Raw genomic sequence first — 69865 nt, forward strand, 5'->3', positions numbered from 1 at the left:
ACACCAGTAACACCAGTAACACACCAGTAACTCGGGGCCACCTCTGTAAAGATCATTGAATCATAAATTGGGTTGGAAGACACATTAAAAATCATTTCATTTCAACTCCCTGCTGAGCAGGGACACCTTCCACTATCCCAGGTTGCTCCAAGCCCCATCCAGCCTGGTCTTGGGATCCAGGGGCAGCCACAGCTTCTCTGGGAACCCTGAGCCAGGGCCTCCCCACCCTCAAAGGGAAGAGCTTCTTTCTTGTATCTAATCTAAACATACCCTCCTTCAACTTAAATCCTTGTATTATCTCTTCTTTTTAATGCAAAAAGTCACTCTCCAGCCTTCCTGTGAGTACCGAAACAGGCTCTAAGGTCTCTGCAATAAGAAGATTTGCAGTCTCTGCCCAAAGTGCTTTTTCACTATTGGTTTCCTCAAAACATTGACAAAGTGCAGCTACTTCCTGATCTTGTTCATCATTGTTTTCCCAAAACTGTTCTTCCCCATCCTTGCCCATGAGCTGGGCCTGTGCTGGTGTGGATATTTGGGACAGTGTTTGAATCTTTGAGGAATCTCATGAGGAATCTCGTGCCAGATGCCACATCCTGATGCCATTGTGTTCTGTGCCGTGGTGGGCTGCAGGATTCAGCACTGTCACATCACCACCAGTCAGACACAGCTTCAGGCACTGTGACTTCCAGATTAGCTCTGACATCTCCAGTACTGGTCCTGCTCTGCCCTCCAGTGGGGCTGCTCTGACCCCATGGTACCTCTGTCCCAGTCCAATCCATTCCATGTCTCAGATATTTGTTAACTTTCTGGGTGGAAGTGAAGTAAAAAAATCGTATCTTGAAAGATACGATGAATTTCAAGGCGGTATTTTCCACCTAGAATATCTCTCTAACTTGTTTTGATGCTGTTAAATATTAATCCCGCTCGCCCATGTCCTTGAGCTCCTTTCCTGCTTGGAAAAGAATGTGAATTTAACATGGATATGATCTCCTCCATCAGCTGAGCTACCAATGAAGCATTGAACAGGATCTTGGGACGCTGTGGGGAAACCCATGTTCTCCCACTCTGGTGTGGACCATTAAAGGCAGTTCTCTGGGAGCACTTCCATCACTTCCCACAGGTATCCCAGTGCATTGTGTCAGCCTCTGGTCTCTCAAATACTGCCACGGGAGACAAGATCCAAAGTCTTTGTAGAAAGAAGCAATATGAAATCATCTGTCTCTCCCTTAGCCACAAGTTCTGCTGCCAGCTCACAAGAGGAAATCAGACTGGTCTGAGAAAATTTGGTCTTTACAAACCCTCTTTCTCATGCTACTTTGCAGGTGCTTGCAGATAGGTGGCTGCAGCAGTTGTTCTGGAATTAAATGAAACTCATCCTCCCAGGTTTATAGGTTCCAGGGTCCATCTTTTCCTTCCAACCCCTTATTTCTAAATATAACCATGACTTCCCCTCTTTCTTCATCTGCAAGCATTTTCTAACCCTGCTCAAGTTCCTCAAGTCAATTGCTAGTGGCTTTTTTAAAGTATTGCAGAGGAGTCCCTGAGACAGGAGAGGTGAAGGCATCTCCTGCTCCTGGGTGCTCTCCTCTTTGTACATATCCCCATCAAGAACCACCCTGTGCACTGAACAGCACATTCAGAGTTCCTCCTGGTCATATGATGATGGTCAGAGCACCTAAAAAGGGATTTTCCATTGCCCCAGATCAGGTGTGAGCTGTGTTTGGCCTTTCTCATTTAGTCCCAGTAAGCTCAACACAAGGAGGCTCATCTCGTTCAAGCTGACCTGGTTTCTGCTTTGTGCCACCTCCTGAGATGAGGTCAGTGAAGAGCTTGAGATTTATCTGACCTGTAGTGATGCTTCTTTCCTTCACTTCAGAGACTTTGACCTTGAGACCTTATCATTTATTTTATGTTAGGAACGAGTCAAGGCATATGTGCGTTCAGCTGTAAGCATTTTCAAATCTGAATTTCAAAATTCTTCCAAAGCATCTTTAAAGAACAAAAATGATGGTTAGTTATAGAATTATTGACTAAGGGAAAGAGCAGATTTTAGGACCTAAAATAAAGGGTGAATTTGTGGATTATTTCCCCTTTGACCTGACTTGTGTAAATAATATTTTCAATTATTGAAAGCTGTCCTGAATTACCAATTGCAGTATAGGAAATGGCCTCAAATTGTGCCTGGGGAGGTTTAGATTGGATATTAGCAAAAATTTATTCACTGAAAGGGTTGTCATGTGTTGGAAAAGGCTGTCCAGGGCAGTGGTGGAGTCACCATCCCTAAAAGGACTTGAAAGATGTGTAAATGAGGCATTTGGGAATGTGGGTTACTGGTGGCCTTGGCAATGCCGGTTTAGTGTTTGGATTCAGTGATCTTAGAAGTCTTTTCCAACCTAAATAAATTTATAATAATGCTGACCTCCTCCTCCTTGATGTGCTGGTGAACAGAATGTTAAATCAGCCTTTCAGCAATGTCAGTAACAAACACATTTAGGATTTACAATAGGAATAAAATAATAATCCAGCAGTAAGGGCAGCCAATGCAGTTAGGTAATGCAGGTAAAGATGTGCTGCCCAGGCATGTGGTGGAGTCTACAGTAAATAACTTTTTATGAGTAGAAGGGACAGGCAGTTGCCAGGATCGGTGGATTATGGATTGAACCTTTCTGAAGGTTGGTGGTGGACCAAATGTCCTTTCCAGGATAATCTGCTGTGCCATTTGGGACACTCACAAGCTCCCAATTGTTTCATGATGGTCATATCGAGGTAGGGAGGCTGAGGCAGAGGATTTAGGAGTTTAAAATGGTCATTTGGCAAGTACCTGTGAAAGCTGAGGTCAGAGCTCAGGAAGCCCTGGCTCCCATCCTGCAGCTGGCAGAGACAAGCCAAAGGAAGACCAAGTCTGACATTTCTCATAAAGAATTTTGCCTGTGTTCACAAGTTGAGCGTGCGCCATCGCACTTTGCCAGCTAAACCCTTGCTGGCTGGAGTGGCTCACAGCAAAGATAAAGAGCTTTTCTGCTTCAAGGGAAGGATCCCATACAGCTGCCTCATGGGGCTCATGGCAATCCCCAGCCAAAACCAGGGTGCTGTGGTCTCAGCAGTACGGGAAAGAGTTGCGCCACTTCCCGCGCACAATCGCTGAGCACGATCTAGCACAGGCAACCTCCTTCCTGTGCCAGGGCTGTTAACACTGTTCTGCTTCTCCTTAAAAAAAATAGAGGCCAAAAAGCATCCCTGGTTTCAGGAAAGCCTCTTCCCCATCCTCTTCCCCATCACAGCACGGTGCAGAACATGATATGGATCTTTTCCTTCTCTGTGTGATGTCTTTGCAGTGTTCTGGGTAGGATGGAGTGAAATATGTGTGCTAAAAATAGTTGGGGTTTTTTGAAAGTAAAACTTGATTGCCTCATGTTTTACTGCTGGTGTAAGTTCCTGAGAGCCCAGCAACTTTGGGGTTGGGAAGACAGAACTTTCATGATGGGGTTTCTTCAAAGAGCATAGTCAAGCAACAAAAAGTCTGAAGTTTTTATACTTTCAGTGTTTTACCCTTTAACATCACCAGGCAGAAGGTAGAGAAAGAAATTATCCATACTGGCATATTATTTTTTTCTCAAAGCTTATCAATAAAACCATCTAACTTTATTACAAAGAATCACAAAATTGAAATTGAAAAATATAATTGCAATGCTTGTAACGCACTGAAATTGTCTTCTACAGCAAGTCTCTGGCAGACCAACCAATAAAAGCTGTGAGTTTTTACCTGCCCTTAGTAAATATTATTTGCTTATCTTTGGGATGGGTTGTTCCTGCAGGTTAATTTGGATGACTGAGCATAAAAAACATGCAGCCTTTTAAAGATGTGCTGCTTGAATGGATGCTAAGTGAAAATACTTTGGGGAATGAAGAAGTAGTTTGAGAGCAAATAATACCTTTAAGTCTGTTCCTCTATTTTCTAAATATTTGAGTGATTTCCAAGAATAAAAAACCAAAGTTCAATACACAATGTAACACACAGAGAAAGAATCTCAGATGAGCAGAAGACTTCATGGTAAAAGCACTGAGAGATAATGCCCAAATAGCTGCAGGGCATCTGTGATCATTAGGAGAGAAGAGCTCTGTGATGGAATAATCTGGCTGAGCAGTTGCCCTAGGTTACAACAAGGAAGGGTGTTCCTTGTTTTAATCCTGCAGAAAAACAATGTTTTGAAAGGTTAATATTGAATAATTGCATGGATTTTAATGGCAAGTTTGTGCCACTAACCCCAACGTGCCTTCCAAGCAATGCATCCACAGGGAGTGAATGGAGGGCTGGAACACCTCTGCTCTGGAAACACCCTGAGAGAGTTAGGAGTGTTCAGTCTGGAGAAGAGAAAGCTCCAGGAAGACTTTAGAGCTCCTTGCAGTGCCTAAAGGGGCTCCAAGAGAGCTGGAAAGGAACATTGGACAAGGGGCTGGAGGGACAAGACGAGGGGGAATGGGCTCCCACTGCCATAGGGCGGGCTTAGGTGGGATATTGGGAAGAAATTCTTCCCTGTAAGGGTGGTAAAGCCCTGGCACAGGCTGTCCAGAGAAGCTGTGGCTGCCCCTGGAACCCTGGAAGTGTCCAAGGCCAGGTTGGACGGGGTTTGGAGAAACCTCATCTTGTCAAAGGTGTCTCTACCCATGGCAGAGGGTTGGAATCAGATGATCTTGAACGTCCCTTTGATTCCAAACCCTTCTGTGATTCTGTGATTATAATACTCAGGAACAAGTGTGAGTGGTATGCAAAGAAAGGGTCATGTTCTTAGTGTTGTTTCCTGTAGTACAGACTCCCAGGATACCCTGTTGGCCCTGATGATAACAGTTCTGTATTTGTATGAAACAGTTGCTACCACCAAAAAACTATGAAAGTACCAACCATTGCATTTTGTGCTGATTTCTGTGCTCTTGATCTGCAGCTAACTGAAAAACAAGAACCAGAACACAGAAACTGAGTGCTAAACCTGATACTTTCAATCTTCTTATTGGTCCAACTTTGCCCATATTTTGACCTGTATTTTGTTATTTTGAATAACTCTGCACAGTTTTATCACAATGCCCATGGTTACATAAACATTTGCCTTTTGACATTTGAGGCTGGACTTAACTCACACTGACTCCTTCTCCTCACCATTCTCAGAGGTGAAACCTCTGCACCAACCTCTGTAACCAAAAAGGTATTTTTTTAAGGTCACAGAATCATTTAGGCTGGAAAAGACCTCTAAGATCATTGAGATCCTTGCAGCAGATCTACCATCCATGCTGGATCAGGCGCTCAGGATTGGCTCCATCCCAAACTTCATGGGGTCTCCAAGGATTCCCCCAGGAGTTGGATTAAATCCATCTCTTTGCATTCAGTACCTGCACCTTGAGGTTGATGTGCTTCTGGTTTAGTGTTCCCCACACCCAAATTATGATGGTGGCATTTGCTCTTGCTTTGTCCAGACACAAGAGCCTGTAACAGAACTGGTCAATCTGACTTTTTCTACCAAAGCAACCAAGAGCTCCAATGGGGGCGAGCAGGTGTGGTCTAACCCCAGAGGTTAAACTACCACAAACACCTCAAAAGCCCTCCAAAATTTCATTGTTATGGGATATGCATCTTATCAGCCAGTCTGGATTTCAAATTCATCTCCTGTAAACCAGTTTTGCTGAGCTGGTTTCCTCACTTGTCACAGCAGATGCTTTTGCTTTTGTTTCTCCAGAAGGAAACAGCCCCTCCTTAGACCCATAGCTGGGCTCTGGGTACTGCTGCCCAGCACTTCCCCAACCTCATCAGCTGCCTTCTGTGCCCCAGAAAATATCCCTCACTGAGAGCTGGGTCCTGGCAGACAGTCCCTGGTGGGAGGGTTGTGTTTTAGGGAAGTGCCTTCATTGTCCAAGAGCTAGCAGAGATGAGGTCTGAGCTGGCTATGTGTGGAGGTTCCTGTTTTTCCCTGTCTGATTTAGTTTGAGGAAAATCTTAGCCCATCACTGAAGAATTTGCCTGTTCTTATGGCAGATTTTCTTATCCTGTTCTGAGTTACCCCTGCAAACCCATTCACTCTCCATGTTCCTTTCTCTCCTGACTGGGAAATGAGATGCTGCCTGTGTACAACACCTTCAGAACCACATCAGTGCAGAATCCCACAAAACAAAGGAAATGCTCAGTTTGCCTACCACATTTTGTGACTCATCACATCTTGTTGACCTAGTACTGGAAATACCCATCTAAAATTTCCACAGATGCTTGTTATGGACAGAGTTATATTTTTTATCATAATCTTATTCTCTGGGTCTGAGTGAATAGGGGCATCAAATCGGGCATCCATGGCACCCAGACTCAGGATTTTTCCACACATCCCATTGTCAATGATCACGTCCCATGAAATGGTACCTGCAGCAGAAAACCAAGTCACAAAGGAGGCATCACAGGTCCCCTCTGAGGTCACCTGTTTGAGATGGAAGAGGAGTTGTAGTTGCAGACTAAGGCTGGATCACAAGGGGAGCCCAGAGAAGGCCTAAGGTGACTTTTGACTTGCTTTTTTGCATCCATGAGCTGGCTCTTAGTCCAGCAGGAGGTCTGACTCAGAGCAAGTCACCTGCACAAAAAACTTTTGACTTCACTTCTCAAGAATCCAAATTTGCATCTAGTCCATGGCCAGTTTAGCATGAGCTCATCTTCAAACCAGGTGACCTTGTAGTGCTGTCTGCTCTTTTGGGCTTGAGTTAGACCTAAAACACACAGCTAACCCTGCCAGGAAGTAAGAAAAATAATCTCTGTTCCTTACCCTCTGTTGTCCTCCACAATCACATCAACAATCTTGAACACTCAGACTGAATTGCATGAAGTGCATCCTTCCCTCCTGTTCCTTGCTATGGTGTTTATTTGTTTGCTGTGCTCTCAAGAAAACATCCTCCCACATAGGTTACAAAACTCCCCTGAAATTCCTGCTGGATTGACATATCAAGCCCATGAAAATAAATGAGGAGAGGCTGTTTACTTTAAAGGTCTGTCCAGAAGGAAAGGGCTTTGGAAATGGATGGTTTCTGTATTTTTCTGTTGTGCTTTGGCTAAGTAATGTGATACTTCATGGCTTTAGAGATGGCAACACAAAGTGGGACTCAGCTCATGTTTTGTTGGAGGTTTAAGTCACAGCTTGTCCCTCTGTGAATCTTGATGGTCATAAGAGAGGAAGGAACACTTTTATAATGTAATTCCCTTCATCTTTCAGATGTGAGCTGTGCTCTGGAAATCTGGATATTCCTCTTGTATTGACTCTACAGGGAGTTCTGAGAACCAGCCCTTGAACGGGGCAAATCCTGCTTAGCCAAAACCAGAGCTCCTGGGACTACAAGTCATTTAGATGAGGTGAGCCTGGAGCAAGTTCCTACAGCTGTTTGTTTGTGTTAGTCTGTCCTCAAGGGCCAGTTTCTTTTGAAATTGTAATGAGGACATGTTCTTAATTAGGCCAGGATCTGAGTCTGCCACCTCCTACAACACAGCATTATCACATCTTTTCTGGCTGGAGGCAGCGAGCTCTGAGTGACACCTTCAGAGGTGAAGGGAAGATCAGCATTGCCACTTCACACAGCTGGCCCTCCCTTCCCTGCCACATCCACGGGCTCCAGGGGCTGCCAAGCCCAGCAGAGATAACCAAAGGCACAGCTCCTGAGCACAAGGGCTGCTGTTCCTCATGAGCAACAAGGCTCTTCCTCTGGAGCCTGGGCTGACATAGTTCCTCTTGTAATCAACAACCTCATTTCCATATGGAGTCAGCCAGCAGTCAAACTGGAAATCATGTTGACGTAACTGCTAATTATCCTTGGCATAACTAATGAGCAGTAGCAAAGCTTGTATTTATTGAAGGGTAGGGATGGCTAGCAGAAGAACCAAATTGGTCCAGATATTGTTGAAAATAATCAGCCTCTCCTTAGGGAAAGAGAGGAGTGGCTGGGGTCTCATCTAGTTGCTGCCTTTTCCCCTGAGGAGTCTGAACCAGGATTCTGGAAGTGTGTCCTCCTCCTGACCTCTGAGGTATGTGGTGTGTTTTCTATTACTTTGGGCTATAGAAAGACGAAAGTATAACTCTCAGGACCAAAGCATTTGGCCATTTACTGTGTTGACAAAATTTTCCAGGCAATATCTGAGTGTGGCAGGTCAGGGTGGGGTGGGATGGGGAGAAGATGGGGGATGTATCTACCTACCATAGGATCAAAGAAATGCTGTTTGGCAACATCATTAGAGCCACAGGACTCAAATTCAGCTGTGTTTTCATCCAGCTACGCCTTGAGTCACCTCTGCAATTCATCATTTGTCATTTCCCAACAACCTGTCCCAGTGCTGTAGTACCTGCCTAGAGGCAATTTTTATCCTGCTGTGCAACCTGCACCTCCCAAGTCTGTGGGTGCTGCCCTTTGTTACAGCACCTGGCTGTGCCACAAAGAGCTCAGCTTTGTTGTTCTTGGCCTTTTGAGTAGCTGTAGGCAGCTGTTGGGCTGCCTTCAGCCTCCCTTTGGCCAGACTCAACAAGTCTGAATCCCTGTTTTCCAAAGGGATGTGCCCCATGCCTCAGACCAACTTGGTAGCATATCTGAGAGCAACTTGAAAGCAGACAAATCTCAACAACATTTGGGAGTCCATATACATGGTGAAATCCAGGCCCAAATAAACAAACATCTTCCAGGAAGAAAAATCAAAGGAGGCTTAATAAGCTGTTTGTATTAATAAGTAAAGATATTTCATCCTCTTAAAAATATATCCATAACCATAGCATGGATTAATTTCTATATAGACCAAAATGTTCATGAAATTGAAGTGCAGTTATGAGTGTTGCTTTAACATATGACAAAGTGTGTTGTTATCACTGCATGGTGGAAAGAAAATTCCACAAATTCAGAATTCAGGCTCCAGATTTGCTTTAATACATTAGGACTTCCATTTTACCTGAGCAACAACTGCAGAATGTGGGAGACCAGAAGGGAAGAGTAACCCAGGTTCTTGCTAATAGATCCCTTGGGGTGGATTAGAATGAAACAATACTGAATGACCAGTGTTTAAGAATATATATATGGGTTTATTTTAGAACAATTTGGTTGCAATGGAAAGGAGGTATGTAGTAATTTTGGTTACTATTATCTTTATTAATATCCATATGATATATCTATATATATAATCTCCATATATATCCACATAAATGTCTCCATATTTTTATTTATACCTATATATATCCATATATTTATCCATTAAATATATATCCATTAAAAAAAAATATATATATCCATATACTGTATATATCCATTAAAAAATACTTAAGAATATATATAAAAGGAAAAAAAGATGAAAGGATAAGAGTAGAAAGACCTCACCACCCATGGGTCCAGGGACAAGATTTTATTGTTGCTATTTTGATGTCTGTTGGTTGAAGTGATGGTCACAGTCTTGATCCATCATGTGTGGTGGGGAAAAGTCCCCAAACAAAAAGTGCAATGAGTTAAAATATGCTCAGGAAGGTGGTACCTCACCTCAGGGGAGCTTTCAGCCTTTTGCTGGAAGGCCCCAGGAATGAGCCTGGCACACTTCAGGGGTCTTTGGTGGTTTTTGCCCTCTTCTCAGCTGCCTCTCACATCAGGGCAGTTGAGGCTGTTTTGGCCCATCAGAAGGGATGAAAACCCTCAGGTGTGATTGTGACCCTCCCCAGGAGCCAGGGGTGGGAGTTCTGCAGCCGAGCCAATTATGGAAGGGAGGACAATGGTCATGATAAAATCACCATCCTGCCTCCACAGTCTGTCTCTTATCATCCTTCTCCCTTATCTGGTTCAACACCTGGCTTGTAGCCTCCAGTGCTGGTTGCTAACTCCCTCTGTCTCATGCATTTCAGAGGTTTTGCCAGGTGAGGATCAGAAAGTGAAAATAATGCACTGACTTTTGGTCTCCAAAGCCCAAAGAAACTGAAAGAGTAACAACAGGGAACCTGACAGCTCTCAGCTGTGAGGGTTTGTAGCAGGGTGGTGCTTCACTGGTGGCAAGGAGGTGGCTCCTCTGTCACCTCAGTGTTACCTGCTCTGCATGCATGGGGACTGTGGCACCTACTCTAGTGGAGTTAATGTAACCAAAGATATCCAAATCCCACAACAACTTTTTCAGCTGAACTGTACAATATTAAAAAAAGTTCTTGGTCCTTGTGAGGAAAGAATGGATTGAATACATTTATCTCCAAAATTCAAGGATTGACATAAGCCAGCATTCGGAGTGTTGCATAGAAAGGCTTGAGGAAAATTGTTTAAAATGGATAATGTACATCTGCTGCCCTTGGGGGGATTTAGTAACATAGTCAATCTTTTATATCCTTACTTTTCCCTTGCACTTTTCTCCATAACATTGATACTTTTCATATGGCTCTGGACAAGGGTTCTATTTTTCACACAGAAAATGTTCCTTGAGGGAGAGCTGCACAGCAGAGGTGCTTTAGAATAACTTCTGGGACACAGGAGAAGAACAGAAGACACAGCTGTTCCCTTTTCTGTGAACCTCTAACCTTTGGTCTGATTGGGTCAATGTTTTGCCCATCACTTGAAGCTCACTCTGATTTGTACACCTGGAAAAGGTGAATCTGTGAATGCCCCATCCCTGGAAGTGTTCAAGGCCAGTTGGATTGCACTTTGAGCATGCTGGTCTAGTGGAAGGTGTCATTGCTTGGTATCATAACAGGGGGCTTGGAAATGGGTGATCTCTTAGGTCCCTTCCAATCCAAACCATTCCATGATTCTTTCTGTGATTCTGTGAACATACTTGGCATGTAAGGTGAGACCTGCATGTATCACCATCCTGGTTGGTGTAAAGAGTGTGCTGGCCTTGAGGTGTCTACACTCTCTCTCTGTCCTCACTCACACATCATGCCTGTGCCCATGGGATCCTTGCTGCCCTTGAAGAAGAACAGTCCAGAAGAGCACAAATCTCCTTAATCCACCTGTCCAAGCAACTTTTCTCTTTCTTGCATTTTCTTTTCTCATGTGTATTTGGCTACTGCTGCTGTGATTTACTGTGCCCCAAAGACCTGCAGCTCTCCATCTATTTAGCATCTCTTTGGCAATTCACTTATACATTTCCTTTTTCCATGAGGACTGAAAACTCAGGAGAAGGCTTTGATGACACCTCATCTTTTTTCAGTAGAATCACAGCAAAATTTAGGTTGGAAAACATGTCCAAGATCATCAAGCCACACCTTTGATCAAATACCACTTTGTCAACTGGACCATGGCACTGAGTGCCACGTGCAATCATTAAAGTAGAAACAGTACTGTTCTCTGGTTCAAAATCCCCTTTTTCTACTACTGAAGTCATAAGAGTTGTTTCCATTTCCCTGCATTTGCTCAGCTACTTCACAGCTTGCTCTGCTTTGAGCATGAGGTTGGACTGCTGCCTTTAACATCTGATAGCAAGAAAACTGAGGGGGAAATCAGGAGAACATTGAATGGGAGAAGCCAGATCTGGGCTTCAAAACAATTTCCCTTAAAAAGTGCTGCAAATCCTAGGTTTTTTTCTACCATGATATGGAAACTTACCAAAAGTACTTCATGTAGGAATCCCTGATCTCCCAACTATAAGAAGACTGGAGGACCCAACAGAGTTTTTTACAAGTTGAAGAAATGGAGATTTGTCTTATGGAAAAGACCATAGAGGAGTTGGATCACTGGGCAGCAGAGCTCACTGAACATCACTCATCCAGAAAGTGCACAGCTCAGAGCAGCATGTAGGCAATGCCTCCACCAACTTGAAAGACAGAGAAGATCCAGTAAAAAGGCATTGGAGCACAAGTTTTTATAAAAAACAGTGAAATGCAAAATGATGAGCTCATAGACCTCAGGAGTTGGTTGAGAGGTTCAGTGCTTCTTATGCTTATATCTGGTCATAGCAACCAACACTGCAACACTGCATAACACCAACATTGCAGCTTTCCTGGCCTTTTGGAAGTGGAGGAACATAGTCCAGTTTCACTGTCAATGAATGAGCAGTGGAAATAGACTTCTCCTCTGCCAGCTGTGTCCCATCTGCAGGGGCCATGCCCAGCTCTTTGCAAGCTCAGTGTCCCTCTGCATTTCCCTTCCAAGGGAGCGAGAGCCCTTCACTGAAATCCTCTCCTGCTGCTGCTGCAGGTGTTGGCGAGCTGCCTCTGGCTGGGACACAGTGAGGTAGTGACATCCTTTGCAAGCTGTCCTCAGTTTTTCTACAGGAATACTAACTGAGATAATGCCCTGGAACCATGGAACCCAGCCTGGATCTGTCAGTGCTACAAAAACCAAAATTACTTTGCCACCCTGTATGATAGAGATTTGCACATTCCAGTGTACTCTGCTTTCATCTACCAACCCAGATCTGGAAGCAGATCTAATTTGTGGTTTGTTGAGAAGCTGGTGAGTGTCTCTCTTACAACACATCACCCTCCACTCACTCACAGATGAGCTGCAGCATTTAAATGACCATTTCTAATTCCTACCACCCCACTGCTCACATGCAAATAGACACACTGGTTGGGAATTTTATCCTTTTACTTCAAACACCTGCACCACGTGGTTCCTCTGGTGCATCTGAGACATCAGCAGGAGGATGAGATGAATCATATCCCAAAGGTGCCCAGTTTTCTGCCTTCACCTGACAACAAGAGCAAAACTAATTAATTTGCATTATATTACAAAGTCCAATGATTCCCTTCCCTGTGCCCTGCTGGGGTGGGGTCCAAGTGATGGGGAAAAGGCTCCCAAGAGAGGCTAAACTTGAGGAAACACCAGTCCTGCTGGGATCTGATCCCCACTTTAACCTGAGTTGTTCTGCAGCCCTGACAGAGCTTATCTGCTCCCAGTGAAGAGTCAAACAGGTTTTGTGAGGGGTGTGAGAGAAGTGAGGAGAAACTCAGAAGGGACTGAGATGGCCCAGGGACAAAGCCTTGGGGGAAAAGGCACTGGGGATGAGAGGGTCAGCTTAAGTGTGGAGGGATTTCTGGAGTGATGTTTGAGGCAGTGAAAAGTGAGGAGCAGCAGTGTCAGTCCAGTCAGAAGGGTGTGATCTCCATGCATGGGCTGTGAGCCCTGAGCACCTTTGGCTCAGGCTTGGTCCAGAAGGATCCAGCAGACACACAGAACTCCAAAGCCATGGAGCCCTCACAAATGTCCTTCAGACCTCCAGGAACACAGGCCAGTTCAATTAAGGAATAGAAAGTCAGTAAGTTCAGGACCTTTCCATGGGCAGAGTAGGGGAAGAGATTTGGGTTAAAGTGTGGAAGATCATAATGTCTAGTTCCAGAGGAAGGCTAAAGATGCTTCGTTACAGACAACCAACAACCTGTTGAAATTATGGAAAAAATAATCATTTGCACTTGTTAGTCACATGAACATGAGCAATTAATCTGCTCTTCCACCACTGCAGTTTCACATTAGTGAGGCATAAAAACTTCTGTCATTTTGTAGAATCATAGAGTGGTTTGTATTGGAAGGAACTTTAAAAATCATCTCAATCCCAGCCCCCTGCATGGGCCAGGCCACTTGCCACCAGGCCAGCATGCTCCAAACCCATCATTGGCCTTCTCTTCCTAGACTATAGACACAGGATACCTGGGAAACCTTTGATGTTCCAGGACTGGGGCACACCTGTAGCAACCACACATAAAATCACAGAATCACAGAATCAGAACGTGGCATGAGGGGATCCAGAGAGAGCCCTGGGCTGATGTGGGCTGTGGAGACAGAAGGAAAGAGAGGCATATTTGGCAGGGAAGGTGTCTCACCAAAGTCATCATTCAATCCTACGAGTGGAAAATGCTCCTTGTCTCATGCATCCACCCATGCTACTGCACAGGCTGAAGGCTGGATCACAAAGGTCACAATCCAAAATAAGAGCAGTCACATTCTGAGCTGCTTTCTCTTTAAAGCTTTTGTGTTCATCCAGGAGGGGCATGTCTATGATTTCTCTCTGATTCATGCATTTTCCTGCACTGAGATGACAAAAAATGGGATTTTGACAATCAGCGATATCTGCTCCAAGGTAATCTGTTTCATTACATGAACCCTTAGAATTGACACCTTTTCCTCTTCTTACCCTGTCAAGTTGATCAATGAAAATTATACAATTATATACATACAGAGTAATCCATCAAAAAACAATACAAGATTACTCCACAGCAAACTGGCCACAGTCAGGTTATTGACCAAGACTACAACAACCTCCAGGATCTGAACTGTGGTCACTTGTGTCCCAGTGACCACCAAACTGGCAACAACATCAAGACGGCTACCTTCACCCTCACCAACATAGTGCCCCAGTACAGCACGCTCAACCAGGGTGCCTGGAAAGAGTACGAGGACAAAACGATGCCCCAGAAAACCCAGGGCTGTGACACCACCTATGTCCTCACGGGTGCTGTACCTGGGAACATCTACATCTCCAATGGGAGAGTTAATGTACTCAGCCACATCTGGTCAGCTGCCTGCTGTCAGACCAAGACCAATAGGAAACCTTGGGTGCTCATTGCTGAAAAGAACCAGAACCAGGTCCAGAACCTCACACTGGCAGAGCTGGAGGCCAGCTTGTCCCAGCTCTATGGGAGGGGACAGGATTCTCTGTTCCACACTGTCTGTCTCCGCTAACAAACCTCATAACCTTGACTGAAAAGATTTAATGGATTTTCCACCATGTCACAGAATCACAGAATGGGTTGTGTTTTATGGGACTGTGAAGATCATTTTGTTCCATATCCTTCCCTGTGCAGGGACATTGTCCACTGCACCAGGTTGGTCCAAGCCCCATCCAACCTGGCCTTGAACACTTCCAGGAATGGGACAGCCACAGCTTCTCTGCTCACCCTGTGATACCCCCTCCGTATAGAATTTCTCCCCAACATCCCATTTAACCCTGCCCTTTGACAGTGTGAAACCATTCCCTTTAGTCCTGTCACTCCTTGTCCAAAGTCCCTCTCCTGATCTCATGCTGAACTTCTAGGTAGTGAAAGGGGACCCAACTGCTCCCCACAGCCTTTTCTTGTCAAAGGCTGTCTCAGCCTATCTCCAGAGCAGAGGTCATCCAGACCTTGGAACATCTTTGTGGCCTCCCCTCTACTCCACTCCAATATGTTTTTGTCCTTTTCATGCTGTGGGCCCCAGAGCCAAACACAACACCCCAGGTGTAAGATTTTGGACAACCTGCTCTAGCTCATCCTCCTTAACCAGGGGTATGGACTAGAAGATATTGAGAGGTCCTTCCAAAACCCAGCAATTCAGTGATTATGTGATCCTGGGACACGCTTTTGTTTGCTTGCTTTTGAAAGTGCACCTTGAGAGCAGCACCTGTTGTATCTGACAGGCAGGATGAGGCATTGGATATAAAGGAAGCTGTCAGCAGCCAAAGCTCAGTTTCTGTGATGCACTCCTTGGATACCTTCATTCTCTGCCCTGCTTCTGAAGCTTTTCTGAAAAATTTCAGGGAACTGATTTGGGGAAATGTGTTCAAAATATCCAGTATATTGGATACATTCAATGTATTTAATGTCATAACCAAAAGATCAGCATAGGACAGATCATTTAGTTCCTGACTAATTCACAGTAAAACTTATTTGCTGCAGTGCTGGTTTGCAGGGTCACCTTGTGTATTAACCACAAGTTGCTTCTTGCTGAAATTTCTGCTACAAATAATGTCACAGTTCCCAGAACATCAGTTCTATTTTGGGCTGAGGGACATTAGCAGACACCTCTGCTGTTCCTCAGGTGGCTCCCTCTGACTTGCTCACCCACCTCTGCACACTGGCTGCGGCTTGTGACCCCACTCATCCTCACCATGGCTCATCCCATGCCCACTGCCTCAGCTTTCCAGGCTCTGCAGCCACTGGCTGCTTGATCATCTCCATCAGCCCCTCCTCTATCAACTTCCCAGGTTTTTCCCAGGGCCTTTATCCCTGGTAGTGCCCAGAAAAGCCCTGCCCTTCACATCAAGCTTGTGAAATACTTGGGGAGCCAAAAAGAAAAAGGAATCCATTTAATAGAATCACTGAATAACAGAATCCAAGGTTGGAATAGACTTCCAAGGTCATCCTGTAGCACCATTCTCCCAGCACCACCACTGTAAACCTTAAACCACTAAATCCATATCACCCAGTGCCAAATTCAGATGCCTCTGAAACACCTCCAAGGACGGTGACTCCAGCACCTCTCTGGGCAACCTTTTCCATTGCCTGACCACGTGAGAGTTGAAAGTATTTTTTCTAATATCTAATCTGAATTTCCTTTGTTTTATCTTAAAGCCTTTTCCTCTAGTCCTCACATTACTGGAATGGTAAAAGAGACCAACCTCAATCTCATTGCAACCTCCTTCCAGGTAATTGTAGACTTCCCTGAGCCTGCTCATCTCAAGACTAAAATCTAATGCTGCCATCCAATCTAGCCCTTCCTTCAGTGTGTTTGAAGCTGCTCCCTGTTGTCCTGTCACTCCAAACCCTTCTCAAAAGTTCCTCTCCATGTGAACCCCCCTCAGGTACTGAAAGGAGCTCTAAGATCTCCCAGACCCTTTTCAGCAGCAGGCTTTGCCTGTGTAAGGGCTCTTACAAAACCTTTGTAATCAGGCAAGGGGAAATATGCAGCCTGACCATCCTAATTGTGTTCTGAGAGGCTGCAGAAGAGCAGAATGTGAACATCTGGGTGTACTCAGAGACAGGCCAGTCAGTCTCATGCCACAAGAGATGTTCTGCCAGGAACAGAAACACATGTAGGTCCCCATTTATGGGGAATGAGGAAATGAACAGATAAGTCACCAGACCTAGTTATTTTCTCCTGACACGTGATGCTGCAAGAACCTGGGAGAAATCCTGAGGAAATTGCAAATAGCAACTGTCACCCCTGTTCAGGGTGGGCATGAACAAATCTCCTTGAGTAATAGTAGAAAACCTTCCTTTTCAATGAAATTCCTTGTTTGTCACAGCAGGCAGTTTTATGACCAGGTATATATTGCAGTGGCACTCCTGAGGGATCAGACAAGTGTTTCTCCAGGGAGAAGAAGAAAGGAGGTCTTTGGCTGCCTGTTCTGAGACTCTGCTTCAAGGTAAGCTCTTACTCCTTTCCCACCATTTATTCCAATATTCAAGTCTTTCCTGAGCTTTGGAATAAATATACATAGAGAAAGCCTGGGCTGGAGTTGCTGAGCTCCAACATCTGCTCTCCAAGGAGCAAGGACAGTTTATGCATGCACTGAATTTTGCAGCTCTTTAACACTTTCTGAAAAGGAGAGCAAGGTCAGAAGCAATGATTTGGGAAAGAATTTCAAGTCAAGTCACTGGGAAAATTAACATCAAACTGTTGAATAAGAAGGAGGGGTGAGTTTATTGAGCACCAAAACTCCACCCATGACCTTGCAAGAGGTCTCTGGACAAACACAGGTGGCTGAGCTGCTGGAAAATTCACTTTAAACCCTGTTTGGGAAATCAAACAACTCTGCCTACTGGGAGCTCATATAAAAACAGCCAGTCTGAGACTGCAGCAGAGGTATTTGAGAGTTCTCTGCCACTTTGGGGCTGCGAGCAGAGTCCTGTGCCACTCTTTCCCACGGTAGGCTAGTTTCTACATATCTGATATTAAGTTACATATTAAGTTAGTTAAATATATTTTAAACTCATGGAGGGGGTGATGCAAAAGGACTTTTCAGGAACTTCTCTGCTTGATTTGGGGCAGCTATGTGCATACTCTGCAGAGTACTGTAAAAAGTCCCTACTTGTTCCTGTTCTCAGTTTCCAGCTTACTGGTCACAGTGTTCCTGCTCTGGAGTTGCTAAAGAGAAAATGGACCAGACGTCTCGTGTCAGAGCCAAGGCTATATGTGGCTTAATATCCCAATGCCAGCTGAGAGGCAGGAGCCCAAGTGCATCATTGGGGTTCAGGATTGGGTCTGACTGGCGGAGCTGTGTGTCTGTGTGAACCTGGATGGGGCCAGGGACATGTAGGAAGTGCAGCACTGCTGTTCTTTCCCTGCCCAGTGCCCCATGAGATTCAAGCCCAGCTCAGCATTGCAGGGGCTGAGCAGAGTCCGTGCCCAGCTGCAGGTGTCTGCTGTGGGGAGGTGCTCAGGGCAGGAGGGAATAAGAATGGTCTGAAACTGAGTCAGGGAAGATTTAAGCTGGATATCAAGAAGAGGTTTTTCACCCAGAGGGTGGCTGAGCCCTGAAACAGGCTCCCCAGGGAAGTAGTCACATCACCACACCTGCCTGAGTACGAGATGTGTTTGTACAATACTGTTGGCTCATGGTGGGATTTCTGGGGCTGTCCTGGGCAAAGTCCGGTAGTTGGACTCCATGATCCTGATGGGACCATTCCAACTCAGCATCTTCTGTGATTCTATGAGATCATGTATGGAAGTAGGGTCTTCCAGGCCCTGTTTTGTAGTAGGATTTTTTCTCCAATGCCAGTGCAAAAGCTGAGCTCTTGACCAGCTGAGGTAGGTTGGAGAAGGTGACCATGTCCCAGTGCTATACCTCAGATCCATGGTAACTTTGCTGTGAGAGCTGTTTAGGCATTGAGTGGGTTTGGAACACCCCTCAGATTGACTGTGCCCCCAGCATTGCCTCCCCTGGGCACCTAAAACCTGTTTTAGATTTAATTCTGTCTTGTGAGAAACGGAGATTTGCACAAACCTTTAGCGCGTGTTCAGTCTTTCAGTGCCCCATGAAAGCCAAAACCCTTATGTCTGTTGGTGCCCTGTTGTGGGGACCCTTCACTGAGCAGTTCTCTGGGTTGGAGGGTTTGACTGATTTGTTTAGGCTCACACACCAACCAGAGAAACCCCTCCTGAGTCTCCACACCTTTACCCACTGCCAGAAACTGCCAGCGCCCCTGAAGGACTCACCTTATCTGTTTACAGAATAACACTATTAATAAAACTGTGACAGGTCAAGGTTTGAGGCTTGCCAGTGAAAGTATCTGACTGCAAAAAGATATTCAAAGCAAGATATTAATTCAGAACAACATACTAATAAGCTTTAATCCCCAACAAAAGCTGGCTTGAGGCAATCATTCAGCATGCGTAAAGTAGGATTCTTGCCCAATAGGCTTCCCTAAGGGAGAGAAGGCAGGTTCAGCCCATCAGCTGATCCCAGAAGTTACAAAGGAGTCTTCCATCACTTCTCTCCATTTTTAATTACCTTTTATACTATTTCTTTACATTTAGGTAGCATTTGCATGTAGTAATACATCTTTCTCAGTGAGGGGCTCTCATGCCTTGGGGCTGGATATCTCAATAAAGGACCTGCAGTAACTTTGGGATGGGGATGTGCATCAGACCAAGGAGAGGAATTTTGCCATGGTTGCTGATTCAGCAGCAGGACATCTTCATTTCTGTCCCATGGTTTTCAGTTGCCATGCAGATTATCAGCTAGAAAATACCACCGAGGTGTCTCCTCTGCAAGGGTTTTGACAGAGCCTGGCCATGGGTCGCTCCTCCACTCCATCTGCTGTTTAGGCCCACCTTAGATTTAGTCCTTCTTGTGTGTGGGAGGCCAGGTACACTGACTGTGTTTCATCCAGGGAGGAGCAACCGTATTTTCCCCTGTAACTTCTCTACTGTTATCCTTTCATCCCCAGTCATCTCCCGGCACACCCCTATAGTGCTGATGATTTTTCCATACCCAGAAGGACAGAAGTTACCCCCTCCTTGGTCTCTCATAGTCTCCTCCTCTGTATTTGCCTTCCAGGGGAGCAAGAGCCCTTCACTGAAATCCTCCCACCATGCTGGGGCTGCTGCTGCTGCTGCAGGTGTTGGCGAGCTGCCTCTGGCTGGGACACAGCGAGGTGGTGACGTCCTTTGAAACTTCATGTCCTCAGTTTTTTTTCGGGGGGATTCCCCCAAATGAAGCTCTGGAGCCGCAGAAGCCAGCCTGGATCTGCCAGCGCTACAAGAACCAGTATTACTTTGCCACCCTGTATGACAGGAAGATGCGCATTCCTGTCTACTCTGCTTACATCTACCAACCTGGACCTGGCAAAAGACCTAAAACATGGCTGGTCGAGCCCCAGGTGAGTTTTTCTCTTACTGCACATCACCAGTATTAAAGTGGTATTAAAAGCAGTATTAAAATAACCATTTCTATTTGGTCCCACCCCTCTACACACATGCAAATGGACACACTGGATGGGATTCTCCTCCTATAACTTCAAACACCTTCATCACATGATTTCCCTGATGTATCTGAGACATCAGCAGGAGGATGAGTCATATCCCAAAGGTGCCCAGTTTTCTGCCTTCACCTGACAGGAATAGCAAAGCAAATTAATTTGCATTACATTACAAAGTCCAATGATTCCCCTCCCTGTGCCCTGCTGGGGTGAGGGACCAAGTGATGGGGAAATGGATCCCAAGAGAGGCTAAACTTGAGGGACCACCAGTCCTGCTGAGATCTGCTTCCCCCTTTACCCTGAGTTGTTCTGCACTCCTGACAGAGCTTATCTGCTCCCAGTGAAGAGTCAAACAGGCTTTGTGAGGGCTGTGAGAGAAGTGAGGAGAAACTCAGAAGGGGCTGAGATGGCCCAGAGACAAAGCCTTGGGGGAAAAGGCACTGGGGATGAGAGGGTCAGCTTAAGTGTAGAGGGATTTCTGGAGTGATGTTTGAGGCAGTGAAAAGTGAGGAGCAGCAGTGTCAGTCCAGTCAGAAGGGTGTGATCTCCATGCATGGGCAGTGAGCCCTGAGCACCTTTGGCTCAGGCTTGGTCCAGAAGGATCCAGCAGACAGACAGAACTCCAAAGCTACAGAGCTCTACCAAGCATCTTTCAGATAAACTTCAGGACTTTAGGAAAATAGGCCAAGGAAATAATGGACACGAAAAGAAGAAATTCATGTAATTGCTAAGGACTGAGTGGCAGGATGGATTTAGGTGAAAATGAACCACAGACAAAACCCATATACAGTGTGCCAAAAAGCTAAATATAATGCATTAAATGTGAAACGAATTTCTGAAATAAAAAAAAAAACAAACGTTTGCACTTGTTCCTTATAGGAACTCAAACAATTAATCTGGTGTTGTACCAAATCAAGACGATACCCAAAAAGGGATCTTGATACTCAGAGACTTCTGCTCTAGGAAAATCTGTTCTATTATCCCCATCTCCAATACTAACTACTTTTCCTCTTCTTTTCCTCTGTCAAGCTGATTGGCCCAACTTATCCCAAAACTATGGAAAAAGAGTGGACACTTTTAAATAAATACAACGTCAGCTTAGAGAAACTCAGCCAGAGCCAGGCTATCCTCCATGACTACAAGAATCTGACGGGTTTGAACCGAGGCCATTTGAACCCCAATGGCCACCATGATGACTACAGCAGCAGGGTGGCTACCTTCACCCTCACCAACATAGTGCCCCAGGATGAGAAGCTCAACGGTGGTGCCTGGAACAACTACGAGCAGCAAACGATGATCAGGAGGACCCAGGGCTGTACAACCACCTATGTCGTGGTGGGTGCTGTGCCTGGGAACAACTACATCGCCAAGGGGAGGGTTAATAAACCCAGCCACCTCTGGTCAGCTGCCTGCTGCATAGTTGACAACAGCTACGTAAAGGCTTGGGCGGTCATTGCTGAGAATGACAAGAACGAGGTCCAGCTCCTCACGCTGGGGGAACTGGAGGACACATTAACTGAGCTCTATGGGAGGGGACAGGTTTCCCTGTTTGACACTGACTGTCCCCGGGACTAAGCCTCACATCCTGGGTGGAACAGGCTCGGGAGTTTTTGCCACACGTCACAGAATAACAGAATGGTTTGGATTGGAAGGAATTTCAAAGACCATCCACGGGCCATGGGCAGGGACATATTTCACTGTCCTTGGTAGCTCCAAGCCCTGCCCAACATGGCTTTGAATACTTCCAGGGATGAAGCAGCCACAACTTCTCTGGACAACCCATGCCAGGGCCTCACCACCCTCACAGTAAAGAATTTCTTCTTAACATCTAATCTAACTCCACCTGCTTTATGTTTAATGCCATTCCCTTTTGTCCTGCTGCTCCATGCCCTTGTCCCAAGTCCTTCTCTCTTTTAAAATCCTTTAGACACTGGAAGTTCTCCCAAGAGCCTTCTTTTCTCCAGGCTCTGTCCCCCTCAGATGTCTCAGCCTCTCTCCAGAGCAGATGTGATCCAGCTCTTGGAGCATCTTTGTGGCCTCCTCTGGACTCCACTCCAACAGCTTTGGATCCTTCTTGAGCTGTGGGCCCCAGAGCTGGAGGCAGCACTGCAGCTGGGCTCTCAGCAGAGCAGAGCACAGGGGGACAAATGCACTGTAGGGGAACAAGACAACCCAAGATTCCCAAAAGACTCTGACTCATTTCCAGGAAGGTCTGAGAGAACAGACTTCACATGATATCTAATTTCCATTACAAAGTGAGAAACCTGTCTTCAGGTCAGGGAAATTTATCCATAAAAGGATACCCACTGCTATGTATTTACAGAGTAGTTTAGGTACTAACATAACAATTCATGCCAAGTGTGTAATTTACTAATAAAACCGTGTGAAATTTTACGTATCTTCTGATTTTTGTTCTTCCTTTTGACCATTAACATCTAGGGATCTTGGGGGGTCCCTTTCTCTTGAGGGTGATTTTGTGGGCAGAATGGGAGGGTCAGGCAAAGAGTCCTCTTGAGTCATGAGCTGCAGAAAGGACTCCCCTTGCTTGGTAAACTCCTTCTCAGCAAGCTGTCTGGGTTCAGCTGGATCCAATCTTAGTCCCAGATTTTGTCTATTGTTTACATGTAAAGGATTAAATAGATGTGCAATTGAAACTTCATATAACTTGTCTCACAGGTTAGAGGATTTAGAACCATACATATTTACATAATTATATATGAATTATGAAGGCAAAATATGTTAATCAGAATTATGTAGTTCACAGTATGGAAGCTATAACTACTAGTATAGTATTGTGGACTATGAAGCAGTATTGAAGCAGATACATTAAAGCAGTTCTAATAAAACCAGCACCTGATTATAATCCGCACGTTACAATACAGAGTGTGATCAAAGGTATCTGTTCTATCACCATCTGTTGAGGGTTGGGGCAGTGATCCTGATCTCTGTAGGAGATATTCTGCTAATGGGACATCCACTGAAACCAGCTGGGGCAGTGTTCTTTATCTCATGGGATATCTCCTGTTCATGGCCATGGTTTATAAACCAGCTGGGGCAGTGTTCTTTATCTCATGGGATATCTCCTGTTAATGGCCATGGTTTATAAACCAGCTGGGGCAGTGTTCTTTATCTTTTCACAACCCATCCTTCCTCCAGCCAGTCATTTTCTGCTCATGGCCATTGAGTCCCACTGTGGCACTGATAAAATTACTGCATCCCATTGGGAGTTGCTCCAGCCAGGGGGAAGAGCCCAACATTTCTTACCAAGATAAAAACAGAGGTTTTGGGACACTAAGGGAGCCCCTTTCTCCACTGGACTCCAGAGGAAAACCGGATTTCTCCACATCACCACTGGAGCTTTAGAGGGAAACTGCACCTTGTACAGGAGCACTGCTCCAATTGAGCCACATCTGTCACTGCAGGAGGATGCAGCCACCATGGAATGGGACTGCTGCCAACACCCTGCCTGACGGGTGTCAGGTTGTACTCTGACTGTGTCAGGGTTTGGGGTTTGTTTCTTTGTAGTACTGTATTTCTATTTTAATTTCCGTAGTAAAGAACTGTTATTCCTAATTCCTATATTTTTGCCTGAAAGCCCCTTGATTTCAAAATTATAATAATTTGGAGGGAGGGGGTTTACATTCTCCATTTCAAAGAGAAGCTCCTGCCTTTCTCAGCACACACCTGTCCTCCTAAAACAGCAAATTTTTGTTCTTTGTCCATATATAAGCCGCACTTCAGGTTCGGACCAAAATTTTAGTCAAAACGGTGCAGCTTATACTCGTGAAATTACTGTACATAGAGATTGATGTTACTCACCCATACCAATGGCCATGGTCAAATCTCTTTGGCTCACCCTCAAGAAGTAACCTTGAGAAGCATCTCCACTCCAAGGAGGAATCTACACACACACCCTCTCCAGGAAGGTGTGTGTCTGTACATGCAAGAGCTAAAGAGAGAAAAAGTCAGTCTCTAATTCACATCAGAGTGATGTTCAAACACCTCCTGGGAATCAGGGCTTCAGCACGCATAATGGTTCCTCCGGAAGGCGAAAACAGAAAATTCACAAATGCCCCCCTCTTCTGCTTCTTCACCTTAGCTTTTTTATCTGAGCTGAAGTAATGGTATGGAATATCCCTTCAGCTAATTTGGGTCAGTGGGCCTGCTTGTGTCCCTTCCCAGGGTCTTGCCCACTCCCATCCCCTTTGGTGGGGGAAGGAATGTCAGAGGAGCAGCGCTGCTTGGCAGAAGCCAAAACACTGGTCTGTTATCACGACCTATCCAGCAACCAATGTAAAGCACAGCACTGTCAGGGCTGTGATCTCTACCTCAGTCAGACCCAATACAGGTGTTCACAATAAAGTTATTTGCTGCATTGCTTGATTGCAAGGCTTATGGTTTATATAAATGACAAGTTGATTCTCACTGAAATTTCCAGCAGCCACCAGTTATGTCACAGTGCCCAGAGAATCCTGGCAGAACGTTAGGGCCCCAAGTGCAATCTGCGGACACCATAACACCAACACAAGTGTCAGCATCAGACACCAGGTATTCTCCTGGGGATGGCCATGAACCAAGTAGGCCAGCGTGCCAACAGCTCATACAAGACACCTCCATGGCTCCAGCAATGAGACCTGCAACTTTGATTGTGGGCAACTGTTTGAGGCATAGGAAAATGCAGCCAGGAGTTTTCCCAGGCTGGATGAGCTTTTTTCTCAGAGTGCTCAAGGACAAGAACCCAAAACAGACTACACACTTGATAGAGTACATATTGTTAGTCACAGAGTGTGTTTCTAAAGGGGTGTTGCTCCTCTGCCCAATGAAGTTTCTCTAAATTGCTTTGCACAATGTATGCTATTTAAACCTATGATTTCCGTGAACAAAAGCTCTTTCTTACTCTTGTAAGAGAGTGTCACGTTACTGTGCCTTTCACCGCTTGGGAACCACAGACAGTAACATTTGATGTCCTCACTCTTGATCCTTTAGGGGTGGGGGACTTTGAAACAAAGAGTTCAAAGGGTTCTGTGCATTCAGCCTTATGTGGGATTGCCCCACTTGACCCTGGGAGGGGTTTACCCTGTGTCATGCAGCACTGTGGGGTTGGGGACACTTTGGGGGTTTCTGATGCTTTATGGTCCCTTCTAATGATGTGACCACTGTTGGGCCCTGCTTTGTTATGTCAAATGGGCTGCAGCAGAAAGGAGGAATTTACCCCAGCTCTACCACATTTGCTTCTTCTTGGCCTCCTCCCACACTCTGGAAAACCCCACATTACTTAAGACACCAGTCCCGGGTTTATAGAGACAAAAGGAACAGCATGACTCAACCAGTTTGTTTAAAAAAACTTCAGTCTAACACACTTTTCTGCATAGTTCTGCTTGTAAAAACCAACTCATCATTCTCTTATTCCTGGACTGTTGGAAATGGAAGGAAATGAGTCCAGTTTAGTTTGAGTGAATGAATGATTATTGACTCACAGAACATTTTGGGGTAGAAAGAACCTTAAGGACCAGCTAGTTCCATGCCCTCTCATGATCAGGGTTACCTTCCGCAATCCCAGGTTGCTCCAAACCCAAGCCAATGAGTCCATGGACACTTCCAGGGATGTGGCAGTCTCAGATTTCATAAGCACCCTCTGCTGGGGCTTCACCACCCCACAGTACCAAATATTTTCCTAATATTGAATCTATACCTACATTCAGTGCATTTCAAGCCATTTCACCTTGTCCTAATGTCTTTGTTTTTCCCCAGCTTGCACCCACACCCCCACAGCTGCTCCCTCACTCCCCAGACACCGGGATCAGGGAGAGAACTGGGAGGGTAAAAGCTGGAAAAGCCATGGGTGAGGATAAAGACACTGTAACGGGGAAAGCAAAAGCAAAGCACATTCAAGGAATTCTTTGACCATTCCCCATGGACAGAAAATGTCCACCCACCTCCAGGAGAGCAGGGCCCCATCCCACCTAACAGTTACCTGGGAAGATAAAACTCACCACTGCAAACATCCCCTCCTTCTTTCTTCTTCCCCTCACTTTATATCCTCAGCATGATGCCACATGGTCTGGGAGATCCCTCAGGTCACTTAGGGTCACCTGTCCTGGCTGTGTCTCCTCCCAACCTCCCAAGTGCCCCCAGCCTCCTGGCCAGCCTGGCAGTACAAAAAGCAGAAAAGGTCTTGGCTCTGGGAAAGCTCTGCTTAGCAATAACCGAAAATATCTCTGTGTTATCAACTCTGTGTGCAGCAGAACTCAAAAAACCACAGCCCCATACCTGCCACTGTCAAGAAAATTAACTCTGAACCCAGCACATCTATCAGCTCCATGCCCTTGTCCATAGTCTGTCTCCAGCTCTCCTGTAGGCTCCTAAAGTCCTGGCAGGTGCTCTGAGGTATCCCCAGAGCCTTCTCCTTCCCAGGTTGCTGGGATGAAGCTGGTACAAAGCCATGGCCATCAGACAAGAGAATATTTGTTGCCTGGCCATAGCAATGATGTTATGTGAGGCTGCAGAAGAGCAGCCTGTGACTGTCTGAGTGTACTCAGAGACAGGCCAGTCCATCTCATGTCACCAGAGATGTTCTGTTGGGAACACAAACACATGTAGGAGCTGGAGCAGCAGCAGCTGCAGCTGGTGGGATTGATGAAATGACCAAGGAAGTCACCAGACCCTGTTAATTGATCCTGACATACCATGCTGCAAGTCAGCAAATTTGGGAGAAATTCTGAGGAAACCATTACAAACAACTGTCAGCACATTTCAGGGTGGGTATGAACAAAGTTACCTAAATAAAAATAGAAAACCTCTCTTTTCTGTGGAATTCCCTGTTAATAAGAAAGGGGAAATTCAGGAATGGGTATATATTTAACTGATCCTTAAATACCATGCTGCAAGCCAGCAAATTTGGGAGAAATTCTGAGGAACTATTACAAACAACTGTCAACACCTTTTAGGGTGGGTATGAACAAATTCCCTTAAAAAAATAGAAAACTTCTCTTTTATCTGGAATTCTCTGTTTATAAGGAGGGGCATATTTATGACTGGGTATATATTGCAGTGGCACTCCTGAGGATTCAAGCACTCCTTTCTCCAGGGACAAGACTGAAGGAACTCTTCAGCTGCCTCTTCTGAGACTCTGCTTCAAGGTAAGCTCCTGCTCCTTCCTCACCACTCACTCCAATACTCAAAGATTTCCCTGAGCTTTGCAATAAATATGTACAGAGAAAGCCTAGGCTGGAGTTGCTGAGCTCCAAGGAGCAATCAGAGCTTATGCATGCACTGAATTTTGCAGCCCTTTAGTATTCTTTTTCAGTAGGAGGGCAAGAAGAGATGGAATGATTGGGGATAGAAACTGAAGTTAGGTAAGAATTAGGGGTGAAGTTATTGAGCACCAAAACCTATACCATGACCTTGCAAGAGGCCTCTGGAAAAACACATGTGACTGAACTCCTAGAAAATTCACTCTAACCCCTGTTTGGGAAATAAAACAGCTCTGCCTGCTTGGAGACAGTATAAACCCAGTCAGTCTGAGTCTGCAGCAGAGGCATTTGAGAGTCCTCTGTCACTTTGGGACTCTGATCAGAATCTTGTGCTGCACATTTTCACCGTAGTTTTTTTCTATATATCTGTTACGTTAGATATTAAGTCAGTTAGATAATTTTTAATCTCCTTGTTAAAGGAATTTTTAGAAATTTCTCGGATTGATTTGGGGCAGACAGGGCTGTGCTCTGCAGAGTAATGTAAGAAGTCACCACCAGAGGTTCATGTTCTCAGTTTCCAGCTCTTTGGTCAGCACATTCCTGATCCAGGACTTGAAAAGAGAAAAGGAGCAGATGTCTTGGGTCAGAGCAGGTCTGTGTGTAGCTCAACATGCTGAATGCAATGGAAATGGAGAGATGAGGGTCAGGGAGAAGGGTATGAAAAGAGCAAATGTGCAAGGTGACTTTTCAAGCCCTCAGCAGCTCTCAGCTCAGCCCCTTCCCAGCCAAAGCTGAGCTTTGTGCTTTAGAGGCTGTGGCAGCTTTCTGTGCCAGGAACCCTTTGAACTGCCTGTCCTACCTGCCTTATTCCAAATGCTGCTGATAATAAACCACTCCACTGAGTGTCTGGCCATGCAAATGGAAGCATCCCTGCCATCCCAAACCTGTGCTGCCTCTGAAAGGACACAAAGCCCCTTGCTTGGTTGCCAGCATCCCAGGGAGCTTTTCAGCAGTTTTCTCATAAAGGAATGATCTTACTGACTGCTGAGAATCACATCAGCACTGAGAAAGACAAAATGGGACAGCTGTCTGTCCAAGAAATTCGTGCAATGGTGCCTTTGACAGTACAGGAAAATCCATCATCAAAGATGAAGAGGGGTAGCAGCAGGAATCCCATGGACCCAGAGGAAGAGCTGCAACCCCTCAGTGCTCGCATTGCAGCAGCCATTGTGCTGATAAGATTAAAGTGTTATCCTGATGCAGACCATTATCCCTCTTTCTGGCTGATATCATCAGCTTGACCCGTTCATTTTTTCTCTCCATGTCACTGAAAGTTTAGAGTCTGCCTTGTATAATGTGGAAATGCAAGGTGAGCAGCAGGACAGCCATTGCCCAATGCCAGCTGAGAGGCAGGAGCCCAAGCGCATCATTGGGGTTCAGGATTGGATCTGACTGGAGGAGCTGTGTGTCTGTGTGAACCTGGATGGGGCCAGGGACATGTAGGAAGTGCAGCACTGCTGTTCTTTCCCTGTCCAGTGCCCCATGAGATTCAAGCCCAGCTCAGCATTGCAGGGGCTGAGCAGAGTCCGTGCCCAGCTGCAGGTGTCTGCTGTGGGGAGGTGCTCAGGGCAGGAGGGAGGTGGGGAAAGGTGACCTTGTCCCAGGGCTGTGCCTCACTTGCAAGATAACTTTGCAGTGAGAGGTGATGAAACTTGTGGTGGCTTTGTCTCCTTCCTCACCCAGGCTGACTTCTCCCACTGCTGCCTCCTCCTCTGGGCACCTAAACCCTGGTCTAGATTTCACCCTTATTGCCCTCAAGATTTTTCCACATCCAGCAGGACAGAAATTACTCCTTTCCTGGTCTCCCATAATCTCTTCCTCTGCCACCTCTGTCCACCTGCACAAAAAACCTCCAGGCCATGCCCAGCTCTGTCCAAGCTGAGTGTCCCTCTGCATTTGCCTTCCAGGGGAGCAAGAGCCCTTCACTGAAATCCTCCCACCATGCTGGGGCTGCTGCTGCAGGTGTTGGCGAGCTGCCTCTGGCTGGGACACAGCGAGGTGGTGAAGTCCTTTCAAGGACCTTGTACTCGGTTCTTCTATGAGAAGACCCCCCCAAGTGGTGGTATTCGTCCAGTGAATGCAGCCAGGATCTGCCAGGTCTATCAAAACCAATATCGCTTTGCCACCCTGTATGACAGAACCAATAGAATTCCAAGGTACTCTGCTTACATCTACCAGCCTGGACCAGGAGGCAGATCTGACTCATGGTTTGTTGAGCCCCAGGTGAGTTTTTCTCTTACTGCACATCACCGTACACTCACTCACAGATGAGCTGCAGCATTTAAATTACCACTTCTGTTTCCTACCACCTCAACAATACTCACAGGCAAATGGACACACTGGATGGGAATTTTATCCTTTTACTTTCAAACACCTGCACCACGTGGTTCCTCTGATGCATCTGAGACATCAGCAGGAGGATGAGATGAATCATATCCCAAAGGTGCCCAGTTTTCTACCTTCACCTGCCGCGGCCCGGGGAGGAGAGGGGGGACCCGGGCCGCCCCTACCGCGGCCCGGGGAGGAGAGGGGGGACCCGGGCCGCCCCTACCGCGGCCCGGGGAGGGGGGGGGGAAGCCCGCGCCACCATTGCCGCGGCCCGGGGACGGGGGGGGAAGCCGGCGCCGCCATTGCTGCGGCTCGGGGAGCCGACGGGAGCCCCGCGGAAGCCATTGCTGTGGCCCGCGGAGCCGACGGGGTGCTTTGTCCCCGCCCGCCGCCGCCGCGGCAGGAGCGGGGAAACTCCGTCCCTGCCCGCCGCCGGCGCCATGGGCGCGGGAAAGCTCCGTCCCCGCCCGCCGCCGCTGCCGTAGGAGCAGGGGAAGCTCCGTCCCTGCCTGCCACCGCAGGGCAGCGCCGACCCGGGGTGACCGAGCCCAGTGGCAGCGCCGGGCTGGGCTATCTGGCCCTGTCAGCGGCCCCTAGCGGGCCGAGCCTGCACAGCCTTAGCTCAGCCAGTAAACCCCGCACTCTCACCTGACAGAACATTAAATCAGATTAATTTGTGTTACATTACAAAGTCCAATGATTCCCCTCCCTGTGCCCTGCTGGGGTAGGGGACCAAATAATGGGGAAAAGGCTCCCAAGAGGGGCTAAACTTGAGGAAACACCAGTCCTGCTGGGGTCTGTTCCCCACTTTACCCTGAGTTGTTCTGCACCCGTGACAGAGCTTATCTGTTCCCAGTGAAGAGTCAAACAGGCTTTGTGAGGGCTGTGAGAGAAGTGAGCAGAAACTCAGAAGGGACTGAGATGCCCCAGGGACAAAGGCTTGGGGGAAAAGGCACTGGGGATGAGAGTGTCAGCTTAAGTGTGGAGGGATTTCTGGAGTGATGTTTGAGGCAGTGAAAAGTGAGGAGCAGCAGTGTCAGTCCAGTCAGAAGGGTGTGATCTCCATGCATGGGCAGTGAGCCCTGAGCACCTTTGGCTCAGGCTTGGTCCAGAAGGATCCAGCAGACAGACAGAACTCCAAAGCTATGGAGCCCTCACAAATGTCCTTCACACCTCCAGGAACACAGGCCAGGCCAATTAAGGAATTTTAGGGCAAAAAATTCAGGACCTTTCCATGGGCAGAGGAGTAGGAGTATTTTGATTGAAAATGTGGAAGATCATGATGTCCAGTTCCAGAGGGAGGCTAAATATGCTTTCCTATAGATGAAGAACAACCTGTTGAATTATGAAAAAAATAATCATTTGCACTTGTTACTCAAATGAACATGAGCAATTAAACTGCTCCTGCACAGCTGAAGCCTTCACATTAGTGAGGCATAAAATCTTCTGTCATTTTGTAGAATCAGAGAGGGGTTTGTGTTGGAAGGAACCTTAAAGATCATCTCAATCCAAACCCCCTGCATGGGCCAGGCCACTTGCCACCAGGCCAGCATGTTCCACACCCATCACTGCTCTTCTCTTTTCAGACTATAGAGACAGATTACCTTGACCATCATTGATTTTGTTAACTTTCTCCAGAGTGCTTTTTGGAGCACTGCCAAAGAATCCCCAGGACTCTTTTGGGATTACAGGTTCCTCTCAGGGGCTGATCCTTTGTAACTTGTTTTGAGTGATGCTGCAGAAAATGCTGCCTGGCTCAGATCAGCTCTCAGACACATTCTTAGCACTGCTGTAACACATACCATTTACACTGAGATCTTTTGTATCCAGAGAAAATATGTTCATCCTTAAATAAACTGCAACCCTCCCAGGGAATCCTCAGCTCCAGGACTGATTTCCTGTCACATTTCCCAGGGTATGGGGTTAGAGAAGGAAACATTTTGTGTTCGAGGACTGGGTTAAACCTGTAGCAACCACACATAAAATCACAGAATCAATGAATCACCCCGTGGTGTGAGTGGATCCAGGAAAATCCCTGAGCAGATTTGGGCAGTGGGGATAGGAGGAAAGAGAGGCAGATTTGGTGGGGAAACTTTCTCACCAAAGTCACCTTTCAATCCTAGGAGTGGACAACACTCCTTGTCTCATGCATCCATCCATGCTCCCAGCACAGGCTGCAGGTTGGATCACAAAATGACAAGTCAAAATGGGAGCAGTCACATTCTGAGATACTTTCTAGTTAAAGATTCTGTGTTCATGCAGGAGGGGCATGTTTATGATTTCTCTCTGATTCATGAATTTTCCTACACTGAGGAGACCAAAGTGGGGTTTTGACAATCAGAGATGTGTGCTCCAGGGTAATCTGTTTCATTACATGCATCCTCAGTACTGACACCTTTTCCTCTTCTTATCCTGTCAAGCTGATCCAGCAAGATTATCTCAAGTATATGGAAACAGAGCGTTCCATCATAGATACCTACGGGATCACTCCAGCAGATATTGGCAAGAATCAGGCTATTGACAAGGACTACGTCGATGCCCTGTTTCTGGAACGTGGTCACTTGAGTCCCAGTGGCCACCAAACTGGCGATGGCAAGACGGCTACCTTCACCCTCACCAACATAGTGCCCCAGTACAAAACACTCAACGAGGGTGCCTGGAAAGAGTACGAGGACTCGATGGCCCGGAGAACCGAGGGCTGTGATACCACCTATGTCATCACGGGTGTTGTGCCTGGGAACAGCCCCAATAGGAGGGTTAATGTACCCAGCCACATCTGGTCAGCTGCCTGCTGTGTGAGGGGCAACAAGCCCATAAAGGCTTGGGGGGCCATCGCTGAGAACAAGATAGACATGAACGTGGTGACTAACCTCAGGCTGGGGAAACTGGAGGAGATGTTAACCAAGCTCTATAAGGGGACGGTGGTTACTCTGTTCAACAATGATTGTCCCCGGTAGATGTAAAAGGCTCAGGAGATTTTCTAACATGTCACAGAATCACAGAATCACAAAATGGGTTGGTTTTGAGGGGAGCGTAGTAAAATTCATGTATTTTGACCTGTCTGCCAGAGGCAGGGACACCTTCCACTGCCCCAGGTTGTTCCAAGCCATCCCCAGCCTGGCCTTGAACACTTCCAGGGATGGAGCAGTCAGAACAGCTCTGGGTAACTTTTGCTCTATATATCACAGCCTGCTCCCAGGAATTTGCTCCTTTAGGGTATGCCCTCTAACCCTGCCCTCCATCAGTGTGAAACCATTCCCTCTTGTCCTGTCGCTCCATCCCCTTGTCCAAAGAGCCTCTCCAGCCCTCTTAGACATCCTGTAGGTACTGGACTCTCTGGAGCCTTCTCCAGACTGAACATGCCCGGCTCTCTCAGCCTCTCTCCAGAGCAGACGGGCTCCAGCCCTCAGAGCACCTTCATGGCCTGCACTGGACTCCACTCCAACAGCTTTGGATCCTTCTGGAGCTGTGGGCCCCAGAGCTGGAGGCAGCACTGCAGCTGGGCTCTCAGCAGAGCAGAGCACAGGGGGACAAATGTCCTGTGCACCTTCTGTGCTGCTTCCTTGTCTGCTGTGTTTGCAGCTCTGTCCCTCAGGGCACCTCCTCCTCTGCCCAAAGGCACAAAGCCAGTGGCCAGAGCCTCCAGCTGCTTTGCTTTGCTGCCCATCTCAGGAGAGAGCTCTCAGGGATGAGTCCTCTCCTCCTTAGCTCTCCCTGACAGTGTGCAGCTGACTTGTCCCTCCCCTCCTTAGCAAGGCTGTGCCACCAGGGCACCTCAGGCTGCCCAGACATCTTGTCTGGACATCTCCATGTCTGCACATACCCAAACCCCAACCATGATTCTGGACAACCTGCTCTGGCTCATCCTGCTTGAGCCTGGAATTTGCATGAGGAGATCTTGAGAAGTCCCTCCAAAACCCAACAATTCTGTGATTATGTGATCCTGGGACATGCTTTTGTTTGCTTGCTTTTGAAAGTGCACTTGAGAGTAGCACCTGTTGTATCAGACAGGCAGGCTTTGGCATCAGATACATACAAAGCTTTGAGCAGCCAAAGCTAAATTGCTGTGATGCACTCCTTGGATTGCTTCATTCTCTGCTCTGCTTCTGAAGCTTTTCTGCAGATTTATGGGAAAATGATTTGGGGAAATGTATTCATGGTTGTAAAAGATCATTGTGTACCACCTCATTTAGTTTGCAAGAGCTTAAAATAAAAGCTATTTGCTGCAGTGGTGGATTGCAGGGTCATGTCTTACATAAGCCACAAGTTGCTTCTCACTGAAATTTCTATAACTACTTGAGAGTGCCCAGAGGATCCTTGCAGGACATTGGGTGTCCAAGTGCAATCTGAGGATGCCATAACACCCACACAAGTGTCAGCATCAGACACCAGTTATTCTCCTGGGAATGGGCATGAACAAAGTGGGCCAGGTTGCCAACAGCTCACACAAGACACCCCCATGGCTCCAGCAATCACACCTGCAACCTTGATGTCCTCAGTCTTGATCCTTTAGGTGTGGGGGCCTGTGTAACAAAGAGTTCAAAGGGTTCTGTTCCTTCAGGCTTTTGTGGGATTGCCCCACTTTACCCCGGGAGGGGTTTACCCTGTGTCATGCAGCACTGTGGGGTTGGGGACACTTTGGGGGTTTCTGATGCTTTATGGCCCCTTCTAATGATGTGACCACTGTTGGGCCCTGCTTTGTTATGTCAGATGGGCCTCAGCAGAAGGGAGGAATTCGACCCAGCTCTGCCACATCAGCTTCTTCTTGGCCTTCTCCCTCACTCTGGCTAAACCCCTCTTTTATTAAGGCATCAGTGCCAGGTTAACAGAGACAAAAGGAACCACATGATCCAACCAGTTTGTTTAAAAAAATCCTTGGTCAAACAGACTTCTCTGCGTAGTTCTGCTTCTAACAACCAACTCATCATTCTCTTATTCCTGGACTTTTCTAAATGGAAGGAAATGAGTCCAGTTTAGTTTGAGTGAATGAATGATTATTGACTCACAGAACATTTTGGGGTAGAAAGAACCTTAAGGACCAGCTAGTTCCATGCCCTCTCATGGTCAGGGTTACCTTCCACTATCCCAGGTTGCTCCAAACCCAAGCCAATGAGCCCATGGACACTTCCAGGGATGGGGCAATCTCAGCTTCTATGGGCAACCTCTGCTGGGGTTTCACCACCACACAGTACCAAACATTCACCTCATATCCAATCTATACCTACATTCAGTGCATTTCAAGCCATTTCACCTTGTCCTAATGTTTTGGTTTTTCCCCCGCCTGCACCCACACCCCCCACAGCCGCTCCCTCACTCCCCAGACACCGGGATCAGGGAGAGAACTGGGAGGGTAAAAGATGGAAAACTCGTGCGTGGAATTAAAGATTGTGTAACAGGGACAGCAAAAGCTGTGCACACAAGCAAAGCACTTTCAAGGAATTCTTTGCCCATTCCCCTTGGACAGAAAATGTCCACCCACCTTCAGGAGAGCAGGGCTCATCCCACCTAACAGTTACCTGAAAAAGACAAAACTCACCACTACAAATGTGCCCTCCTTCTTCCTTCTTCCCCTCACTTTATATCCTCAGCATGATGCCACATGCTCTGGGAGATCCCTCAGGTCACTTAGGATCACTTGTCCTGGCTGTGTCTCCTCCCAACCTCCCAAGTCCCCCCAGCCTCCTGGCCAGCCTGGCACTACAAAAAGCAGAAAAGGTCTTGGCCCTCTGGGAGCACTGCTCAGCACTAACCAAAAATATCTCTGTGTTATCAACTCTGTGTGCAGTAGAACTGCAAAAACACAGCCCCATACCTGCCACTATTAAGAAAATTAACTCTGAACACAGCACATCTATCAGCTCCATGCCCCAGTCCATAGTCTGTCTCCAGCTCTCCTGTAGGCTCCTAAAGTCCTGGCAGGAGCTCTGAGGTATCCCCAGAGCCTTCTCCTTCCCAGGCTGCTGGGATGAAGCTGGTACAAAGCCATGGCCATCAGGCAAGAGAATATTTGTTGCCTGGCCATAGGAATGATGTTATATGAGGCTGCAGAAGAGCAGCCTGTGACTGTCTGAGTGTACTCAGAGACAGGCCAGTCCATCTCATGTCACCAGAGATGTTCTGTTGGGAACACAAACACATGTAGGAGCTGGGGCAGCAGCAGCTGCAGCTGGGGGGATTGATGAAATGACCAAGGAAGTCACCAGACCCTGTTAATTGATCCTGACATACCATGCTGCAAGTCAGCAAACTTGGGAGAAATTCTGAGGAAACCATTACAAACAACTGTCAGCACATTTCAGGGTGGGTATGAACAAAGTTACCTAAATAAAAATAGAAAACCTCTCTTTTCTGTGGATTTCCCTGTTTATAAGAAAGGGGAAATTCAGCAATGGGTATATATTTAACTGATCCTTAAATACCATGCTGCAAGTCAGCCAATTTGGGAGAAATTCTGAGGAAACTGTTACAAACAACTTTCAACACTTTTTACGGTGAGTATGAAGAAATTCCCTAAATAAAATTAGAAAACTTCTATTTTCTGTGGAATTCTCTGTTTAGAAGGGGCAAATTTATGACTGGGTATATATATCAGTGACACTCCTGAGGATTCAAACAGTCCTTTCTGCATGAACAAGACTGAAGGAACTGTTCAGCTGCCTCTTCTGAGACTCTGCTTCAAGGTAAGCTCCTGATTCTTCCTCACCACTCACTCCAAAACTCCAAGCTTTTCCAGATCTTTGCAATAAATATATATAGACAAAGCCTAGGCTGGATTCCTTGAGCTTAAGGAGCAATCAGAGGTTATGCATGCACTGAATTTTGCAACACTTTAGTATTCTCTGTCAATCAGGAGGGCAACGAGAGAAGGAAGGATTTGGGAAAGAAACTCAAGTCAGCCCACCTGAAAATTAACATGAAGCTGTTGAATAACAAGGAGGGGTGATTTTATTGAGCACCAAAACTACAACCATGACCTTGCAACAGTCCTTCAGACAAACACGGATGGCTGTACTCCTAGAAAATTCACTCTAAGCCCTGTTTGGTAAATCCAACAACTCTGTGTACTTGGAGATCATATAAAAGCAGCCAATCTGAGACTGCAGCAGAGGCATTTGAGAGTCCTGTGCCACTTCGGGACTGTGAGCAGTGTCCTATGCTGCTCTTTGTCATTGAGGGTTTTTATCTCTGTATCTATTAAGTAAGATTAGTAATCTCTTAGTAAGATTAAGTTAGTCAGATAAATTTTAATTTCATTGTGTGGGTAAACCTAAAGGACATCTCAGACACTTCTCACATTGATTTGGAGCAGACAGGGCTGTGCTCTGCAGAGTACTGTAAGAAGTCAGCACCAGAGGTTCATGTTCTCAGTTTCTAGACCATTGGTCACCACATTCCTGGTGCAGCTCAGCCAAAGCTGAGCTTTGTGCTTTAGAGGCTGGAGCAGCTTTCTGTGCCAGGAACCCTTTGAACTGCCTGTCCTACCTGCCTTATTCCAAATGCTGCTGATAATAAATCACTCCACTGAGTGTCTGGCCATGCAAATGGAAGCATCCCTGCCATCCCAAACCTGTGCTGCCTCTGAAATGACACAAAGCCCCTTGCTTGGTTGCCAGCATCCCAGGGAGCTTTTCAGCAGTTTTCTCATGAAGAAATGATCTTACTGACTGCTGAGAATCACATCAGCACTGAGATAGACAAAATGGGACAGCTGTCTGTCCAAGAAATTCGTGCAATGGTGCCTTTGACAGTACAGGAAAATCCATCATCAAAGATGAAGAGGGGCAGCAGCAGGAATCCCAAGCACTCACAGGAAGAGCTGCCCCTGCTCAGTGCTTGCATTGCAGCAGCCATTGTGCTGATAAGATTAAAGTGTTATCCTGATGCAGACCATTATCCCTCTTTCTGGCTGATATCATCAGCTTGACCCCTTCATTTTTTCTCTCCATGTCTCTGCAAGTTCAGGGTCTGGGGTTCGATAATGTGGAAATGCAAGGTGAGCAGCAGGACAGCCATTGCCCAATGCCAGCTGAGAGGCAGGAGCCGAAGTGCATCATTGGGGTTCAGGATTGGGTCTGACTGGAGGAGCTGTGTGTCTGTGTGAACCTGGATGGGGCCAGGGCCATGTAGGAAGTGCAGCACTGCTGTTCTTGCCCTTCCCAGTGCCCCATGAGATTCAAACCCAGCTGAGCATTGCAGGGGCTGAGCAGAGTCCGTGCCCAGCTGCAGGTGTCTGCTGTGGGGAGGTGCTCAGGGCAGGAGGGAGGTGGGGAAAGGTGACCTTGTCCCAGGGCTGTGCCTCACTTGCAAGATAACTTTGCAGTGACAGGTGATGACACTCGTGGTGGCTTTGTCTCCTTCCTCACCCAGGCTGATTTCTCCCACTGCTGCCTCCTCCTCTGGACACCTAAACCCTGGTTTAGGTTTCACCCTTATTGCCCCCTTGATTTTTCCATATCCAGCAGGACAGAAATTACTCCTTTCCTGGTCTCCCATAATCTCTTCCTCTGCCAGCTCTGTTCCCCTGCACAAAAAGGCTCCAGGCCATGCCCAGCTCTGTCCAAGCTGAGTGTCCCTCTGCATTTGCCTTCCAGGGGAGCAAGAGCCCTTCACTGAAATCCTCCCACCATGCTGGGGCTGCTGCTGCTGCTGCAGGTGTTGGCGAGCTGCCTCTGTCCGGGACACAGCGAGGTGGTGAAGTCCTTTCAAGGACCTTGTACTCGGTTCTTCTATGAGAAGACCCCCCCAAGTGATGGCATTCGTCCAGTGAATGCAGCCAGGATCTGCCAGGTCTATAAAAACCAATATCGCTTTGCCACCCTGTATGACAGAACCAATAGAATTCCAGTGTACTCTGCTTACATCTACCAGCCTGGACCAGGAGACAGACATGACACATGGTATATTGAGCCCCAGGTGAGTTTTTCTCTTACTGCACATCACCGTACACTCACTCACAGATGAGCTGCAGCATTTAAATTACCACTTCTGTTTCCTACCAACTCAACAATACTCACATGCAAATGCACACACTGGATGGAAATTTTATCCTTTTACTTTCAAACACCTGCACCACGTGGTTCCTCTGATGCATCTGAGACATCAGCAGGAGGATGAGATGAATCATATCCCAAAGGTGCCCAGTTTTCTACCTTCACCTGACAGAAACATTAAATCAGATTAATTTGTGTTACATTACAAAGCCCAATATTCCCCTCCCTGTGCCCTGCTGGGATGGGGCCCAAGTGATGTGGAAAAGGCACCCAAGAGAGGCTAAACTTGAGGGACCACCAGTCCTGCTGGGATCTGATCCCCACTTTACCCTGAGTTGTTCTGCACCCCTAACAGAGCTTATCTGCTCCCAGTGAAGAGTCAAACAGGCTTTGTGAGGGCTGTGAGAGAAGTGAGGAGAAACTCAGAAGGGGCTGAGATGGCCCAGGGACAAAGCCTTGGAGGAAAAGGCACTGGGGATGAGAGGGTCAGCTTAAGTGTGGAGGGTTTTCTGGAGTGATGTTTGAGGCAGTGAAAAGTGAGGAGCAGCAGTGTCAGTCCAGTCAGAAGGGTGTGATCTCCATGCATGGGCAGTGAGCCCTGAGCACCTTTGGCTCAGGCTTGGTCCAGAAGGATCCAGCAGACACACAGAACTCCAAAGCTATGGAGCCCTCACAAATGTCCTTCACACCTCCAGGAACACAGGCCAGGCCAATTAAGGAATTTTAGGGCAAAAAATTCAGGATCTTTCCATGGGTAGAGTAGGAGGAGAATTTTGATTGAAAATGTGGAAGATCATAATGTCCAGTTCCAGAGGGAGGCTAAATATGCTTTCCTAAAGATGAACAACAACCTGTTGAATTATGAAAAAATAATCATTTGCAGTTGTTACATGGACATGAACCATTAATCTGCTCTTGCACCACTGAAGCCTTCACATTAGTGAGGCATAAAAACTTCTGTCATTTTGTAGAATTATAGAGTGGTTTGTGTTGGAAGGAACCTTAAAGACCATCTCAATCCAAACCTGCTGCATGGTCCAGGCCACTTGCCACTTGTCACAAACCCATCACTGGCCTTCTCTTCCTAGACAAAAACCTAAATTACCTTGAACATCACTGATTTTGTTAACTTTCTCCAGAGGGCTTTTTGGAGTACTCCCAAAAATTCCCCAGGACTCTTTTGGGATTACAGGCTTCTCTTAGAGGCTGATCATTTGTGACTTCTTTTGAGTGATGCTGCAGAAAATGCTGCCTGGCTCAGATCAGCTCTCACACACATTCTTAGCACTGCTGTAACACATACCATTTACATTGAGATCTTTTGTATCCAGAGAAAATACGTTCATCCTTGAACAAACTTCAGCCCTCCCAGGGAAACCTCAGCTCCAGGACTGATTTCCTGTCACATCTCCCTGCGTATGGGGTTAGAGAAGGTAACATTTTGTGTATGAGGACTGGGCTAAACCTGTAGCAACCACACATAAAATCACAGAAACAATTAATCACCCCGTGGTGTGAGAGGATCCAGGAAAATCCCTGGGCAGTGGACAACACTCCTTGTCTCATGCATCCATCCATGCTCCCAGCACAGCTGTGGGCAGGATCACAAAGATGACAAGTCAAAATGGGAGTAGTCACATTCTGAGTTACTTTCTAGTTAAAGCTACTGTGTTCATGCAGGAGGGGTATGTCTATGATTTCTCTCTGATTAATGCATTTTCCTACACTGAGGAGACCAAAGTGGGGTTTTGACAATCAGAGATGTGTGCTCCAGGGTAATCTGTTTCATTACATGCATCCTCAGTACTGACAACTATTTCTCTTCTTACCATGTCAAGCTGATCCAGCAAGATTATCACAAGTATATGGAAACAGAGGATTCCATCATACATACCTACGGGATCACTCCAGCAGATATTGGCAAGAATCAGGCCATTCTCCAGGACTACATTGATGCCCAGGGTCTGGACCGTGGTCACTTGAGTCCCTGTGGCCACCAAATTAATGAGGAGTACAAGAACTCTACCTTCACCCTCACCAACATAGTGCCCCAGTACAGCAAACTCAACCAGGGTGCCTGGAAACACTACGAGGACACAACGATGCACCAGAACACCCAAGGCTGTGATACCACCTATGTCATCACGGGTGTTGTGCCTGGGGAGGACAAGGTCCCCAGTCAGAGGGTTAATATACCCAGCCACATCTGGTCAGCTGCCTGCTGTGTGAAGGGAAAAAAGCCCATAAAGGCTTGGGGGGCCATCGCTGAGAACAAGAGAAACATGAACGTGGTGACTAACCTCAAGCTGGGGAAACTTGAGGAGATGTTGACCAAGCTCTATAAGGGGACGGTGGTTACTCTGTTCAAGAATGATTGTCCCCGGCAGATGGAAAAGGCTCAGGAGATTTTCTAACATGTCACAGAATCACAGAATCACAAAATGGGTTGGTTTTGAGGGGAGCGTAGAGCATTAAAATTCATGTATTTTGACCTGCTTGCCAGGGGCAGGGACACCTTCCACTGCCCCAGGTTGTTCCAAGCCATCCCCAGCCTGGCCTTGAGCGCTTCCAGGGATGGGGCAGTCAGAACAGCTCTGGGTATCTTTTGCTCTATATACCACAGCCTGCTCCCAGGAATTTGCTCCTTTAGGGTATGCCCTCTAACCCTGCCCTCCATCAGTGTGAAACCATTCCCTCTTGTCCTGTCACTCCATCCCCTTGTCCAAAGAGCCTCTCCAGCCCTCTTAGACATCCTGTAGGTACTGGACTCTCTGGACTCTTCTCCAGGCTGAACATGCCCAGCTCCCTCAGCCTCTCTCCAGAGCAGATGGGCTCCAGCCCTCAGAGCACCTTCATGGCCTGCACTGGACTCCACTCCAACAGCTTTGGATCCTTCTTGAGCTGTGGGCCCCAGAGCTGGAGGCAGCACTGCAGCTGGGCTCTCAGCAGAGCAGAGCACAGGGGGACAAATGTCCTGTGCACCTTCTGTGCTGCTTCCTTGTCTGCTGTGTTTGCAGCTCTGTCCCTCAGGGCACCTCCTCCTCTGCCCAAAGGCACAAAGCCGTGGCCAGAGCCTGCAGCTGCTTTGCTTTGCTGCCCATCTCAGGAGAGAGCTCTCAGGGACGAGTCCTCTCCTCCTTAGCTCTCCCTGACAATGTGCAGCTGACTTGTCCCTCCCCTCCTCAGCAAGGCTGTGCCACCAGGGCACCTCAGGCTGCCCAGACATCTTGTCTGGACATCTCCATGTCTGCACATACCCAAACCCCAACCATGATTCTGGACAACCTGCTCTGGCTCATCCTGCTTGAGCCTGGAATTTGCATGAGGAGATCTTGAGAAGTCCCTCCAAAACCCAACAATTCTGTGATTATGTGATCCTGGGACATGCTTTTGTTTGCTTGCTTTTGAATGTGCACCTAGAGAGCAGCACCTGTTGTATCAGACAGGCAGGCTTTGGCATCAAATACATAGAAAGCTTTGAGCAGCCAAAGCTAAATTGCTGTGATGCACTCCTTGGATTGCTTCATTCTCTGCTCAGCTTCTGAAGCTTTTCTGCAGATTTATGGGAAATTGACTTGGGGAAATGTATTCATGGTTGTAAAAGATCATTGTGTACCACCTCATTTAGTTTGCAAGAGCTTAAAATAAAAGCTATATGCTGCAGTGCTGGATTGCAGGGTCATGTCTTACATAATCCACAAGTTGCTTCTCACTGAAATTTCTATAACTACTTGAGAGTGCCCAGAGTATCCTTGCAGGACATTGGGTGTCCAAGTGCAATCTGAGGATCCATAACACCCACACAAGTGTCAGCATCAGACACCAGTTATTCTCCTGGGAATGGGCATGAACAAAGGGGGCCAGGGTGCCAACAGCTCATACAAGACACCCCCATGGCTCCAGCAATGACACCTGCAACCTTGATGTCCTCACTCTTGATCCTTTAGGTGTGGGGGCCTGTGCAACAAAGAGTTCAAAGGGTTCTGTTCCTTCAGGCTTTTGTGGGATTGCCCCACTTTACCCCGGGAGGGGTTTACCCTGTGTCATGCAGCACTGTGGGGTTGGGGACACTTTGGGGGTTTCTGATGCTTTATGGCCCCTTCTAATGATGTGACCACTGTTGGGCCCTGCTTTGTTATGTCAGATGGGCCTCAGCAGAAGGGAGGAATTCGACCCAGCTCTGCCACATCAGCTTCTTCTTGGCCTTCTCCCTCACTCTGGCTAAACCCCTCTTTTATTAAGGCATCAGTGCCAGGTTAACAGAGACAAAAGGAACCACATGATCCAACCAGTTTGTTTAAAAAAATCCTTGGTCAAACAGACTTCTCTGCGTAGTTCTGCTTCTAACAACCAACTCATCATTCTCTTATTCCTGGACTTTTCTAAATGGAAGGAAATGAGTCCAGTTTAGTTTGAGTGAATGAATGATTATTGACTCACAGAACATTTTGGGGTAGAAAGAACCTTAAGGACCAGCTAGTTCCATGCCCTCTCATGGTCAGGGTTACCTTCCACTATCCCAGGTTGCTCCAAACCCAAGCCAATGAGCCCATGGACACTTCCAGGGATGGGGCAGTCTCAGCTTCTGTGGGCAACCTCTGCTGGGGTTTCACCACCCCACAGCACCAAACATTCACCTCATATCCAATCTATACCTACATTCAGTGCATTTCAAGCCATTTCACCCTGTCCTAATGTCTTGGTTTTCACCCAGCCTGCACCCACACCCTCACAGCCGCTCCCTCACTCCCCAGACACCGGGATCAGGGAGAGAACTGGAAGGGTAAAAGCTGGAAAACTCGTGCGTGGAATTAAAGATTGTGTAACAGGGACAGCAAAAGCTGTGCACACAAGCAAAGCACATTCAAAGAATTCTTTGACCATTCCCCTTGGACAGAAAATGTCAACCCACCTCCAGGAGAGCAGGGCTCATCCCACCTAACAGTTACCTGAAAAAGACAAAACTCACCACTGCAAATGTGCCCTCCTTCTTCCTTCTTCCCCTCACTTTATATCCTCAGCATGATGCCACATGCTCTGGGAGATCCCTCAGGTCACTTAGGATCACTTGTCCTGGCTGTGTCTCCTCCCAACCTCCCAAGTACCCCCAGCCTCCTGGCCCGCCTGGCAGGACAAAAAGCAGAAAAGGTCTTGGCTCTCTGGGAGCACTGCTCAGCACTAACCAAAAATATCTCTGTGTTATCAACTCTGTGTGCAGAAGAACTGCAAAACACAGCCCCATACCTGCCACTGTCAAGAAAATTAACTCTGAACCCAGCACATCTATCAGCTCCATGCCCCAGTCCATAGTCTGTCTCCAGCTCTCCTGTAGGCTCCTAAAGTCCTGGCAGGAGCTCTGAGGTATCCCCAGAGCCTTCTCCTTCCCAGGCTGCTGGGATGAAGCTGGTACAAAGCCATGGCCATCAGACAAGAGAATATTTGTTGCCTGGCCGTAGCAATGATGTTATGTGAGGCTGCAGAAGAGCAGCCTGTGACTGTCTGAGTGTACTCAGAGACAGGCCAGTCCATCTCATGTCACCAGAGATGTTCTGTTGGAAACAAAAATACATATAGGAGATGGAGCAGCAGCAGCTGCAGCTGGTGGGATTGATGAAATGACCAAGGAAGTCACCAGACCCTGTTAATTGATCCTGACATACCATGCTGCAAGTCAGCAAATTAGGGAGAAATTCTGAGGAAACCATTACAAACAACTGTCAGCACATTTCAGAGTGGGTATGAACAAAGTTACCTAAATAAAAATAGAAAAGCTCTCTTTTCTGTGGATTTCCCTGTTTATAAGAAAGGGGAAATTCAGCAATGGGTATATATTTAAGTGATTCTTAAATACCATGCTGCAAGTCAGCAAATTTGGGAGAAATTCTGAGGAAACTGTTACAAACAACTGTCAACATTTTTTAGGGTGGGTATGAACAAATTCCCTAAAAAAAATTAGAAAACTTCTCTTTTCTCTGGAATTCTCTGTTTATAAGGAGGGGCATATTTATGACTGGGTATATATTGCAGTGACACTCCTGAGGATTCAAACAGTCCTTTCTCCAGGGAGAAGACTGAAGGAACTGTTCAGCTGCCTCTTCTGAGACTCTGCTTCAAGGTAAGCTCCTGCTCCTTCCTCACCACTCACTCCAATACTCCAAGCTTTTCCAGATCTTTGCAATAAATATATATAGACAAAGCCTAGGCTGGATTCCTTGAGCTTAAGGAGCAATCAGAGGTTATGCATGCACTGAATTTTGCAACACTTTAGTATTCTCTGTCAATCAGGAGGGCAACGAGAGAAGGAAGGATTTGGGAAAGAAACTCAAGTCAGCCCACCTGAAAATTAACATGAAGCTGTTGAATAACAAGGAGGGGTGATTTTATTGAGCACCAAAACTACAACCATGACCTTGCAACAGTCCTTCAGACAAACACGGATGGCTGTACTCCTAGAAAATTCACTCTAAGCCCTGTTTGGTAAATCCAACAACTCTGTGTACTTGGAGATCATATAAAAGCAGCCAATCTGAGACTGCAGCAGAGGCATTTGAGAGTCCTGTGCCACTTCGGGACTGTGAGCAGTGTCCTATGCTGCTCTTTGTCATTGAGGGTTTTTATCTCTGTATCTATTAAGTAAGATTAGTAATCTATTAGTAAGATTAAGTTAGTCAGATAAATTTTAATTTCATTGTGTGGGTAAACCTAAAGGACATCTCAGACACTTCTCAGATTGATTTGGAGCAGACAGGGCTGTGCTCTGCAGAGTACTGTAAGAAGTCAGCACCAGAGGTTCATGTTCTCAGTTTCTAGACCATTGGTCACCACATTCCTGGTGCAGCTCAGCCAAAGCTGAGCTTTGTGCTTTAGAGGCTGGAGCAGCTTTCTGTGCCAGGAACCCTTTGAACTGCCTGTCCTACCTGCCTTATTCCAAATGCTGCTGATAATAATCACTCCACTGAGTGTCTGGCCATGCAAATGGAAGCATCCCTGCCATCCCAAACCTGTGCTGCCTCTGAAATGACACAAAGCCCCTTGCTTGGTTGCCAGCATCCCAGGGAGCTTTTCAGCAGTTTTCTCATGAAGAAATGATCTTACTGACTGCTGAGAATCACATCAGCACTGAGATAGACAAAATGGGACAGCTGTCTGTCCAAGAAATTCGTGCAATGGTGCCTTTGACAGTACAGGAAAATCCATCATCAAAGATGAAGAGGGGCAGCAGCAGGAATCCCAAGCACTCACAGGAAGAGCTGCCCCTGCTCAGTGCTTGCATTGCAGCAGCCATTGTGCTGATAAGATTAAAGTGTTATCCTGATGCAGACCATTATCCCTCTTTCTGGCTGATATCATCAGCTTGACCCCTTCATTTTTTCTCTCCATGTCTCTGCAAGTTCAGGGTCTGGGGTTGGATAATGTGGAAATGCAAGGTGAGCAGCAGGACAGCCATTGCCCAATGCCAGCTGAGAGGCAGGAGCCGAAGTGCATCATTGGGGTTCAGGATTGGGTCTGACTGGAGGAGCTGTGTGTCTGTGTGAACCTGGATGGGGCCAGGGCCATGTAGGAAGTGCAGCACTGCTGTTCTTGCCCTTCCCAGTGCCCCATGAGATTCAAACCCAGCTGAGCATTGCAGGGGCTGAGCAGAGTCCGTGCCCAGCTGCAGGTGTCTGCTGTGGGGAGGTGCTCAGGGCAGGAGGGAGGTGGGGAAAGGTGACCTTGTCCCAGGGCTGTGCCTCACTTGCAAGATAACTTTGCAGTGACAGGTGATGACACTCGTGGTGGCTTTGTCTCCTTCCTCACCCAGGCTGATTTCTCCCACTGCTGCCTCCTCCTCTGGACACCTAAACCCTGGTTTAGGTTTCACCCTTATTGCCCCCTTGATTTTTCCATATCCAGCAGGACAGAAATTACTCCTTTCCTGGTCTCCCATAATCTCTTCCTCTGCCAGCTCTGTTCCCCTGCACAAAAAGGCTCCAGGCCATGCCCAGCTCTGTCCAAGCTGAGTGTCCCTCTGCATTTGCCTTCCAGGGGAGCAAGAGCCCTTCACTGAAATCCTCCCACCATGCTGGGGCTGCTGCTGCTGCTGCAGGTGTTGGCGAGCTGCCTCTGTCCGGGACACAGCGAGGTGGTGAAGTCCTTTCAAGGACCTTGTACTCGGTTCTTCTATGAGAAGACCCCCCCAAGTGATGGCATTCGTCCAGTGAATGCAGCCAGGATCTGCCAGGTCTATAAAAACCAATATCGCTTTGCCACCCTGTATGACAGAACCAATAGAATTCCAGTGTACTCTGCTTACATCTACCAGCCTGGACCAGGAGACAGACATGACACATGGTATATTGAGCCCCAGGTGAGTTTTTCTCTTACTGCACATCACCGTACACTCACTCACAGATGAGCTGCAGCATTTAAATTACCACTTCTGTTTCCTACCAACTCAACAATACTCACATGCAAATGCACACACTGGATGGAAATTTTATCCTTTTACTTTCAAACACCTGCACCACGTGGTTCCTCTGATGCATCTGAGACATCAGCAGGAGGATGAGATGAATCATATCCCAAAGGTGCCCAGTTTTCTACCTTCACCTGACAGAAACATTAAATCAGATTAATTTGTGTTACATTACAAAGCCCAATATTCCCCTCCCTGTGCCCTGCTGGGATGGGGCCCAAGTGATGTGGAAAAGGCACCCAAGAGAGGCTAAACTTGAGGGACCACCAGTCCTGCTGGGATCTGATCCCCACTTTACCCTGAGTTGTTCTGCACCCCTGACAGAGTTTATCTGCTCCCAGTGAAGAGTCAAACAGGCTTTGTGAGGGCTGTGAGAGAAGTGAGGAGAAACTCAGAAGGGGCTGAGATGGCCCAGGGACAAAGCCTTGGAGGAAAAGGCACTGGGGATGAGAGGGTCAGCTTAAGTGTGGAGGGTTTTCTGGAGTGATGTTTGAGGCAGTGAAAAGTGAGGAGCAGCAGTGTCAGTCCAGTCAGAAGGGTGTGATCTCCATGCATGGGCAGTGAGCCCTGAGCACCTTTGGCTCAGGCTTGGTCCAGAAGGATCCAGCAGACACACAGAACTCCAAAGCTATGGAGCCCTCACAAATGTCCTTCACACCTCCAGGAACACAGGCCAGGCCAATTAAGGAATTTTAGGGCAAAAAATTCAGGATCTTTCCATGGGTAGAGTAGGAGGAGAATTTTGATTGAAAATGTGGAAGATCATAATGTCCAGTTCCAGAGGGAGGCTAAATATGCTTTCCTAAAGATGAACAACAACCTGTTGAATTATGAAAAAATAATCATTTGCAGTTGTTACATGGACATGAACCATTAATCTGCTCTTGCACCACTGAAGCCTTCACATTAGTGAGGCATAAAAACTTCTGTCATTTTGTAGAATTATAGAGTGGTTTGTGTTGGAAGGAACCTTAAAGACCATCTCAATCCAAACCTGCTGCATGGTCCAGGCCACTTGCCACTTGTCACAAACCCATCACTGGCCTTCTCTTCCTAGACAAAAACCTAAATTACCTTGAACATCACTGATTTTGTTAACTTTCTCCAGAGGGCTTTTTGGAGTACTCCCAAAAATTCCCCAGGACTCTTTTGGGATTACAGGCTTCTCTTAGAGGCTGATCATTTGTGACTTCTTTTGAGTGATGCTGCAGAAAATGCTGCCTGGCTCAGATCAGCTCTCACACACATTCTTAGCACTGCTGTAACACATACCATTTACATTGAGATCTTTTGTATCCAGAGAAAATACGTTCATCCTTGAACAAACTTCAGCCCTCCCAGGGAAACCTCAGCTCCAGGACTGATTTCCTGTCACATCTCCCTGGATATGGGGTTAGAGAAGGTAACATTTTGTGTATGAGGACTGGGCTAAACCTGTAGCAACCACACATAAAATCACAGAAACAATTAATCACCCCATGGTGTGAGAGGATCCAGGAAAATCCCTGGGCAGTGGACAACACTCCTTGTCTCATGCATCCATCCATGCTCCCAGCACAGCTGTGGGCAGGATCACAAATATGACAAGTCAAAATGGGAGTAGTCACATTCTGAGTTACTTTCTAGTTAAAGCTACTGTGTTCATGCAGGAGGGGCATGTCTATGATTTCTCTCTGATTAATGCATTTTCCTACACTGAGGTGACCAAAGTGGGGTTTTGACAATCAGAGATGTGTGCTCCAGGGTAATCTGTTTGATTACATGCATCCTCAGTACTGACACCTTTTCATCTTCTTATCCTGTCAAGCTGATCAACAAAGAGTATCACAAGTATATGGAAACAGAGGATTCCATCATACATACCTACAGGATCACTCCAGCAGATATTGGCAAGAATCAGGCCATTCTCCAGGACTACGTTGATGCCCAGGGTCTGGACCGTGGTCACTTGAGTCCCTGTGGCCACCAAATTAATGAGGAGTACAAGAACTCTACCTTCACCCTCACCAACATAGTGCCCCAGTACAGCAAACTCAACCAGGGTGCCTGGAAACACTACGAGGACACAACGATGCACCAGAACACCCAAGGCTGTGATACCACCTATGTCATCACGGGTGTTGTGCCTGGGGAGGACAAGGTCCCCAGTCAGAGGGTTAATATACCCAGCCACATCTGGTCAGCTGCCTGCTGTGTGAAGGGAAAAAAGCCCATAAAGGCTTGGGGGGCCATCGCTCAGAATGAGAGAGACGTGAACCTGGTGACTAACCTCAAGCTGGGGAAACTGGAGGAGATGTTGACCAAGTTCTACGGGGGGACGGTGGTTACTCTGTTCAAGAATGATTGTCCCCGGCAGATGGAAAAGGCTCAGGAGATTTTCTAACATGTCACAGAATCACAGAATCACAAAATGGGTTGGTTTTGAGGGGAGCGTAGTAAAATTCATGTATTTTGACCTGTCTGCCAGGGGCAGGGACACCTTCCACTGCCCCAGGTTGTTCCAAGCCCTTCCCAGCCTGGTCTTGAACAATTCCAGGGATGGGGCAGTAAGAACAGCTCTGGGTAACTTTTGCTCTATATACCACAGCCTGCTCCCAGGAATTTGCTCCTTTAGGGTATGCCCTCTAACCCTGCCCTCCATCAGTGTGAAACCATTCCCTCTTGTCCTGTCACTCCATCCCCTTGTCCAAAGAGCCTCTCCAGCCCTCTTAGACATCCTGTAGGTACTGGACTCTCTGGAGCCTTCTCCAGGCTGAACATGCCCAGCTCTCTCAGCCTCTCTCAAGAGCAGACGGGCTCCAGCCCTCAGAGCACCTTCATGGCCTGCACTGGACTCCACTCCAACAGCTTTGGATCCTTCTTGAGCTGTGGGCCCAGAGCTGGAGGCAGCACTGCAGCTGGGCTCTCAGCAGAGCAGAGCACAGGGGGACAAATGTCCTGTGCACCTTCTGTGCCGCTTCCTTGTCTGCTGTGTTTGCAGCTCTGTCCCTCAGGGCACCTCCTCCTCTGCCCAAAGGCACAAAGCCGTGGCCAGAGCCTCCAGCTGCTTTGCTTTGCTGCCCATCTCAGGAGAGAGCTCTCAGGGACGAGTCCTCTCCTCCTTAGCTCTCCCTGACAGTGTGCAGCTGACTTGTCCCTCCCCTCCTTAGCAAGGCTGTGCCACCAGGGCACCTCAGGCTGCCCAGACATCTTGTCTGGCCATCTCCATGTCTGCACATACCCAAACCCCAACCATGATTCTGGACAACCTGCTCTGGCTCATCCTGCTTGAGCCTGGAATTTGCATGAGGAGATCTTGAGAAGTCCCTCCAGAACCCAACAATTCAGTGATTATGTGATCCTGGGACACGCTTTTGTTTGCTTGCTTTTGAAAGTGCACCTTGAGAGCAGCACCTGTTGTATCAGACAGGTAGGCTTTGGCATCAGATACGTTGAAAGCTTTGAGCAGCCAAAGCTAAATTGCTGTGATGCACTCCTTGGGTTGCTTCATTCTCTGCTCAGCTTCTGAAGCTTTTCTGCAGATTTATGGGAAAATGATTTGGGGAAATGTATTCATGGTTGTAAAAGATCATTGTGTACCACCTCATTTAGTTTGCAAGAGCTTAAAATAAAAGCTATATGCTGCAGTGCTGGATTGCAGGGTCATGTCTTACATAAGCCACAAGTTGCTTCTCACTGAAATTTCTATAACTACTTGAGAGTGCCCAGAGCATCCTTGCAGGACATTGGGTGTCCAAGTGCAATCTGAGGATGCCATAACACCCACACAAGTGTCAGCATCAGACACCAGTTATTCTCCTGGGAATGGGCATGAACAAAGGGGGCCAGGGTGCCAACAGCTCATACAAGACACCCCCATGGCTCCAGAAATGAGACCTGCAACCTTGATGTCCTCACTCTTGATCCTTTAGTGGTGGGGGCCTGTGCAACAAAGAGTTCAAAGGGTTCTGTTCCTTCAGGCTTTTGTGGGATTGCTCCACTTTACCCTGGGAGGGGTTTACCCTGTGTCATGCAGCACTGTGGGGTTGGGGACACTTTGGGGGTTTCTGATGCTTTATGGTCCCTTCTAATGATGTGATCACTGTTGGGCCCTGCTTTGTTATGTCAGATGGGCCTCAGCAGAAGGGAGGAATTCGACCCAGCTCTGCCACATCTGCTTCTTCTTGGCCTTCTCCCTCACTCTGGCTAAACCCCTCTTTTTTTAAGGCATCAGTGCCAGGTTAACAGAGACAAAAGGAACCACATGATCCAACCAGTTTGTTTAAAAAAATCCTTGGTCAAACAGACTTCTCTGCGTAGTTCTGCTTCTAACAACCAACTCATCATTCTCTTATTCCTGGACTTTTCTAAATGGAAGGAAATGAGTCCAGTTTAGTTTGAGTGAATGAATTATTATTGACTCACAGAACATTTTGGGGTAGAAAGAACCTTAAGGACCAGCTAGTTCCATGCCCTCTCATGGTCAGGGTTACCTTCCACTATCCCAGGTTGCTCCAAACCCAAGCCAATGAGCCCATGGACACTTCCAGGGATGGGGCAATCTCAGCTTCTGTGGGCAACCTCTGCTGGGGTTTCACCACCCCACAGCACCAAACATTCACCTCATATCCAATCTATACCTACATTCAGTACATTTCAAATCATTTCACCTTGTCCTAATGTTTTGGTTTTCACCCAGCCTGCACCCACACCCCCACAGCCGCTCCCTTACTCCACAGACACCGGGATCAGGGAGAGAACTGGAAGGGTAAAAGCTGGAAAACTCGTGTGTGGAATTAAAGATTGTGTAACAGGGACAGCAAAAGCTGTGCACACAAGCAAAGCACATTCAAAGAATTCTTTGCCCATTCCCCTTGGATAGAAAATTTTCACCCACCTCCAGGAGAGCAGGGCTCATCCCACCTAACAGTTACCTGAGAAAGACAAAACTCACCACTGCAAATGTGCCCTCCTTCTTCCTTCTTCCCCTCACTTTATATCATCAGCATGATGCCACATGCTCTGGGAGATCCCTCAGGTCACTTAGGGTCACCTGTCCTGGCTGTGTCTCCTCCCAACCTCCCAATGCCCCCAGCCTCCTGGCCCGCCTGGCAGGACAAAAAGCAGGAAAGGTCTCGGCTCTCTGGAAGAACTGCTCAGCACTAACCAAAAATATCTCTGTGTTATCAACTCTGTGTGCAGCAGAACTGCAAAACACAGCCCCATACCTGCCACTGTCAAGAAAATTTACTCTGAACACAGCACATCTATCAGCTCCATGCCCTCGTCCATAGTCTGTCTCCAGCTCTCCTGTAGGCTCCTAAAGTCCTGGCAGGTGCTCTGAGGTATCCCCAGAGCCTTCTCCTTCCCAGGCTGCTGGGATGAAGCTGGTACAAAGCCATGGCCATCAGGTAAGAGAATATTTGTTGCCTGGTCATAGCAATGATGTTATGTGAGGCTGCAGAAGAGCAGCCTGTGACTGTCTGAGTGTACTCAGAGACAGGCCAGTCCATCTCATGTCACCAGAGATGTTCTGTTGGGAACACAAACACATGGAGGAGCTGGAGCAGCAGCAGCTGCAGCTGGTGGGATTGATGAAATGACCAAGGAAGTCACCAGACCCTGTTAACTGATCCTGACATACCATGCTGCAAGTCAGCAAATTTGGGAGAATTCTGAGGAAACCATTACAAACAACTGTCAGCACATTTCAGGGTGGGTATGAACAAAGTTGCCTAAATAGAAGTAGAAAACTTCTCTTTTCTGTGGAATTCCCTCTTTATAAGAAAGGGGAAATTCAGGAATGGGTATATATTTAACTGATTCTTGCATTCCGTCCTGCGCGTCAGCAAATTTCAGAAAAATTTTGAAGGAACTATTACAACTGTCAACACATTTCAGGGTGGGTATGAACAAACTCCCTGAAAAAAAAAATAGAAAACTTCTCTTTTCTTTTGAATTCTCTATTTATAAGGAGGGGCATATTTATGACTGGGTATATATTGCAGTGGCACTCCTGAGGATTCAAACAGTCCTTTCTCCAGGGAGAAGACTGAAGGAACTGTTCAGCTGCCTCTTCTGAGACTCTGCTTCAAGGTAAGCTCCTACTCCTTCCTCACCACTCACTCCAATACTCAAAGATTTCCCTGTGCTTTGCAATCAATATGTACAGAGAAAGCCTAGGCTGGAGTTTCTGAGCTTCAAGGAGCAATCAGAGATTATGCATGCACTGAATTTTGTATCTCTTTAGTATTCTTTTCGGTAGGAGGGCAAGAAGAGATGGAATATTTGGGAAAGAAACTCCAGTCAGGAAACATGAAAATTAACATGAAACTGTTGAATAAGAATTAGGGGTGAGGTTATTGAGCACCAAAACTTACACCATGACCTTGCAATAGGCCTCTGGAAAAACACATGTGACTGAACTCCTAGAAAATTCACACTAACCCCTGTTTGGGAAATAAACCAGCTCTGTCTACTTGGATACCCTATAAACCCAACCAGTCTGAGTCTGTAGCAGAGGCATTTGAGAGTCCTCTGTCACTTTGGAAATGCGACCAGAATCTTGTGTGGCACATTTTCACCGTATTTTTTTTCTATATATCTGTTATGTTAGATATTAAGTCAGTTAGATAATTTTTAATCTCATTGGGTGGGTAACTCTAAAGGACTATTTAGAAATTTCTCGGATTGATTTGGGGCAGACAGGGCTGTGCTCTACAGAATACTGTAAGAAGCCACCACCTGAGTTTCACATTCTCTGTTTCCAGCTCATTGGTCACCACATTCCAGATCCAGGGCTTGAAAAGGGAAAAAGGACCAGATGTATTCGGTCAGAGCAGGGCTGTGTGTAGCTCTACATGCTGAATACAATGGAAATGGAGAGAGGAGGGTCAGGGAGAAGGATAAGAAAAGAGAAAACGTGCAAGGTGACTTGTCAAGCCCTCAGTAGCCTCAGCTCAGCCCCTTCCCAGCCAAAGCTGAGCTTCCTGCTTTAGAGACTGTGGCAGCTTTCTGTGCCAGGAACCCTTTGAACTGCCTGTCCTACCTGCCTTATTCCAAATGCTGCTGATAATAAATCATTCTACTGAGTGTCTGGCCATGCAAATGGAAGCATCCCTACCATCCCAAACCTGTGCTGCCTCTGAAAGGACACACAGCCCCTTGCTTGATTGGCAGCATCCCAGGGAGCTTTTCAGCACTTTTCTCATAAAGGAATGATGTTGTTGACTGCTGAGAATTACATCAGCACTGAAAAAGACAAAATGGGACAGCTGGCTGTCCAAGAAATTCGTGCAATGGTGCCTTTGACAGTACAGGAAAATCCATCATCAAAGCTGAAGAGGGGCAGCAGCAGGAATCCCAAACACTCACAGGAAGAGCTGCACCCTCTCAGTGCTTGCATTGCAGCAGCCATTGTGCTGATAAGATTGAGGTGTTATCCCTCCTGCTTGCTGCTACCATCTGCTTGGTCCCTTCATTTTCTCTCCAATTCTCTGCAAGTTCAGGATCTCAGTTTAGATAACGTGGAAATGCAGGGTGAGCAGCAGGACAGCCATTGCCCAATGCCAGCTGAGAGGCAGGAGCCCAAGTGCATCATTGGGGTTCAGGATTGGGTCTGACTGGAGGAGCTGTGTGTCTGTGTGAACCTGGATGGGGCCAGGGACATGTAGGAAGTGCAGCACTGCTGTTCTTTCCCTGCCCAGTGCCCCATGAGATTCAAGCCCAGCTCAGCATTGCAGGGGCTGAGCAGAGTCCGTGCCCAGCTGCAGGTGTCTGCTGTGGGGAGGTGCTCAGGGCAGGAGGGAGGTGGGGAAAGGTGACCTTGTCCCAGGGCTGTGCCTCACTTGCAAGATAACTTTGCTGTGACAGGTGATGACACTCGTGGTGGCTTTGGCTCCTTCCTCACCCAGGCTGACTTCTCCCACTGCTGCCTCTTCCTCTGGGTACCTAAACCCTGGTTTAAGTTTCACCCTTATTGCCCCCATGATTTTTCCATATTCTGGAAGACAGAAATTACTCCTTTCCTGGTGTCTCATTACCCCAGAATTTCTAGAGTTGCCAGCTCTGTTCCCCTGCACAAAAAGCCTCCAGGCCATGCCCAGCTCTGTCCAAGCTGAGTGTCCCTCTGCATTTGCCTTCCAGGGGAGCAAGAGCCCTTCACTGAAATCCTCCCACCATGCTGGGGCTGCTGCTGCTGCTGCAGGTGTTGGCGAGCTGCCTCTGGCTGGGACACAGCAAGGTGGTGCCAACCTTTAAAACTCCATGTAGTCAGGTTTTCTATAAGGATACCCCACCAAGTGATTCCCTGCGCCCCACGAACGCAGCCAGGATCTGCCAGTTCTATGGAAACAAGAATCGTTTTTCCACCCTGTATGACAGAACCAATAGAATTCCAGTGTACTCTGCTTACATCTACCAGCCTGGAAAAGGAGGCAGATCTGACTCATGGTTTGTTGAGCCCCAGGTGAGTGTCTCTCTTACAGCACATCATCCTGCACTCAGTCACAGATGAGCTCCAGTATTTAAATTACCACTTCCATTTCCTACATCGACAATACACACATGTAAATGGACACACACTGGATGGGAATTTTATCCTTTTACTTCAAACACCTGCACTATGTGGTTCCTCTGATGCATCTGAGACATCAGCAGGAGGATGAGATGAATCATATCCCAAAGGTGCCCAGTTTTCTGCCTTCACCTGTCAACAACACCAAGGCTAATTAATTTGCATTATATTACAAAGTCCAATGATTCCCCTCCCTGTGCCCTGTTGGGATGGGGAACAAGTGATGGGACCAAAAGGCACCCAAGAGAGGCTAAACTTGAGGAACCACCAGTCCTGCTGAGATCTGCTTCCCCCTTTACCCTGAGTTGTTCTGCACTCCTGACAGAGCTTATCTGCTCCCAGTGAAGAGTCAAACAGGCTTTGTGAGGGCTGTGAGAGAAGTGAGGAGAAACTCAGAAGAGGCTGAGATGGCCCAGAGACAAAGCCTTGGAGGAAAAGGCAATGGGGATGAGAGGGTCAGCTTAAGTGTGGAGGGATTTCTGGAGTGATGTTTGAGGCAGTGAAAAGTGAGGAGCAGCAGTGTCAGTGCAGTCAGAAGGGTGTGATCTCCATGCATGGGCAGTGAGCCCTGAGCACCTTTGGCTCAGGATTAGTCCAGAAGGATCCAGCAGACAGACAGAACTCCAAAGGTATGGAACCCTCACAAATGTCCTTCAGACCTCCAGGAACACAGGCCAGGCAGATTAAGGAATAGAAGGGCAGTAAATTCAGGACCTTTCCATGGGCAGAGTAGGGGGAGAATTTTGGGTGAAAATGTGGACGACCATTATGTCCACTTCCAGTATAAGTCTAAATACTGTTCCCTACAGATGAACAACAACCTGTTGAAGTTTTAAGAAAATAATCATTTGCATTTGATACTCACTTGAACATGAGCAATTAATCTGATCTTCCACCACTGCAGCCTTCACATTAGTGAGGCATAAAAACTTCTGTCATTTTGTAGAATCATGGAGTGGTTTGTGTTGGAAGGAACCTTAAAGATCATCTCAATCCAAACCCCCTGCATGGGTCAGGCCACTTGCCACCAGGCCAACATGCTCCAAACCCATCACGGACCTTCTCTTCCTAGACTGTAGACAAAGGATACCTGGAAAAATCTTAGATTTTTTTAACTTTCTCCAGGTGTTTTTTGGAGTACTGCCAAACATTCTCCAGGACTCTTTTGTGATTACAGGCTCCTCTCAGAGGCTGATAATTTGTAACTTCTTTTGAGTGATACTGCAGAAAATGCTCCCTGGCCCAGATCAGCTCTCAGAGATAGTCTTAGCAGTTCTGTAACAGATTCCATTTACATTGAGATCTTCTTGCTTCCTGATAAACTGTTCATCCTTGAACAAAGTGCAGCCCTCCCAGGGAAACCTCAGCTCCAGGACTGATTTCCTGTCACATCTCCCTGGGTATGGGGTTAGAGGAGGCAACTTCTGGTGTTCCAGGACTGGGCTAAACCTGTAGCAACCACACATAAAATCACAGAATCAATGAATCACAGAGTCACAGAATCACAGAATCAGAGCCTGGCAGATTTGGGCTGTGGAGACAGGAGGAAGGAGGAGCAGATTTGGCAGAGAAGGTGTCTCACCAAAGTCACCTTTCAATCCTAGGAGTGGGAAATGCTCCTTGTCTTATGCATCCATCCATGCTCCCAGCACAGGCTGCAGGCTGGATCCCAAAGGTCACAAGGCAAAATGAGAGCAGTCACATTCTGAGCTGCTTTCTAGTTTTATGCTTTTGTGTTCATGTAGGAAGAGCATGTCTATGATTTCTCTCTGATTCATCCATTTTCCTATATTGAGATGACCAAAAACCAGTATTTTGACAATCAGAGATGTGTGCTTCAGGGTAATCTGTTTCATTACATGCATATTCAGTGCTGACATCTTTTCCTCTTCTTACCCTGTCAAGCTGATCAACCAAAAGTATGGCGCGGATATGGATACAGAGGATTCCATCAAAAAAACCAAAGGGATCAATTCAGCAGATATTGGCAAGAATCAGGCTATTGATCAAGACTACAGTGATGCCCAGGGTCTGGACCGTGGTCACTTGTGTCCCAGTGGCCACCAAACTGGCGATGGCAAGACGGCTACCTTCACCCTCACCAACATAGTGCCCCAGTACAGCACACTCAACCAGGGTGCCTGGAAGCACTACGAGGACACAACGATGGCCCAGAAAACCAAGGGCTGTGACAAAACCTATGTCATCACGGGTGCTGTACCTGGGAAGACCAAGGTCCCCAGTGGGAGGGTAAATATACCCAGCCACATCTGGTCAGCTGCCTGCTGCCTGAAGGGCAACAAGCCCATAAAGGCTTGGGGAGCCATCGCTGAGAATGAGAGGAACAAGAACCATGTGAGGAACCTCGAGCTGTGGGACCTGGAGAACAGGTTGGCCGGGCTGTATGGTGGGAGAGGGGTTACTCTGTTCAAAAATTCCTGTGCCTAGGAATAAGACTCGCATCCTTGATCGAAAAGGCTCAGGAGTTTTTCCCACATATCACAGAGTCACAGTATCACAGAATCACTGAATGGGTTGGTTTTGAGGGGACCTTACAGCCTTCAAGATCATCTCATTTTCACCTGCCTGCCAAGGACAGGGACACCTTCCTTGTTCCAAGCCCTCCCCAGCCTGGCCTTGAACACATCCACGGATGGGGCAGTCAGAACAGCTCTGGGTAACTTTTGCTCTATATACCACAGCCTGCTCCCAGCAATTTGCTTCTTTAGAATATCCCATCTAACTCTGCCCTCCATCAGTGTGAAACCATTCCCTCTTGTCCTGTCACTCCATCCCCTTGTCCAAAGAGCCTCTCCAGCCCTCTTAGACATCCTGTAGGTACTGGACTCTCTGGAGTCTCCTCCAGGCTGAACATGCCCAGCTCTCTCAGCCTCTCTCCAGAGCAGACAGGCTCCAGCCCTCAGAGCACCTTCATGGCCTGCACTGGACTCCACTCCAACAGCTTTGGATCCTTCTGGAGCTGTGGGCCCCAGAGCTGGAGGCAGCACTGCAGCTGGGCTCTCAGCAGAGCAGAGCACAGGGGGACAAATGTCCTGTGCAGCTTCTGTGCTGCTTCCTTGTCTGCTGTGTTTGCAGCTCTGTCCCTCAGGGCACCTCCTCCTCTGCCCAAAGGCACAAAGCCGTGGCCAGAGCCTCCAGCTGCTTTGCTTTGCTGCCCATCTCAGGAGAGAGCTCTCAGGGACGAGTCCTCTCCTCCTTAGCTCTCCCTGACAGTGTGCAGCTGACTTGTCCCTCCCCTCCTTAGCAAGGCTGTGCCACCAGGGCACCTCAGGCTGCCCAGACATCTTGTCTGGACATCTCCATGTCTGCACATACCCAAACCCCAACCATGATTCTGGACAACCTGCTCTGGCTCATCTTGCTTGAGCATGGAGTGTGTACTAGAAGATCTTGAGAAGTCCCTCCAAAACCCAACAATTCAGTGATTATGTGATCCTGGGACATGCTTTTGTTTGCTTGCTTTTGAATGTGCACCTTGAGAGCAGCACCTGTTGTATCAGACAGGAAGGCTTAGCATCAGATACATGGAAATCTTTGAGCAGCCAATGCTAAATTGCTGCGATGCACTCCTTCCATACCTTCATTCTCTGCTCTGCTTCTGAAGCTTTTCTGCAGATTTATGGGATATTGATTTGGGGAAATGTGTTTAATGGTTGTAAAAATCAATGTGTGCCACATTTTTAGTATGCAAGAGCTTACAATAAAAGTTATTTACTGAAGTGCTGGATTGCTGGATCATGTCTTATATAAACCACAAGTTGCTTCTCAGTGAAATTTCTACAACCACCAGTGATGTCACAGTGCCCAGAGCATCCTTTCAGGACATCGGGTGTCCAAGTGCAATCTGAGAATGCCATAACACCCACACAAGTGTCAGCATCAGATACCAGTGATTTCTCCTTTGCAGACACCTCTGCTGTACCTCAGGGAGTTCCTGACTTGCTCACGCACCTCTGCACATTGGCTAGGTCTTGAGACCATACTCATCCTCACAACTGCTCATCCCACGCGCACTGTCTCTGCTTTCCAGGCTCTGGAAGTATTGATTGCTTGACCAACTGTTGTGGTTTTACACTGGCCAATCACCAGGTACCCACAAAAGCTGCCCACTCACCCTCCTCTGCCACAACTGAAGAGAGGAGGGAATAAAAAAATTAATGAATGGTTCATGAGCTGAGATAAGGACTGCCTCCAAGGGCAAAAAAGGCTCAACTTGCAGGTAGAACGTGAGTTTATTATGAAGAAAAGCAGAGGAGAAGAGTGAGAGGTAAAATAACCCCTAAACAACCCTTTGCGTCCCCCAACTGTTCCCTCCTTCCCACCAACAGCACAGGGAGAAAGAGTGTGGCAGGTTTGGTCCATTAATCACCCAAGGTTTTCTCCCAATGCTCAGGGAGAGGAGTCTCTCCCCTGCTGCACCATGGGGTCCCTCCCACGGGAGACAGTTCTTAAATTTCTCCAGCGTGGCTCCACTCTCATGATCTGCAGTCCAACAAAAACTGCTGAAACCTGAGTCCCTCCCAAAGGCACAGAGTCCTCCCAGAACTGCTGTGGCATGGGTCATTCTCCATAGGCTGCAGTCCTCCAAGGACAGGTTGCTCCAGCCTGGGAGCAGGGGACTCTTCCCTTCACTGTTTCTCCCACTGGATCACAGCCCCCTGCAGGCATCCACCTGCTCTGCTGTGAGCACCACCCATGGGCTGTGGGTGGATCCATGGGCTGCAGGGAGATCTCTGCATCCCGTATGGATCCCCACGGGCTGTGGGGGCATCTCTGCATTCCCCGTGGATCTCTGCACCCCCATGGATGCCCATGGGCTGTGGGTGGATCTGTACATCCCTGATGGATCAATGGACTGCAGGGGCACAGCTGCTTCACCATGATCTCATCATGGCCTGCAGAGGCATCTTGGCTCTAGTGCCAGGTTGTGGAGCAGCTTGGCCTGAGTGTAATCACACGGCACATACAGGATAACCAAGGCATCAGTCCCACCTGCAGGGCTTTAGGAAAGGCACGTCCTGCCCACAGAACCTGATCTCCTTTGATGAGCAGATCACTGACTGGCCCAGGGCATGAGGGGGGAGGCTGTGCAAGTGTATACATGGACTTCAACCAAGTGTCTACTTGGACAGTCTCCCACGGTGTTCTGTTGGAAAAGCCGCCAGCCCACGGCCTGCAGAGGTGCTCTCTTGGCCGGGTCAGGAACTGTCTGCATGTCCAGGCCCAGAGAGTGTTGGTGACCAGTGCCACATGCAGCTGGCGCCCGGCCACAAGTGCTGTCCCCCAGGGATCCGTGTGGGGCCCAGTCCCGTTTGCTCTCTTCACTGATGATCTGGGTGAGGGCACCCAGTGAAGCCTCAGGAAGATCAGGGATGATCCCAAGTTTGGAGGGAGACTCAGCTGCTGCAGGGCAGCGAGGCTCTGCAGAGGGCTCTGGACAGGCTGCATCCATGGCCAAGGCCACCTCTGCAGCCAGGGCACAGAAAGGCCATGAAGCTGCTGAAGGCCCTGCAGGGTCAGGCCTGTGAGCAGCAGCTGAGGCAGCTGGGGCTCTCTAGCCCAGGACAGAGGGGCAGCTCTGAGAGATTATTTCTCTGTACAGCTCACTGAAAAGTGGGTGTAGCCAGGTGGGAGTCAGCATTTTCTCCTGGGCAACCAGCAGGACAACGAGAGGACAAGGCCTCAATGTGCACCAGGGGAGATTCTGGTGGGACATCAGGAAGAATTTCTTCACATAAAAGGTGATAAATATTAGAATGGACTGCCTGAGGATGTAGTGGAATCCCAATCCCTGGAGACTGGGTGTGGCACTCAGTGCCATAGTCCAGTTGAGCAGGGGGTGATTGGTCAAAGGTTGGACTCCATGATCTCAGAGGCCTTTTCCAACAGAAAGGGTTCTGTGCTTCTCACAGCAGCCCAGCCTGCAGCAGAGCAGAGGGCTGCCCCAGCTCCACAGCCATGCTGCCAGGCACCTGTCATCTGGGATTGCCTCTGTTTTCTGCTGAGCCTGGTGTGTATGGGGAATAGGGATAGAGCCCTTTGCTGAGCCCAGAGCTGCTCCATGCCCACGCTGGGCTGGGAAGCTCCTCTGCTCCCTGGGAAGATGCAGCTGCACTGACATGGCAGGGTAATTTTGCACTTTGCTCTGTGTCTGTCCACCTTTGGGGACAACTCTGGGCTCCCCTGTGTCACAGGGATTTTAGCCACAAAGGAAAAATTTTTTTAGCCTGGAGATATGTGTAAATGCTGTGACCTAAAGGCACTTCACTGCAAAGTGGGTTGGATCATGCCCCTTGCTTAGTCCTTTTCTAATTTCAACAAGGGTTCACATTCTGTGGCCTGAACCCGCTGCCATGTGGAGTACGAAAAGAGAATGACACAGGAGAATCAAGACAGTGGCAGCTTCTGGCCTCTGCTTGAGAGAACTGCTGGGAAAAGCTCCTTTGGTCCATCCAAGAGCCAAAATTTCCTGTTAGGTAACTTTTATAAAGTTACATTGTGAAATTAAACCTCAGATATCTGAGGAGCTATTTATCTGTTGTCTATCTTGGTTGGTTTCTTGTCCCACTCCCTGCACTGAGTTTCTCACTTGCTGTACACCTGGGTAAAATGTCCCTTGCTGCTGGGCAACAGCACTTTGCACAGGAATATCAGCCAAGAACCTCTGAGGGTCAGGTGAGGAGGTGTTCAGGAATGTTGCTGCCCAAGCACTGTGCCCCACACCCAAAGATGCTGCAGACAACATTGATAACCTGGCAGTGTTTTTGGGGGATACAAACTAAGTATCCAGAATCACCCAGGTCAGCCACGCTCACACGCTGCTCCAGGCTCTGCCTGATTTCTGTGGAAGATCAGTCTGTGAAGGTCTGTTAACAAGGAGGTTTGGAAACTCCTGGCTGCTGATTACAATGAAGAAGGAAACACCTCTTGACAGACCGTGCTCCTAAGAGAACTGGAGACACAGTGTACCCAACAGGACTCTGGATTTGGAGCTGCTCAGTGCATGCTCAGACAGCGGAAATGACCAGATAAATCTGACCTTCACCAGTTCCACAATATCTGCTATGCCATTGAAATTACAAAAAAATACATAGTTCTAGTTCATTACTTGGGGAGGGATAACTGAGGAGGAAATACATTTGGAGCAAGCTTAGAGAATCCACGGTAATACTCATTCAAGATTTTGAAGTGTTTTACCATAAACAAGTGAAACACACAGATCTCTGACAGGAGAAATGAAGCAGGGAACTGCAAAGCAGCTTCTCCAAGTTTATGCAAGAACACTGAAGCACAAACAGCACACAGAGCTCCAGGGACCATCTCTGTGTCCTACCATCCTCATATTTTACAAAAAAGTACTTGTCATTTAGTGCCACAGTTTGCCACAGAGTTTTAAGTGTCAATTCTCAGCTTTCTGGATTCTTGGGTTTTTTTATATCATGTCATTTAACTCATTATGTCCTCTTCTCTACACACATGATAGAAAATGATTTGGCACTTAAGAATGGTCTAAAGAGCAGAAAAAGAAGAAATTTTATTCTTAAGGCAAATTCCCTTTCTAATGGGCACAGGGAACACACGTTTGAACTAGCACTCATTCCTCTGCTTTGAAGGAGAGAAAACTCTGTGTATAAAGTGCAAGGCTAATAAATGTATATGTTTAAGATATTGTGATTTCCTGCATCAATGTGTTGTCTAATGTGTGCTGTGTGTTATCTGTTCATCTGGCAGATTTCACTGCAGGCATATTTGAAATAACTAGCACCCATTAAATCAAAAGTTTACTTCTTTTACATGTGCAAACTGTAGCTGAAGTGCAGAAAGCTTTGCACTTACAGCAGAGCTGTGGGTGGAGGGGCCCGAGAGAATTTACAGAGTTCAATACAGCAGCATCCAGAGACAGAAAATTGCTGCACATGAGCAAGCTGGGGTACCAGAAGTGTCATCCACACTGTGCTGTGCTCAGAGTAAGAGATCTGGCCTTCCAACTGCACTAAATACTCTGCTCGGAGCCTATCACACACCGGGGAGGACAATATGGGTTTTGCTGCCTGTCCTTGAAACGTGGCTTCTCAAAATGTTCTTGGGTTCTGCTCAAAGCTCTGGTGTGCACCAGTCCTGGTTCTGAGTGCTCTCCTGAAAGCTCATCTCCATCATCATCGGTGTGGGGAGCAACAAGCTCCAGAGGTACTTCAGTGGTGTGGGAAACCCGGCCCTTTCCCCAGGGACAGCTTTGGAGGAGAACAGAGTGAGCACATCGCTGTCACCTCCTGTTGCTGGACAGTTCCTTCAATCCCAGGTCCTCTGCCTGGGTGGATTTTGTCTCCTGGCATCAAATGCTGACACAGCCCCTGATGGGATGAAAGTAACAGATTATTTGTGTTACATTACAAAGTCCAATAATTCCCTTCCCTGTGTCTGGCTATGTTGAGTTCCCATGTAATAGAGAAAAGGCTCCCAAGAGAGGCTAAACTTGAGGGACCACCAGTCCTGCTGGGATCTGCTGCCCACTTTACCCTGAGTTGTTCTGCAGCCCTGACAGAGCTTAGCTGCTCCCAGTGAAGAGTCAAACAGGCTTTGTGAGGGTGTGAGAGAAGTGAGGAGAAACTCAGAAGGGGCTGAGATGGCCCAGGGACAAAGCCTTGGGGGAAAAGGCACTGGGGATGAGAGGGTCAGCTTAAGTGTGGAGGAATTTCTGGAGTGATGTTTGAGGCAGTGAAAAGTGAGGAGCAGCAGTGTCAGTCCAGTCAGAAGGGTGTGATCTCCATGCATGGGCAGTGAGCCCTGAACACCTTTGGCTCAGGCTTGGTCCAGAAGGATCCAGCAGACACACAGAACTCCAAAGCTATGGAGCCCTCACAAATGTCCTTCAGACAAACTTCAGTGGAACAGGCCAGGACAATTGTAGAAGAGAAAAAGAGGCAATTCCTGTCTTTGCTAAGGACAAAGTGGCAGGATGGCATTTGGGGGAAGGTGAGCCAGACAAGGAACACACATGCCCTACTGCAGAGGAAGGCTAAATATGCTCCCCAAAGATAAAGAACTGTCAGTTAAAATTATGATAAACTAATCTTTTCATCTCATTACACTTAGGAACTTGAGCAACGATTCTGGTCTTGCACCACTGCAGCCTCCACTTTCTCTCTTTTTGTAGAATCATAAAATGGTTGGTGTTGGAAGAATCCTTAAAGACCATCTGAATCCATCACTCCTGCATGGGCGAGGCCACTTGCCACTAGACTAGCATGTTCCAAGCCCTATCCAACTTGGCATGTTCCTCCTGGATCTTGAACACAGGCCACAAAAAAAAATCTTTGATCTTGTTAACTTCCACAGGCTTCTATTCAGCATACAGACCCCTCTATGAGGCTGATTATTTATAACTTCTTTTGAGTGATGCTGCAGAAAATGCTCCCTGGCCCAGAGCAGCTCTCACACACGTTCTTAGCACTGCTGTCACAGATTCCATTTACACTGAGATCTTTTTGCTTCCTGAGCAAGACTGTTCATCCTTGAATAAACTGCAGTCCTCCCAGGGAAACCTCAGCTCCAGGACTGATTTCCTGTCACATCTCCCTGGGTATGGGGTTAGAGGAGCAACCTCTGGTGTTCCAGGACTGGGCTACACCTGTAGCAACCACACATAAAATCACAGAATCACAGCGCGGCATGAGGGGATCCAGGGAGAGCCCTGAGTAGATTTGGGCTGTGGAGACAGGACGAAAGGGAGGGGATTTGGCAGGGGAGGTGTCTCACCAAAGTCACCTTTCAGTCCTAGGAGTGGCAAATGCTCCTTGTCTCATGCATCCAACCATGCTTCTGGACAACCTGCTCTGGCTCATCCTACTTGAGACTGGAGTGTGGAGTTGAAGAACTTGAGAACTCCATCCAAAACCCAACAATATGTGATTCTGGGATATGCTTCTCTTTGCTTGCTTTTAAAAGGGCACCTTGAGAGCAGCACCTGTTGTATCAGACAGGCGGGGTTTGGCATCAGATACATGGAAAGCTTTGAGCAGCCAAACTAAATTAAATTCCTGTGATGCACTCCTTCCATACCTTCATTCTCTGCTCTGCTTCTGAAGCTTTTCTGCATTTTTATGGGAAATTGGTTTGGGAAATGTATTCAATGGTTGTAAAAGATCAATGTGTGCCACATCATATAGTGTGCAAGAGCTTAAAATAAAAGCTATATGCTGCAGTGCTGGATTGCAGGGTCATGTCTTATATAAACCACAAGTTGCTTCTCAGTGAAATTTCTACAACCACCAGTGATGTCACAGTGCCCAGAGAATCCTTGCAGGACATTGGGTGTCCAAGTGCAATCTGAGGATGCCATAACATCCACACAAGTGTCAGTATTAGGCACCAGTTACTTCTCCTGGGAATGGGCATGGACAAAGTGGACCAGGGTGCCAACAGCTCATACAAGACACCCCCATGGCTCCAGCAACAAAACCTGCAACTTTGATTTCCTCATTCTTGATCCTTTAGGGGTGGGGGTCTGTGCAACAAAGAGTTCAAAGGGTTCTGTTCCTTCAGGCTTTTGTGGGATCGCCCCACTTTTCCCTGGGAGGGGTTTACCCTGTGTCATGCAGCACTGTGGGGTTGGGGACACTTTGGGGGTCTCTGATGCTTTATGGCCCCTTCTAATGATGTGACCACTGTTGGGCCCTGCTTTGTTATGTCAGATGGACCTCAGTAGAAAGGAGGAATTTGCCCCTGTTCTGCCACATTTGCTTCTTCTTGGCCTTCTCTGTCATTCTGCCTAAATCCCACTTGGTTTAAGACATTGGTCCCTGGTTAACAGAGACAAAAGGAACCACATCACTGAAACAGTTTGTTTAAAAAAACCTTTGGTCAAACCTGCATATTTCTCTGTATATTTCTGGTTGAAACAACTAACTTATCATTCTCCTATTCCTGGACTTCTGGAAATTTTGAAGGACCTTAAGGACCAGCTAGTTCCACGCCCTCTCATGGCCAAGGACACCTTCCACTATCTCAGCTTGCTCCAGACCCAAGCCAACATGGCACAGACACTTCCAGGGATGGGGCATCTTGTGTGGGCAACCTGTGCTGGGGCTTCACCACCCTCCCAGTACCAAATTCCTTGCTAATATCCAATCTATATCTGCATTCAGTGCATTTCAAGCTGTTTCGCTTTCTTCTAATGTCTTGGTTTTTCCCCAGCCAGCAGTCACACCCCACAGCTACCCCCTCACTCCCCAGACACTGGGATCAGGGAGAGAACTGGGAGGGTAAAAGTTGGAAAACTCGTGGGTGGAGATAAAGACAGTGTAACGGGGAAAGCAAAAGTTGTGCACACAAGCAAAGCACAGTCAAGGAATTCTTTGCCCATTCCCCATAGATAGAAAAGTGTTCAGGAGAGCAGGGCCCCATCCCACCTAACAGTTACCTGGGAAGATAAAACTCACCACTGCAAATGGCCCTTCCGTCTTCCTTCTTCCTTCTTCCCCTCACTTTATATCCTCAGCATGATGCCACATGGTCTGGGAGATCCCTCAGGTCACTTAGGGTCACCTGTCCTGCCTGTGTCTCCTCCCAACCTCCCAAGTCCCCCCAGCCTCCTGGCCAGCCTGGCACTACAAAAAGCAGAAAAGGCCTTGGTACTGTGAGAGCTCTGCTAAGCAATAACCAAAAATATCTCTGTGTTATCAACTCTGTGTGCAGCAGAACTGCAAAAACACAGCCCCATACCTGCCACTGTCAAGAAAATTAACTCTGAACACAGCACATCTATCAGCTCCATGCTCTTGTCCATAGTCTGTCTCCAGCTCTCCTGTAGGCTCCTAAAGTCCTGGCAAGTGCTCTGAGGTATCCCCAGAGCCTTCTCCTTCCCAGGCTGCTGGGATGAAGCTGGTACAAAGCCATGGCCATAAGGCAAGAGAATATTTGTTGCCTGGCCATAGCAATGATGTTATGTGAGGCTGCAGAAGAGCAGCCTGTGATTGTCTGAGTGTACTCAGAGACAGGCCAGTCCATCTCACGTCACCAGAGATGTTCTGTTTGGAACACAAACACATGTAGGTGCTGGAGCAGCAGCAGCTGCAGCTGGTGGGATTGATGAAATGACCAAGGAAGTCACCAGACCCTGTTAACTGATCCTGACATACCACGCTGTAAGTCAGTGAATTTCAGAGAAATTCTGAGGAAACTATTACAAACAACTGTCAACCTATTTCATGGTGGGTATGAACAAACTCCCTGAAAAAAAACCCAAAAAAATGGAAATCTTCTCTATTCTGTGGTATTCTCTGCTTAGATAAATGGTATATATTGCATATTTATGACTGGGTATATATTGCAGTGACACTCCTGAGGATTCCAACAGTCCTTTCTCCAGGGAGAAAACTGAAGAAACTCTTCAGCTGCCTCTTCTGAGACTCTGCTTCAAGGTAAGCTCCTGCTCCTTCCTCACCACTCACTCTAATACTCAAAGCTTTTCCTGAGCATTGCAATAAATACATAAAGACAAAGCCTAGGCTGGATTCAATGAGCTCCAAGGAGCAGTCAAAACTTATGCATGCACTGAATTTTGCAGCACTTTAGTATTCTCTGTCAATCAGGAGGGCAAGAAGGGAAGGAAGAATTTGGGAAAGAAACTCAAGCCAGCTCACCTGAAAACTAACATGAAGCTGTTGAATAACAAGGAGGGGTGATTTTATTGAGCACCAAAACTCGAACCATGACCTTGCAACAGTCCTTCAGACAAACACGGATGGCTGTACTCCTAGAAAATTCAATCTAAGCCCTGTTTGGTAAATCCAACAACTCTGTCTGCTTGGAGATCATACAAAACAGCCAATCTGAGACTGCAGCAGAGGCATTTGAGAGTCCTCTGCCACTTCGGGACTGTGAGCAGTGTCCTGTGCTGCTCTTTGTCATTGATGGATTTTATCTATGTATCTATTGAGTAAGATTAGTAATCTATTAGTAAGATTAAGTTAGTTAGATAAATTTTAATCTCATTGTGTGAGTAACCCTAAAGGACATCTCAGACACTTCTCACATTGATTTGGGGGAAATAGGGCTGTGCTCTGCAGAGTACTGTAAGAAGTCATAACCTGTGGTTCATGTTCTCAGTTTCTAGATCATTGGTCACCACATTCCTGGTGCAGGAATGCGGTGCACCACAAAAGAAAAAAGGACCAGATAGCAATTTTCAGGGCAGGGCTGTGCGTAGATCTACATGCTAAATGCAATGGAAATGGAGAGAGGAGGATCAGGGAGAAGAATAAGAAAAGGGCAAATGTGCAAGGTCAAGCCTTCAGCAGCCCTCAGCTCAGCCCCTTCCCAGCCAAAGCTGAACTTTGGACTTTAGAGGCTGTGGCAGCTTTCTGTGCCAGGAACCCTTTGAACTGCCTGTCCTACCTGCCTTATTCCAAATGCTGCTGATAATAAATCACTCCTCTGAGTGTTTGGCCATGCAAATGGAAGCATCCCTACTATCCCAAACCTGTGCTGCCTCTGAAAGGACACAAAGCCCCTTGCTTTGTTGCCAGCATCCCAGGGAGCTTTTCAGCACTTTTCTCATAAAGGAATGATCTTACTGACTGCTGAGAATCACATCAGCACTGAGAAAGACAAAATTGTACAGCTGGCTGTCCAATAAATTCGTTCAATGGTGCATTTGACAGTACAGGAAAATCCATCATCGAAGCTGAAGATGGGCAGCAGCAGGAATCCCAAACACTCACAGGAAGAGCTGCCCCCACTCAGTGCTTGCATTGCAGCAGCCATTGTGCTGATAAGATTGAGGTGTTAACTCTCTTGCTTGCTGCTACCATCTGCTTGGCCCCTTCATTTTCTCTCTCCATTGTTGGAAGGATGAATCAGGAAAACCTCTAAATATGATTGTCTAGCAAAAGATTTTGAGAATATGGAAACCAGAAGCGATATAGAAATGATAGCAGTTTTCGACTGTGTGGCTGAGAGCAGCAATGTGGATGCTTGAAGGATTCCTTCCTTTGTTTAGATAATGCCAGGTGCCACAAATACCAAAGAGCCAGCAGAGACCCTCTCCAGGCATAAAAGGAAGGGTCCAGGAAAAGGTTTACAGACAAGAAAGCAGTAAAACATGGTAATATAGCAATTTCTATAGG

The 69865-nt window shown here is 47.3% G+C and overlaps 5 protein-coding genes and 1 pseudogene across 5 annotated transcripts; all 6 read left to right on the top strand.

Annotated features, from left to right (window-relative positions):
* The first annotated feature begins 12138 nt into the window (after positions 1-12138).
* LOC116995159 lies at positions 12139-14640 on the top strand (annotated as a pseudogene).
* A 2083-nt stretch (positions 14641-16723) lies between these two features.
* Positions 16724-21887, top strand: LOC116995407 (endonuclease domain-containing 1 protein-like). The gene is made up of 3 exons (XM_033058113.1): positions 16724-17080; positions 19718-20039; positions 21168-21887. Exons 2-3 carry the CDS (start codon positions 19752-19754, stop codon positions 21711-21713), a joined length of 834 nt encoding a protein of 277 aa, XP_032914004.1. The 5' UTR covers positions 16724-17080; positions 19718-19751; the 3' UTR covers positions 21714-21887.
* Positions 21888-27194: 5307 nt separating this feature from the next.
* LOC116994921 (endonuclease domain-containing 1 protein-like) lies at positions 27195-33262 on the top strand. Its single transcript, XM_033056900.1, has 3 exons — positions 27195-27277; positions 29299-29614; positions 32140-33262. The coding sequence occupies exons 2-3, from the start codon at positions 29333-29335 to the stop codon at positions 32674-32676; spliced, it is 819 nt and encodes a 272-aa protein (XP_032912791.1). The 5' UTR covers positions 27195-27277; positions 29299-29332; the 3' UTR covers positions 32677-33262.
* Positions 33263-36320: 3058 nt separating this feature from the next.
* On the top strand, positions 36321-41686 carry LOC116994920 (endonuclease domain-containing 1 protein-like). Its single transcript, XM_033056899.1, has 3 exons — positions 36321-36399; positions 38311-38632; positions 40548-41686. The coding sequence occupies exons 2-3, from the start codon at positions 38345-38347 to the stop codon at positions 41121-41123; spliced, it is 864 nt and encodes a 287-aa protein (XP_032912790.1). The 5' UTR covers positions 36321-36399; positions 38311-38344; the 3' UTR covers positions 41124-41686.
* A 6956-nt stretch (positions 41687-48642) lies between these two features.
* LOC116995160 (endonuclease domain-containing 1 protein-like) lies at positions 48643-49939 on the top strand. The gene is made up of 2 exons (XM_033057551.1): positions 48643-48647; positions 48938-49939. The coding sequence occupies exons 1-2, from the start codon at positions 48643-48645 to the stop codon at positions 49545-49547; spliced, it is 615 nt and encodes a 204-aa protein (XP_032913442.1). The 3' UTR covers positions 49548-49939.
* A 3215-nt stretch (positions 49940-53154) lies between these two features.
* Positions 53155-58776, top strand: LOC116995509 (endonuclease domain-containing 1 protein-like). The gene is made up of 3 exons (XM_033058301.1): positions 53155-53239; positions 55289-55610; positions 57624-58776. The coding sequence occupies exons 2-3, from the start codon at positions 55323-55325 to the stop codon at positions 58164-58166; spliced, it is 831 nt and encodes a 276-aa protein (XP_032914192.1). The 5' UTR covers positions 53155-53239; positions 55289-55322; the 3' UTR covers positions 58167-58776.
* Positions 58777-69865: the final 11089 nt, after the last annotated feature.

The sequence above is a fragment of the Catharus ustulatus genome, chromosome 4 (genome assembly GCF_009819885.2).
Source record: "Catharus ustulatus isolate bCatUst1 chromosome 4, bCatUst1.pri.v2, whole genome shotgun sequence".
NCBI classification, from domain to species: domain Eukaryota; kingdom Metazoa; phylum Chordata; class Aves; order Passeriformes; family Turdidae; genus Catharus; species Catharus ustulatus.

What these genes read in the sequence shown, in the direction of transcription:
- LOC116995407 (XM_033058113.1), top strand. Translation starts at nt 19,752, where the DNA reads ATGCTGGGGCTGCTGCTGCTGCTGCAGGTGTTGGCGAGCTGCCTCTGG. An exon ending in CATGGCTGGTCGAGCCCCAG is followed by an intron (nt 20,040 to 21,167) that starts GTGAGTTTTTCT and finishes TCCTCTGTCAAG; the next exon opens with CTGATTGGCCCAACTTATCC.
- LOC116994921 (XM_033056900.1), top strand. Translation starts at nt 29,333, where the DNA reads ATGCTGGGGCTGCTGCTGCAGGTGTTGGCGAGCTGCCTCTGGCTGGGA. An exon ending in CATGGTTTGTTGAGCCCCAG is followed by an intron (nt 29,615 to 32,139) that starts GTGAGTTTTTCT and finishes TATCCTGTCAAG; the next exon opens with CTGATCCAGCAAGATTATCT.
- LOC116994920 (XM_033056899.1), top strand. Translation starts at nt 38,345, where the DNA reads ATGCTGGGGCTGCTGCTGCTGCTGCAGGTGTTGGCGAGCTGCCTCTGT. An exon ending in CATGGTATATTGAGCCCCAG is followed by an intron (nt 38,633 to 40,547) that starts GTGAGTTTTTCT and finishes TACCATGTCAAG; the next exon opens with CTGATCCAGCAAGATTATCA.
- LOC116995509 (XM_033058301.1), top strand. Translation starts at nt 55,323, where the DNA reads ATGCTGGGGCTGCTGCTGCTGCTGCAGGTGTTGGCGAGCTGCCTCTGG. An exon ending in CATGGTTTGTTGAGCCCCAG is followed by an intron (nt 55,611 to 57,623) that starts GTGAGTGTCTCT and finishes TACCCTGTCAAG; the next exon opens with CTGATCAACCAAAAGTATGG.